We start from the raw sequence: 72,089 nt of genomic DNA, 5'->3' as shown, positions 1-72,089 counted from the left end.
TGGAATGTGACGAACGTGAAATTTTCCATCACCGCAATGTGGTCTTATTGCATTGGGCTATTGTTTTCCACTAAAAGTTCCATAACTTCTAACTAGAGTATTGAATTTAGGCAAAATTGGTATTATTGAAAAGCTTATTCAATTTTCTATAGTTTGGTCAGTCTCGTGCTTTAAAATTATCAATAAATAAAAGATATGCTTGTTTGAATTTGACTAAACCAACATTCTTATCAAAATTTCAATCAATAAGGATTATTTTGATACGTATATAGCTTGGAGTTATTTGAGGCCTTAATATACATCTAACCCGCGCATAGCACTACCAAAGAACAATAATGTAGTATGAATGAGTTGGAAACATAACTCTAATATTGGTTTAGATTTTTGGGGTATTACAGTCCCAATCACTATCTAATTTGCCTCTATCACAGTGCACCAGATTTTCCAATTCCCAAATTAGGCTTGATTGGGTGCTCAAAATTTGTTCAAAATCTTGTATACGTAAATGAACTATGTAACTACACCAAATTCGATGTTTCATATGTAATGGACAATCAGGTTTTCCATCTGAGATTATTTTGACCAAATATGGGTCCCATACCCATATTTTATCTTTAACCTTTCGACCAATAGGTCAAAATGATCTTGGGACCTAAAATAAAGGTCTACCTAGCCTAAAATCAAAATTCTAGAGATGTTGGTGCATTCAGAATTTATATTTGAGGTTGTTTTACTGACGTCTTCGCCCGATGGTCATTTGAAACTAATGAAGACTTTAAAATAGGGAAATAGCTCTAAAAATCAAATGAACCACCTAATAAATGAACTGTCAGTTCCAACAAGTCATAAATGACTCAGGGTATCCATGGAAAATCTCTAATGGAGTAAATAAGCCCAAATATAAAAAAACTACCCGAAGGGTCATTACATACATATTAAGTGGAATAGATATACTCGTACTGAATTCATTATGAGCATTACATTCTCATTCCTTACATATATATTAATGAGATACTAATACCATTGAGGAACACTATTTTTGAAAGAAAATCAGATATTTTTATAATAAGCCTCTCTGTGAACACAATTAGGAGAGGTGAGCTAAGATTGAGATATGAGTTATAGTGTATCTATTTTGAACCCCCTATAGGTCCTATTTTTTGAGTTTTGAGCTTAGTAGGTAAATACAAAAGGTCATGCGATGACTTTATCACTTCATCCCATCATCATTCCTTTATATTGGACCTTTTATATTTTCTGAGTTATATGCCTTGTTTTGCTTTCCTATATTTCTGTGTATGTTTCTGTTGTTTCATTTTAGTATTAGATTAGAACTAAGTGGAGACGGTGTAAGATACCGTGGGGAACTTTTGTATTTGTAGTTTACATCTTCATAGTTTGCATTACTTATTTTATTGTCTACTTTACTTATGTGACCTATGATTCCTGCTAAATATATTTAGACTATACTCACTAATATTGTTCTCTTTTGGTGTAGATTCTAGTTTGAGTACAACTCGTGGTGGATGATCATGCCTTTTAAAGACTGATCAAGGTAGTAGGTTACTTTAGGGACCAGGTTGACCTCCCAACCTCCTTTATGTAACTATGTTTTTACTTGTTTTTAGAGATAGACATTGTGCTTTTTTGGTACTTGGATGATATATTAGATGATCTACACTTTTGACACCAATTTTTGGGAGATTTTATTCTTATTTCTTACAGATTTTTTCCATTTTATGTTTTGTGTTGGTTTGACTTCATTCTAGAATGGGTCATAATATGTGCCATCACAACATAGTTTTTGGGTCGTAAAAAGTATAATTCTAGTTCTTCATGCAAAATAAAGTAGGGTTCATAAGGTTTAATGGTAGGAAAACCCTAAGATGATGATCCAAGGAAAATTTATTATTAGAAGTTATTGATTATTAATATATAGTGGTTAAAAGGGATGGAATGGCCTACAGATGATTTTTAGCAAGGAATCAAGGTACACTATATTTTATTATAGCAATTAGACTTTCTTGACTCTAGGCTTATATATTAATTAAGTAGTTGCGATGTCTTTCGACCATTGCATCTGATTACTGACTGCATTGTACATTTATATAGATTAATATTGTTGAAATAATCAAGATGATAATATGGAAATCATGACGTTCATGATAATATTTATGTTGTTGATGATGTTGATGAGATTCAGAAGAGAAAGAGAAGGTGTGCATATTTTGTATTCACACATTCATTCATATGTATTTAGTGTTCGGTTATAATAATATGGTGTTATGCAACATGTTACTAAATTTCACTAAGCGTAAACATACATGAGTATGATTTTGTGCTTCCTATAAAGTGAAGTTTTATAATTGCATATTTGTTTTTGATTATATGTTCTATAATGATTACTTTGCCTATTTAATTTATATATTTATATGGTGTCGAGTTAAGTTGGCCTATGATACCTACCATTACTTGTTAATGTGCTGATACTACACGTGCTCTTCTTTTTATTAAGTGCAAGTTTCAAAGTTTGAGACAAGACCTCAACTTTAGCTAGAAATTTTAGACTTAGGCCCATGGGTGAGCACCATAACCAAAGTACTGTAGAATCTTCTGATTTGTGGTTATGTCCCTTGCTTTGGGATTAAGACTTTTCATATTTGTCCTTCTTACTTTGGAAATTCAATTGGTTACCTCTTTAGACATTCTAAGTTTTTCTTGTATGATGACTTCAGGCCTCGAGGATTGGAATAAATAGAGGTATTCGTACTCTATTAATTTGTGAATGTTTATATTGGTTTGATAGTTTATTTATTTTTTGATGAAGCCCATTTAGAACTTGTTTAAAAACATGATTAATATAAGGAGAATGCAAAAGTAACACTTGAGTAATCACAAGGGTTGATTTTAGTGTGGTTCTCTCATACATTATGTTCTACTAGGTGTGCCAAAATTTGTCCCAACAAATTTTTAAAGTGCAAGAAAATTAACTGCAGTAAAATATAAGTAAAAGTAAAAATAATTTTATTGATGAATCTTATGAGTAAAATTCGATTATTTTCTTGATTCTTCTCTCTTAATGTTTCTCTATGATTTAAGAACTTCGTAGCATGTTTCTTGAATATAGGATGATCTAGAACTTCTTGATATGTATTTGATCTTTTAAATGTTAGGAAACACTTTGTCATTCTTAATTGATCTCCAGGAAGAACTTCGTTGATCACTCCTTTGAAGAACTATGTAATTGGTGTTATGCCTTTCTCCAATGCCTGCAGAATGTCTTTTTTTTTGAATTTCCTAAGAAATTTAGGCAACTCCCTTATTTATAGTTGTTGGGAGTATGCCAATTGCTTGTGATTAGCCCAAACATGTCATTTGGATGCTTGACTACTTTTGAGTCATTGTTAAATATAACTAGAATTTCTGCATTATTTGGGTACGTGGTGTTATCTTGTCGATCTTGCATTTAATAGGGACTTCAAGGTGTAATGGATCTTGGACTTGAATCTAGTAAAATGGACTTAATTGTTTGTAAACCCCAAATTAATCATTCAACCCAAAGGAATATGAATTGAATTCAAATTTTATATGATTTTAAGCCAATAAAATTTGATGTCTTCAATAATTTAATGATTATTTATTTGAGATAGATAAATTGTGCCTTTCATTTTATTTTTGACTAAGAATTTTAGAAAAATGTTTTATTCTTAAAGTGATAGAGAATAATATTTATTTTGAATAATTTATGAATAAAAATTATAGTAATTCTAAAAAGTCATATTGACTAACATGGATGTATGTGCACCCCACGTGCCCAGAGACTAATATGATGATAAACAAAAACAATAAACTTTCATGAGAATAATTTATAGAAAGAGAGAAAAAATAAGATAAAGAACATTTATAGAAAGTCTCAGGGAACTCTCCAATAAATTCATAGGTTTTTATGGTCTTTCAAAAAAACTTTCACTAGAATTTTTTCACAAGTGACATCTAGATGACATAATGATGTGATAGGTCATCGTACTTAACTTAATAAGGCCCATAATAGGAAGACCCACTAGAGTTTCACCAATTACAGTTGGGTGCTTCTCTGCTCATATATGAGAGGAACTCTTATTTTCACTTTTGGTAATAACAAGAGAGTGACTGCTAAGAGTGTGACAGGTATCACATTAGATACTCCATCTTGAAGGAAAGTACTAGAACTAAAGATCTAATTCGTTATACAGTTCGTTATTGCCAAAAGAGATAGGTTGTTCAATCTTACTAATCTCGAGATATTGTGTTCTTTTATCATATTTAACCTATAAATTTAATTTTATAATTAAACAATGATTTATTTGATACACAATAATTATATCTTTTATTTTATTTTGGACATAATAATTACACTTTCCGATTTCCAAATATTTATAGATAAGGAAATAAATCTATTTAGAAGAGTTTAGGAATAAAATTATAGTAATTCTAAAAAGTAATATTGATTTACATGGGATACATATGCAATGCACGTGACTTGAGACTAGTATGATGATAAGTGAAAGCAATAAACATTCTAGAAGAATAATTAAAAAAAATAGAGAAAAAAAAATGCATAGTAACAATTATAAAGAGTCTCAAGAACTTTTTCAAAAAAATCATAGGTTCTTAAGTTCTTTCATGGAAAACCTTTTCTCTACAACCTTCCCACAAGTATCACTTAGATAGCATGATGAAGTGATAGATAAAAAATTAATTTGACAGGTAAAAGAATTAACTTAATGAGGTCCACTAATGGAAAGGCCATTAGTATTTATCGTTACAATTGGATGTCTGTCTAACACCTATATAAGAGGCTTTTATTTTTTCTTTCAATAGAAACAAGAGACTGAATGGAAATAGTGTGGCGGCTCTCGCACCACACACCCATGTCTTGAAAGAGAGTACTATAACAAAGATCTAGTGTTCTCTACAATTTGTTTGGATAAAAGAGGTACATTATTCGATCTTACCGATATCAAGCAATTTCTCATGTCCAATCTATAAATTTATTAAGTTAAGAATATAATTGTTTGATCATAGATTGATTTTGACTTAGAATTTGAAACCTTTTGTAGATTATTTTACATCCGTGTTTGCTTATTAAGTCGATCAGTTATTTCGACTTCAAATTTGAAGATACAAATTTTAAAGTTTGAAAAATAAATCTATGATTTTTTTAAAAAGTCAAGTTTTCGCTCACAAAATTACAATTGTATATTCAAGCTCAAACATATGTTTAACTTTTAGATACTCTTTTTAACTTCAATTTCAAACACTTTTTTTGTTTTTTTAAATCTGAACCAACTCATATCCAAACTCTCAATTTATCTTTTTGTTTCAATAAAACTTTTTAGTAGATATTTGGACATATGATATAAAATCGTCCTTTAAATTTGTAATCATAATTTTAAATAAGCATTTGAATATGTTATTTGGAAGCATGATTTCAAATATCAACTTCTAAAAAAACATGTTTTGAAATTTCAATTAATTGGTACAAAGGTCCCTTAATATTACAAGTCTCATCTCTAAAATTTCAATATGGCTAGAGAATTTCAATGACTTTAGTGAGTTTCTAGGATCTTTCAAGGAAAACCTCTTCTCTAGAGCCTTCCCACAAGTGGCACCTAAGTTGCACGATGTTGTTGTAGGTCATCGTACTCAATTAATAAGGTCCATAATGAGAAGGACCATTAGGGGCTCACCATTACAACAGAGTGCCTCTCTAACTCATATATAAGAGACACTCTTATATTTTCGTTCAGTAATAACAAGAGAGTGGCTGGTAAGAGTGTGATAGTTATCCCATTAGACACCGCATAAAAACTAGAACAGAAGATCTAGTCCATACTACAGCTTATTATGACTAAAAAAAAGTACATAAATCTTATCAATCTTTAACTATTTTGTGTCCTTTTATCATATTTGATCAATGAATTTATTATGTTAAGAATCTAACCTTTTGATTATAGATCTATTTTAGCTCAAATATTTAAATTTTTTTGGTAGATTGTTACCCACAGAGGTTTTTTTCTTATTAAATCAATAAGTTTTTATTTGAACTGCAAATTTGAAGATACAAAGTTTAATGATTGAAAATAAATTTGTGATTTTTCTTTGAAACCAAATTTTTATTCACAAGATTACAATTGTATATTCAAGTTAAGCATAACTTACACTTTCAGATACTTTGTTTAAACTTCAACTTCAAACATTACTTTTTTCCAAATCTCAACCAACTCATGTCCAAACTCCAAAGTCCTACTTTATCTTTTTAATTTCTATAACATTTTTTAGTAAATGTTTGAATATGTGATATGAAATCATGATTTCATATTAGAGTTTGAACATGCGATTTGAGATCAATATTTTGAATCTCAGTTTCTACAACAAAATGATTTTGAATTTCAAATATTAGGACTATGGTATGCATGTCACTACCCAAAATTGGGTCATGATGAAACTATCCCGGCCTATCCTTATTAAGTAGGCCAATCACACAAACTGATAAAGAAAATGCAAAATTTACAATAACATACACCAAGACCATACTTCTAGAACGAAGTGAAGAAAAACATGGATACAATAAAAATAAAAATTAGAAAGAAATACCATAAGTCTCCAAAATCTAGTGTCATAGTGTAAGAGCATCCAATAGAATATTCGCAAACTAAAAAATATATATTTGTCACTGATAAGTAAAATAAAGATAAATAAGGATAGACGTGGTCCGAAATAGCCCTAAACTCTAGAGATAATTAGTACCTTAATGTTTGGAATCTTCATACGATATCAACTACCCGCGGGAGGTGCTCGTACCAGGATCTGCACCGAAAAAGCATAGTAGGAGTGAGCACGGTCCACTTATACTCAGTAGGTATTACAGAGCGCCTGAGAAAAGTAGAAAATAAGATAAGTAAAATATACTCTGAGCACATCACCTACAAATAGAAAATTCCCAAATGATAGTTCACACTGTCTCTACTAAGAATTCTAATTTATAAATACACTGAAATGGAAACAACACACACACACACACATATATATATATATATATATAATAATATATTGAACTAAGCACAAGTCAAGAAAACTAGAGAAATCAAGAAAGATGCATGTGTTCATGCAATGCCATGCAATGTGAATGAGATGAATGATGAAAGTCATCACACGATATTCTGTATACACCCACCAAGCTCACAGCTACCAACTAAGATCCATGGAGGGTTCGCAACGCATATACTATAACTCATATCTCAAATCAACTTTGTCGACAATGACCCAGGCCAAGTGTTTTTCAAAATATGATAACCAACTTTGCCGATAATAACCTCGACCAAGGACTTTTCAAAAGTGAGTCATGTTCTTTCAAAATAATATATCTCACCAGTATCATATATATATATATATATATATATATATATATATGGAATGAGAATTTAATGCTTATAATAGACTCAATATGATGATATCCAATTCATCTGGCATGTACATATAATTGATTCTAGAAATCAACACAATAAGTCCACAATTCATGATCATAAACTCTATTTAGGCACTATCAGAATAAAATATGCATGTAAAATATTATTAATATCATATCAACCCCTAACTCAGGTATTTTATCATAATAAAGGCAATCAATGCTCAAATAAGGTCTATATTAGCAAAATAAGCCCTCACAAGAGCATTACCTCTAGAATAAAGTCATTTAAATGCACAAATAAGGCTAATGATGTCATATAAAGCATTGACATTGATAATAAATAATATCAAATATCACAAATCAACCATAATAAGATATAAGCCCCAATGAGCTGACAACAGTAAAAATAATCTCGAATATAAACTTCATAGTTATTTTTTTCAAACCCATAGAATGTTTTACTTATTTATTAACTACCTAGCTAAATCAAAAATAAGTTAAGCCATAACCTATCTCAAAATGATGAAATCTTGATCTAAGGTGCTTCAATATAGAATCTTCCCCTTGCAAATGGCTTCAGAATCAATTATAAAATTTAAATATAGCATCTACATATTAGAAAAAAGAGAACAACATCCACATTACTCATATTCAAGTTAGGTCCAAAAAGGATACAAACTAGTTTGAAAATGAAAGGGGCAAAATTGAAATTTTTTTAGTAATACATTCCCCAGATTATAGGAGTCTATGAAGAAAATCCATGCAAAAACAAGTTTAAAATGTGGTCCAAATCAAAGAAACCACTTGTTTAAACTTTACCAAAAAAACCTTGAACTTCCTTTTTGAAAACATAATTTATTTGTGTTTTGGATGATATAATCAATAAAAAATAATGGGAATAAGGTTTTGGAGCTTAGCCAAGCTCAAATGGTGAAGAAATCCTCAAGAATCACCCAAATCCAAAGCTCAAAGGTACAAAATTAGAGGAAAAACATGAAAATGGTGCATATATACTATTTAGTGAATAGTACCTCGCAATAGTAGACCCTACCTCATGATCACAAGGGTCACATAGACTTGCAATTAAGATGGTCATTATGGTCGCATGGATGGACCTCACGATTGAAAAGAGTCAATCCAACCTGGTCCATTAATCAACCTATCACAATTGTAGTATAGCCATTATGCAATCACAATGAATTCAATCATCGAGGCCCGCGATCATGACATGGATCCATGTGATCCCAAAAGAGGACCTGATGCACTAGAAATTATTGCACCAATAGATTTTTCATGGAAAGAAATATCTTCGAACGGGCCATCGAGATTCATTTAGGATCTAACAAAAATAAACCATATATGATACAAGGATATTTTTGATGTTCCGACCTTAATGACGATGTCAGATATTTGAAAAAGGATTGTTTGAAATAAACTAACCCCAAAACCCTAATTTTCACTATTTTCCAAATAAAGAGTTGAAATGAGATATAAAAGCTCTTTGCATGAAACAACCCTGCTACTCACCTAAGTTTGATACTCAGGATCTATTGACGTAGTCTAAATTGTCATTCGACACTCAGAATACTAAATGTTGACCAAAGTCAACTATATGGCTTCTCAAGTCTCTAAAAATCATAAACTCACATAAATCAATCTCAATTGTATTGGGAACCATACAAACCATACCTACACCCTAAATTAAACATGTAACCACTATAAGGAAAGGTAAAATGGTCAATACACATAATAGAGAAAATCACTAGAATTTAGGTCCTTACAGCATCCACTACTAAAACTCTAGTTCATTCTTGAATTACAAGGCAATGAAATACCTAAATCAGTGAAAAGCTAAGGGTAACTACTACACATGTAGGACTCGACCTCTTAAGTAACATCCTCGGATGGTGTCTCCACTGAACCTTAACCACAAGAAAATATCTCTAGAATGCAACTGTTTAGCATCTCTGGCTAAGATGGAGACCGATTCCTCAACAACGGTAAACTTCTCCTCCAACTAAAGGGAATCCTAATGAAGCACATGACACTCATTTAGGATATTTCATTGAAGCATAGATAAATAAAAAACTAGATGAAAGGATAAAAATCCTGGGGAAAGACCCACTCATAAGCTATATCCAAAAACGTTTGAAGAATCTTAAATAGTTTGACATACATAGGGATAAGCTTACCCCTCTTTTCAAACCTCATCAAGCCCTTCATGGGAGACACATGAAGAAAGACTCAATCACTAATCTCATACTTCAAGGCATAAAATTGATGGTATGAATAACACTTCTACCTACTCTAGGCTTCAATGAAGGAAGACTCAATCACTAATCTCATACTTCAGGGCATAAAGTTGATGGTATGAATAACACTTCTACCTACTCTGAGCTACTTGAAGCCTATCCTGATTCATCAAAACTTTACCTGAAGACTCGCAAAACATGTCAGTACCACGGGGTCTAACCTCTACGATCTCAAACTAACTAATAAGAGATAGATATAACCTACCTTGAAACCTCTCAAAATAGTCCATCTCAATACTTGAATGGTAGTTATTATTATAACCAAACTCCGCTAAAGACAAATATTGATTCCACTAACCTTTAAAGTCCATAACATATATGTGGAGCATATCCTTCAAAACCTGAATAGTCTGCTTTAATTGACCACCGATCTGGGGGTAAAAAGTTATACTAAGGTCAACCTGAGTCCCCAACGCCTCCTAAAAGTTCTAACAGAAGGTAGAGTGAACACTGATCCTCAATCTAAAATAATATACAAGGGTATCACATGAAGACAAACTATCTCGTGAACATAGATCTGGTCTAACTTCTTAGCACTAGATGAGTCTTAATAGGGATGAAATGGGGTGATTTTTTCAATCAATCCATGATGACCCAAATACTGTCAAAACCATGAGGTAACCCAGTCATAAAGTTGATAGCGATCCTCTCTCACTTCTACTTAGGAATGGGCAATATTTATAGCAAACCATCGGATCTTTGATACTTTGGCTTTACCTGCTTAAAACACAAGCAATAAGCTACAAAATTTGTCACATCCTCATATGTGAATCCCTGACCTTTCCGACCTTAAAAAGTACTTAAAATGAGTTATTAGGACCCTAATATTAAAGGTAAAACCCATAATAATGGGTTTGGTTAGGCTGAGGATGTTTTTAGACGTTGAAGAGGGCTTTGCATTGCAAAATAGGAACTTTATTGTAGCCCCATGCTATGAAGATGCCCGCGATGGGATATTGTTTTATTTTTATACCGTGGTCCGCACTGCAGAACTCCAAAATCACCCAGCAGTTACGTCGCAAACCTCTTGGTCCATGAAGGGGGTCATACCGCAAACCTCTTTCCCATTCATTAAATTGCTCCATTGTTAATATATTTTAAGGGCATGAATGTTTTTTCACAACCCTAACTTGTTGCTAAACCCTTTATGGATATGTATAGAGTATCAAAGATGATTAAAATCATCAAATAGAATTTTAATTTCCGTTCCCTTGTTAGTTAACAAATGTTTTCTCTACTACACTCTCAATCGATGAGAAAATAGGGTTCACTCAAGAATTCACCTCAAGAAGTTACAAAATTAAGATATGTGGGGTTTGAGCAAGGATAATCTTTCATCTTTGTGCCCAAAAATATTGGTTTTAAAGTTGAAAATTTGTGATTTCAATTTGGGTTTATACCAAATTTCCATATTCTCGAAATTATGACATTATCAATGATTAAAAGTTCAGTTAGCACAAGAATCTATCTTTACTCATGTTTTTACCTATATGATTGTTATTATGAGATGAATTTTAGCATTTCGACATAAATTCCCATGAGTTGATGAATATATACAATTTTTTGCATGATTCAATCAGTTTAAAAATAGGACATGAATTTATCATTATTATCTCAATTTACAAGAAGTTCAGAGTACTATTTCAGATTACCACAATATGAATTAGATTTTGGTTTTGATCTCATGATCTTAGACATGAAAATAAATTGACATAGTATTTATGAGTACAAGTTATTAACAGAAGCATGATTGGTTTTCAGATTTACAAATCCATATACTTAGTTTAAAGTGAATTTTGTCAGTATGAGCATATAGTATATATATTTTTGGAGTTGTATTTAGCACCATGAGGGAACTGTGGGTTTAACGAATCCCATTTTCCAAAACTACGTGTCACCGTAGGTTTAGGGGCCTCGCCAGAGAGCGTTCCCCTTGCCTAATATGGGCTCAGTTTAGTGATCAGTCTAGTTCACATTCTATTCCAATGGAAGCGTAGAATAACCCTACTCAACATGGATCAGACATTGGACTCTATTCTAGCTTACATGGTTTATGTGGGTTATAAGAATCTTCCGTAAAAAAATAGTTTTCAAAAGTTAAGTGTAGTGACTCACATAGTTTATTATTTATGCTTTGTACCCATATTTTAAGATATTTCATCTCTCAGTGTTTTCTAGCCTCTTGTTGAGTATATTTACACTTAGCATGCATGTTTTGAATTAAGTACCGCTTCAATTTTATTTATGTATTTACCCTCATATACTCAGTACATTCTAGAAATATTGATCCACATATATTTCTATGTGCTACATTGTTTCATAATGTAGGTTCTGGTATTTGTCCCTAGTAGCGTGATTGACCGCAGAAACCATTTCATACACCCAGATAGTTAGTGAGTCCTCTTAGTCCGAGGACCCATTTTATAATGATTTCATATGTTTAGTGTAGTTATTCATCTTTAATTTTGGATTAGCTTGGGTCTGTCCTAGTGGCTCTTTAGTTAGTTATTAGTGGATTGTCAAGACTAGTCTGGCCATATTTCATTCAGTTAGATTTTAAGGTTTCTAAGTACAAAGTTGTAGCTGATATTGTGCACCTATTTCAATTCCATTTTAAGTTTCTTTTCAGTTTTTGCTTAGGGTTAAATTTAACATTTATGAGAATTCACTGTTGAGTAGATATCAAGGGTTATCTTGGACTATTCATAGTCTTAAACACCGTATATCATCACCCCACTAGTAAAGTTGCTTCAAATCACAATACATCTTGGTTACCTCTGATTGAATGAAATATTAAGAACAATGTGCCTCCTTCAAAATCAATATTACCTATCCACCAAACCTTGATACACAAACTAGGCCTATATTCCTTAAAACTCCATCAGAATCAAGAGAGTCATCCTTAATCTCTACACTCAATTTCTTATCCCAAATTAATCTTGAACCTTCGTCATTAAACTGGTGAGCTTAGATATTCTCTATCATGGAAGATCTAGCATTGAAAAAGGCTAAAACACGCTCAGGTGTTGAAATATCAAGACTAACTATCTGATCAACTAAAGAATGAACCTCCAAGGATAAAGGCCACTCCTAGATAAAGAGATGAGCTACACTCCCCATACTAGTTGACTTCCGATTTAAGACATCTTTAACCACATTAGACTTACCTGGATGATGTAAAATAGTGATGTCATAATACTTAAGAAACTCAAGCCAATACCTCTTCCTCATATTAATATCTCACTATCTGAAAAAGTACTGAAGGCTACAACGGCCCAAGAAAATTTTGCAAGGAACTCCATAAAAGTAAGAACGCTACTACTTCAACACAAACACTACGCCTGCCGACTCAAAATCATAGGTAGGGTAATTTCTCTCATGAGGCTTCAACTGACAAGGGGCATAAGCAATAACCTTACCCTCTTTCATTAATACCACATCCAACGCAAAACTAAAAGCATTACAAAACACGATAAACCCATACCTCCTTGGATAAAATCAAGATAGAAGCCAAGGTTAATAAATCCTTGAGGTTTTACCCACATTTGAACACTAAAAAGCCATTTTTTTCTGAGTCAAGTTTGTTAAAAGAACTATAATGGACGAGAAAACCTCTACCAAATACTAATAATAACCTGCCAAACCTATAAAACTCTGAATCTCAATATGAGAAGTAAATTTAGTCCAATAATGAATCGTTGTTATCTCAGCTGAATCAACCATAATACCATTCTTAATTACCATATGACTTAAGAAAGAGATAGGTACCATAGGATGACTAAGCAAAGTTAAAAATAAGATAAGTAAAATATACTATGAGCACGTCACCTGCAACTAGAAAAATCTCAAATGGTAGATTACACTGCCTCCTTCCTCTCCTTATTCATATAAGCTAAACTCCTATTGGACAGCCAGCTAAGAGCATCAACAACTATGTTAGCTTTACCTAGGTGGTAGTGAAGACTCATATCATAGTCCTTAGGAAGCACAAGCCATTTCCTCTACCTGAGGTTAAGCCTTTTCTGAGTAAACACATATTGTAGACTCTTATGATTTGAGAAGATGACTATATGCACTCCATACAAATAGTTTCACTAGATTTTCAACGCAAATACTCAAAATCATGAGTAGGATAATTTCTCTCATGCACCTTTAACTACCTAGAAGCATAGGCTATCACCTTACCATGTAGCATCAAAACATAAACAAGTCCTACCCAGGACGCATCAGAATAAGCCACAAACCCCTTAGTGCCTTCTGACAAAGCCAAAGCTAACTTATCATTCACCTTCTCGAAACTACCTTCACAAGCATCTGACCAAGAGAACTTTACCTTCTTCTGAGTCTTCTTAGTCAATGGGGAAGATATCATCAAACAAATTTCCACAAACCTCCTATAGTAACTAGCCAAACTCCAAAAGCTTTGAATGTCAATTGGAGTCACGGGTCTAGGCCACTTCTTAACCACCATAACTTTTTGTTGATCTATCATAATCATCTTAGTAGAATTAATATAACCCAAAAAAGTGACAACATTCAACCAGAATTCACATTTTGAGAATTTGGCATACAATTGTTATTCTTAAGGTTTGTAACACAATACATAGGTGATTGGCATGATATACCTCACTCTTAAAGTACACCAAAATTTCATTAATGAATGCAATGACAAATGAATCTAGAAATTGACAAAAGATCCTATTCATTAATTCCATGAATGTTGCAAAGGCATTAGTCAGACCGAATGACATAACTAACAAATCAAAGTGCACATATCGGGTATGAAATGCTGTCTTAGGGATATCCACCTCCATAATCTTAAGTTGATGATACCTAGACCGAAGATCGATCTTAGAAAATAATTTGGCACCCTGCAACTAATCAAATAAGTTATCTATCCACAAAAGAGGATACTTGTCCTGAATTATCACCTTATTCAACTGTCGGTAGTCAATACATATCCAGAGGGAACTATCCTTCTTACGCATTAATTACATCTGTGCACCCCATGGGAACACACTATGATGGATAAAACCCTTATCCAAAAGATCATTAAGTTGCTCCTTAAGTTTTTTTAACTCACCCAGAGCCATCTTATAAGGGGGAATAAAAATTGGATGAGTGTCTGGAACCAAATCAATCCCAAACTCAATCTCTCTATTTGGAGGAACACCAGGAAGATCTTCAGGAAAGACTTCAGGAAACTCATTCACCACCAAAACTGAATGCAAATAAGGACACTCTGAATAGAAATCTTTAACTCGGACCAGATGATAGAAACGCCCCTTGGAGATTAACCTTTGAGCTCTAAGATCTAATATAAACTTCTTTTTAGGAGCTAAGGAACTACCCTCCGCTCGATAACCGATTTACCAGGGAACTTAAAGAAAACCTTACAAGTCTAATAATCTAAGGATTCATAGCATGAATGTAATTAATCCATACCAAGAATAACATCAAAATATACCATATCTAACTCATACAAATCTCCCAAAGTCTCTTTACTATATATATATACCATACACCCCCATACACTCTTTTAGCAATCACAGAGTCACCTACAAGGGTAGAAATAGAAAAAGATCTAAAATAACCTCAAGATCAAAACTAAAATACATAGCCACAAATAGGGTCACATAAGAAAGAGTGGACCTCAAATCAAGTAAATGATATACATCATGAGAAAAGAGTTGCAACATACTAGTATTGATATAAGGAAATGGCTTAGACTCTTGTAGGGTAGTGAGTGCATATAGACGGTTTTGATCAGTGCCAAAACTATATCGTGCACCCTTTGGTGTTGGATCTGATGACGAAGCAATTGGAACCTTGTTCCCCATGAAGCCACCTTACGAATAGGAAAATTTCTAAAAATATAGCCTGGATGACCATATTTGAAGCATGTGTACCTTCCCTCATTACAAAAAACCTCAATTCAACTAACCATAAAACCTACAAGGAGGAAATGATGGAGCCAACTGAGCCCCATTAGCCTAAGATTAGGCACCATGTACCCTTAAGTTATCACCACTCTACTGATGCATGTCACTCGACGGCTTTGAGTAGGGAGAACTAGCTGTGGAGAAAAAAAACCCCCCACTTCTCCTTTGTTCACATACCCCATCTCTACAATTTTGATGTTGTCCACCAACCTACTCAGAGAACTTGAAATTCTTTCCCTATCTCTCCCTTATCTCAGCCTGTCGTTTCTTTTCCTCCTTCACCTACTGCATAAGAATAATAAACCTAGAGATACCCATGTCCTTAATCAGCAATGTAGTCTTACTTTCAAGGATCAACTCACGAGATAGTCCTGAAGTAAAATTTATTATCCTGTCCATCATATCAGACTCCAACTTTAAAGAATACCATGACAATTGGTGAAACTTCAAGGACTACTCCTTGACTGACATTTTCCCTTGTTTAGATTAACAAACTCCTCCGCTTTTGCTTCCCTCAACTCCTAAGGAAATAAGCAATCCAGAAATGGATTAGAGAAAGTCTCCCATAAAGAGGAATCATCCATATCATCCCTTGTCCATCCCACTCCTCATACTATTGGTATGCCACATCCTTCAGCTAATAGGCCATAAACTCCACCCCTTCCACATTCGTGGCATGCATCACCTTGATAATATTTTCCACCTTATCCAAGAAACCCTGAGGATCTTCCTCCACCTTAACACTAATAAAGGTTTGAGGATTCAACCTTATGAACTAGCCAACCCTTATGGCTTCAGAAGATGAGCAGTAGATGCACCACGCTCATCCTGAGACGCAACCAACTAAGCAATCATATAAATCAACTGACGAAACTCACTATTCATCATATTATCCTAAGGAGGACTAAAAGGTACTAGTGAAAATCAAGAACAATCAAGACTAGGACCCCGATTATGAATACCCTGAGTAGGGCATGTACCATTAACATCGTCCTCAATTGGGATAGAAAAGTTTTCACGAACTTCAGATCACCGGGGCATGATCTGAAAAGAGAAAAACAAGAACTAGAGAAGATTCCAAGACTTAGACTCCCAGTTTAAATATAGAACACCAAGAAGTGAAATATTCCTAAATTCTTTATAGCCTCTCCCTTATGAGTGTGGAATGCTACACACTCTTCAAAGAGACTCTACTCAATATGTCTTTATGGACTCCCAATTTACCATGAACCTAAAGCTCTAATACCAACTTAACATAACCCAAACCAAGGTTTTGTCATAATGGACATCCTAAGTTCAACCAGTACCAAAGACGACCCCTGATACCCAACCCAACCTCCAAGCACATACCCTCATCCAAATAAATTCTAAACATATAAAAAGATGGAGTTATTTGTATCTTAGTAATTCAAGATAGGTCCATGACCATGATCAACCCAACCAAGTTAATCATCCAGTACCGAACCAACCACTATAACATAAGCCAATACATAACCAAACTATAACATAATAGGATGGAATAATTATAGATATAGTATAAAGGTATCAACCATTATAACAATACCAATGTCAAGGTAGACACCAATACTGACACCACACATACCGACCTATAGTAGTCTCGTAAAGCCTTAATTCAAAAGTAAAATAATATCTAGTCGGGACATGCCCCTAACCATAGCCAAAACCATGGTCTATGAAATGACTTAAGTTTGTAAAACCATCTATGAAATGAAATAAAGCCTTTTAAAATATAGAATCTCACCATATCAATCAAACATATGTTGATCCCAAATTCGATCACTAAGTAGGAGGAGTAGAATGTTTGGTTCCTATATCGCTTGGAAATACAGTGCCCAAGTATGAGTTTGCAGGTGAATTCTAGCATGCACTCAAGATAAGAATAAAATAATACCAATCTTTAAAATTAAGTAAATGACTATATGCATTCACAACTATATATATATATATATATTCATACCGAGAAAGGGAACCAATTTTAGCATTCCTTTAATACTATTAACCTGGGTAAGTGTAGCTTAACTTTCCCAGAACTACCCATGGGATAAATAGGTCTAGTGTTACCCCCTAAATAGGCCCTGATATGTGTGTCCACATAAATCTGAGACACCGTAGGAGTAGAGGATTCCCAAGTACCCTTCTCTCTCCATGATACATATATACAAGTGTAACTTAGGGTATTACCATGTACCCCATAAGTATTATATATGGTTACCATTACCAATCTTCAAGTCAAAAAATATGAGTTTCCAGTGTCTGTCTATTGGACACCTTCACAATTAGCTATCGTACCCCGCCATTATTCCCAATTAAAACTATTAGTTCACAACCAAACCACTAATTCCATTCATTATTAACAAAGGTTATAAGTAGTGGTATCATCATACCTACTATAACTTGCAAGCAATGTCCTTAGCCAACCTTTAAAAAAAGAAGGGGTTCCCATATACCCATAAATTACATTATTAAGTTGCTTGGGGTATTCCAATGTACCCCACAAGATGATCATTATTAAGCTTTGTTGGGTGATTCCCATGTACTCTAAATGGATGTTCATTTAAGCTAACCACATAGCCACGAAGGTATTACCATTTAACCATTCCAAACTATTTGAACCATTTATACAATTTAGGATTTCATTACCATATTGTACCATACAAAGCTTCAATGAAAGTTCAACAATGTAACCAAAATATCCTCATACCATATTGTACCATACAAAGCTTCAATGAAAGTTCAATAATGTAACCAAAATATCCTCATAAGTATTTTATCAAATATGTTTGGGGCATATAGTTTCCAAAACCAAGTACCAATTAACCATTCCCATATAAACAAATGTTCAAACCATAAATAAAATAGAAAAAACATAATTAAAATATGGGGAACCATAACTAAACCAATTATAACCAAAAACTCCATCATATATTTGAAAACGCAAAACCATACAATAATTATTCCATGAAAACCATACATTAAATCATGGATTTAGTTGAACTAAAAATAATAGAGGAGTAATATGCTTTATATTACAAACATGACAGAGAGAAACCACCCTTTGCAAGTCCTAAATTGATCCTATTAATGAATTCCTAGTTGTCCTTGACCCAAGAACCTTGAGAGAATTTGAGGGAGCTTCTAAGTGTTTAAGATTGGAATAATAGGTTAAATGAAGTACCAATAGTATTTACATCATGGGGTCATAATAGTTTATGAGGGGAAATGTCCAGAATACCCTCAACTTAAATTGTATAAAATCTTGGCAAAAAGGTACAACCACACCTCCTCAATCGTATCGTAGAGTATGAGTGGTACCCTTATCTCATTCCATTGATATTTTATTGGACCCCAAAATTGTCCAACATATGACCTCTAATGCCCATTCATACCCAACCATACGACCAGTACCCTAAATTTATACCTTAGCCAGATTAGACTCCTTTAGGTTAAACATTGGGCAACACATAATTGGTATCATACCACTAGTACCCTAACATATGACTAATATGATTTATTCATTCCTTGGGTAGAAACCAACCAACACTGGCTATCTTACAAATAAGACCACCAAATTGTACCCTATCCTTCGACTAGTACCCCCTAGTCGTATAATGTCAAGAAGCCAAAAAACTCAGGAAATTTCTAAGGATCAAAATCCAGGGAGTTTCAATATTTATATACTAGGAATAGGGGTTAAATTTTAGTGTTTAACCAATGTGTAGGAGCATTTTGGGGATTTTTAAATTTTGAATTCAGGATAGGGTTTGCTGAGGTGCAATCATATGATTTTTTGATGAAATTAAGTAGTTTTTTAAAAAAATTATCTTTGGATATTTGAGAAAAATTTTGTTTCTAGAGGATTTTTGTGCTCGGATAGTACAAGTTTTTTGTGCTCCTTACATGGGAAAAGTATTAACAAGAGAGGAGAGATGTTAAGGAGATTGGGCCTAGGGATTTTATTGTTTCGTTAGTTGTTGCTATAATCAATAATTGTTTGTTGTAGTTGGGTGTTGTTGGGTTGTACATTGTTGCATTATTGATGAAGATAAATGAAGAAGGGTGATGGGTCGAGTTGATGCTAGTATTATTGGGCTGGACACTGGATTGGAGTTAAAGGGGGTGGATAGATTAGGTTTAGGCTATTAATCAAATAGCCTAATTGTTAGGATTTTAGTCAATTATAAATTGGATCAAAATTTGGAACAGATTAATAATTAATTTAATTGTGAGCTTCTTGGTTTAGTAAAATTAAATAAATATTTCCTAAATAAATTATTTTTTAAGAATCAATTATAAATAAATCAAGATTTGTATGTTTGGACTAATTTTAAGACAGATCTTGATTAAAATCTAACTTTTGATGAAATAATTATCTAAGTTACAAATCGCTACTTAAAATTGACAAAATAAAAGAAGATACATATTTTTAAAAGGTTTTATCTGAATAAATAAATATTTTGATTTTATATAAAACTAAAGCAACTGAAGACCTAGTCGTGGAGGGTAGAAATTAGGTATCAGCACTAGGATCTTAAGGAGGTAGTACGATAGCTCCAATAGCACCAACCCCATCCAAATAAGCATCATCATCATCATTATCAAAGGCAAAATTCACAGCAAGATATTGGCACCCTCTGCCCGTGCTCACTATTTTTCATTGACTAAAGTAACACTATCAACACGTTGCCACTACCAAAAAAAGAAAAAACACGTCAGACAAAAAAGCAATGAACATCGTTGCTCCTAAAAAATAATGGAAAAAGCAATGTCGTCTGTAGCTTTCTTAATTTATTTTAAATTATTATCTATTTTTTATTAAAATTGATAGACTATATGTCAATGTTTGTCACTTTATTTCTCATATTATTGTGCCAAAAAATTAATAAATAATTTATAAATTTTTTGATGAACACGATGGACAGCATCTCAGTTATTTGAAAAAAAGAAAATTAATTTTAGAAAAGTGGCGTTGTCCATCGTTTCTTTAATTGAAATTTAATCCTAATTTGTTTTTACTAAAATTGGTGGAAAGAGTCTCTATTATTTTCTTTCAAAAAAGAAAAGAAAATTGATTTAGAAAAGCATCGTTGTCAGCCGCTTTTTTATAGTTTTTCTTTTTTTTTCACTAAAAATGGCGGATCGGGTCGATTTTGTAAAAATTAATTTTATGAAAAGGAAATTTTTCTTTATTTTTTGTATTTCTAATATACTAAGAAATAAAGAATTTTTATATTTTAAAAAATTAAATTATATATATAATTTTTTTAAGAACAACAGACATAGTCGATTTTGTCTATCACTTTTTTTGTCAAAATTTTAGTCAACATCTTATTAGGATAACACTCCAACATTCTCCTTACTTTCTCTTTTCATTTTTTCCTTTCCTCCACCATGTCTCTTTCTCTCTCTCTCTCTCTCTCTCTCACACACACACACTGTTTCTCTTTTCTTTTTTTTCTCCTTTACACCTGTGGCTCCCGTCGCTGCTTTCTCCAACCATCATCATTGCTTCCTCTGACCAACACCACTGCTTTCTCCAACGATCGCCGCCATTGTTGGTAAGTCTCCTCTCCTCATCTTAAATATCTTCCCTCATTTTATAATAGTAGTTTCTATTCAGGTAGTGGTGTTAATATGTCAATTTTAGTTTAGAAGACCAAATTTTTTCCTATTGATTGCTCTATGTAGAATTTTTCTTTTAAATTTTCCTCTTAATATTGATTTTTCAAGTTTTTTTTTGAATATGTGTAAGCTTTCAATAGTATTTTTTTTCTTAAACAATTATGTGCCATTAGAGAGTGAAATGACAAGTTAGCCTTTTGATTTTTACAGTGAATTTTATTGTTACACTTGTGAGTTTTAATTTTGATTCATTTATATATACAATAATACTTTAGATGTTGCTTTTAGAGAAAAAAATTAAGAAGCCTAGTAAATGTTTAATAAAATGTCACATAGAGATGTGCTTTAATTCAATAAAGCAAAACATTATTGTAGATTGTGTATAGATTTCAACACTTAGATAGTTTAACACTTAAGTTGATTGTTTTATAGATTTTTTGGTAAATGGATTGGGTTTGAATTGAAACTCCAAATTCTCCTTCATCTTCTCTTTAACTCTAGCCAAAAAAGGTAAATTAATTTCTCTCTCATTTGTTATATTTAACCATGGATTATAAACGAATATTTTAGTACTGTGAATCTCACTTGGGTATGATCTTTTTTGAAATATATTGTGTGAGAGGGACATGCGATGCCTCTGATTATTTTATTTAATCATCTGAGTTGTACTAGAAATGAATAATTGGAATATTTGTTTTAATTGTGAATTACTTAATAATTGAAATCTTGAAATTTTTGTTGTGGTTATGTGGTGTGAGAGGGATATGCGATGCCCCTTCATATTTGATTTTCTGAATTGTACTAGAATTTAATTAGTAAAGAAAGCATGATTTGTATTGACTTGAAATTATTTAAGTACTGACTTAAAATTATGGAGTATTTAGTAAATTGAAATTGTGAACAATTGACTTGAAAATGTAAACTAGAGACTTAAAATTGTGGACTAGTGACTTAAAAATATGAAGTGATTAGTGAGTTACAGTTGTGGATTAGTGACTTAGAAATATTAACTAGTGAATTAAAATCGTGAATTCAAATATTTAAGTAATGAATTGAGAATGTAAAGTAGACTTGAAATTGTAAAGTGTATAGTCAAAATTGAAGTTAAGGACTTTTGATTGTTGAAATTGTGAACTATTGACCTGAAAATATTAACTAATGACTTAAAATATTAAGTAGGAATTTGAAAATAATAACTAGTGACTTAAAAATATTAAGTGTTTAGTGAATTGAAATTGTGAACTAGTAACTTAAAAACGTTAAGAGTTTAGTGACTTGAAAAGTGAAGAAGTGACTTTGTATTGACTTACAAATAATGAAATAGTGCTTTAAATTGTGAAGTGATTAGTGAATTGAAATTGTGAACTATTAACTTGGAAATATAAACTAGTGACTTAAAAATGCTAACTATTGACTTAATAAATATGAAATATTTAGTGAAATTAAATTTGCGGACTAGTGACTTAAAAATCTTAATCAGTGACTTAAATTTATGAAGTAGTAACTTAATATTTAGTGTATTGAATTTGTGAACTAATGACTTGAAATATTTAATAAATGAATTAAGAATGTTAAGTAGTGACTTAAAATCATAATGTGTGTAGTGAAATTGAGGTTGTGGACTAGTGATTGTTGAAGTTGTGAACGATTGACTTGGAATTGTTAACTAACGACTTAAAATATTAAGTAGTGACATGAAAATATTAGTTAGTGACTTAAAATTCTAGGTATTTAGTGAATTGAAATTGTAAACTAGAGACTTAAAAAATGTTAAAGTGTTTAGTAAATTGAAATTGGAAACTAGTAACTTAAAAAATGTTTAGTGACTTGAATATTGAAGAAGTGACTTTGTACTGACTTAAAATTATTGAAATGGTACTTAAAATTATGAATTTCTTAGTGGATTGAAATTATGAACTACTTACTTGAAGTTTTTAGTGAAATTAAAGTTGTGGAATAGTGATTTGTAAATATTAACTAGTGACTTAAATTTCTGAACTAGTGGCTTAATGTTTAGTGAATTGAAGTTATGAACTAGTGACTTCAAAATGTTAACTATTGACTTGAAATATTTAAGCAATGAATTGAGAATATTAAGTAGCAACTTGAAATAGTAAAGTCTCTAATGAAAATTGAAGTTGTGGACTGGTGTTTGTTGAAGTTATTAACTATTAACTTTAAATGTTAACTAATGACTTAAAATGTTAACTAGTCACTTGAAAATGTTACCTATTGACTTAAAAATATTAAATATTTAGTGAATTAAAATAGTGAATCAGTAACTTAAAACTGTTAAGTGTTTAGTGACTTGAAATAGTGAAGAAGTGACTTTTTATTAACTTGAAATTAATGAATTAGAGTTTAAAATTGTTACATGTTTAGTGAATTGAAATTGTGAACCATTGACTTCGAAATATAAACTAGTGAATTAAAAAGTGCTAATTAGTGACTTAAAATATATGAAGTATTTAGTGAAATTAAAGTTGTGGACTAGTGACTTGGAAATATTAACTAGTGATTTAAATTTGTGAACTACTGACTTGATGTTAAGTGAATTGAAGTTGTGAACTAGTGACTTGAAAATATTAACTAGTGACTTGAAATAGTCAAGTAATGAATTGATAATGTTAAGTAGTGACTTGAAATAGTAAAGTGTATAGTGATGTAATGACCTCCAGGTCATTTTCTGCATTTTTACATAGTTTTGCCATTTAGATCTTTTCTATAGTTTCTTCAAGTCATTTGTGACTTGTTGGAGCTGATAATTAAGTTATCAGGTAGTTCATTGAGTTTTTAGAGTCAATTCTTTATTTTCAAGTTTTCACTGGTATGAATTAGATATCGGCTGAAACTATAGGTTAACGACCTTGTATGCATATTCTGATAATTCCATTAGCTCCAAAATATCGAATTTAGCCTTGGGGACCTTTGGTTTGTGTTCTGAGGCTTAGAAACTCATTTTGGGTTATTGGTCGGTATTTGATTGAAATAGCCCTTGGGTGTGGGACCCATTTTACATCTAAATTACACCAGATGGACATTTTGATGGCACAATTGAGTCTGAAATGTCAAATTTTGTAGGTTAGCATAGTTTGTTTCCATTCTCGGAATTCTGAGTGAATCTTGAGGGATCAGTGGAAGCTTGACATTTTTCCAAGTTTCAACTTGTACACCTTAGTTGACGCATTTGCTTAAGCGGACCTTTGGTCGGTTAAGCAGATGATGCTTTAGGGGGAAATTAGTCTCTTAAGTGACCAAGGTTGGCCTTGTTGTACCACTTTAGCAAAGGATTATCCACTTAAGCAGATGTATCTTAAGAAGCATTATTAACTCTTAAGCGGAGGTCATTACATGGCGGAGGTCGCTTAAGCAATCCATGGACATCTTAACCAATCCTTGAACTACTTTATCGGTGATCTGTTAAGTGGCACATGATAGGGCATTAAATTCAGACCTTGCCTAATTTCCTCCCTGGTTTTCACAAGTCTCCAAATCCAAAAGCCCTAAAGAGTGAAAAATTTGGAGAGTGATTATTTGTTCTTCCATTTTTCTCTCTACGTGTATTTGTTAACATAGAAATTATCGTCCTTTGTCTATAGAATAATGGAGAATAAATCACAATAATCGATGGAGAATGCAACAATGGGAGTATCACAAGCTCGAATTTTTTAGAAACAAGCAGAGATCATGGAAAAATTGTGATCTCAGAATAATAATTTCTTCATCGAAATCTTGGTAACTTTCCATCTAATTCTTTGTTTCACTCTTCAATTTAGTCCAAAAAATCTTAGATTCTTGTTAAATAGATTGTGGTATCATTTGAGCTCAAAATTTACCCAAATGTGAGGACGTGTTGACCCCACATGGAATTTTGACTTGATTTTGGATCTAAAGCATAAAAATGCAATATGGGTACCAGTGTTCTTGTATTCATGAGTAGATTACAATTTAAATAGAGTGGCATGTTTGGAAGCTTCTTGAAAGAGGAAATCATCGATTTAGTGAAACAATCTGAACTTGGGCCTTTCCGTAATGGGCATCCCAAGTACAACCAGGCTCGAGGACCACCCCTGTTACCCAACCCAACCCACCTACGCATATCCTGAGTCGGCTGAATTCCAAGTATAAGAAAGAAAGCGTAATAGATAACATAAAGATTCTAGAATAGGTTCACGACCTTGATCAACCCAACCGAGTCCAACTGTCCAATACGAACTATCCGACCATAGCATAACCACACCATAAACCAAAACCAATCTAAAGACATAAACCAATCTATAACAAAATAAGTTCCATTTTAAATAAATATAATCATATATAAAAGAGGATTGAGCAATCATAAATTTGGTCCAACGATGTCATCCCCAATACCAATGTCAATAGCAAGGTTGATACTGCCCATAGCAGTTCCAAAAAACCTCCAGCCAAAAGAATAACAATATCCGGTTGGGACATGCCCCAAACCATAACCAAAACCAATATCCAAAATATAACCAAATTAAGTAAAAATATACATGATATGAAATGGATCTTTCCAAAATATGGAAGCTTACCATTTCAATTTAAAAGTTAATCCCGAAGTCTGATCGCTAAGCAAAAAGAGTAGAACGGTCGGTTCCTACGTCGTGTGAGGATACAGCCGCCCAAAGATAGGTTAGCGGATAAATGCTAGCATGAAATAAAGATAAGGATAAAATAATGTCATACAGTAAATCAACCATATGCATATAAACCATACATATATATATAACCATGCCGGGAAAGGAAATCGATTTTAATATGCATCTAAACCATTAACCTGGGTATATGAAGCCTAACCATCCTAAACCACCCTTGGGCTATATAGGTCCAGTTTAACTCCCTGAACGGTCCCCAATACATATAGCTTCACGAACCATAGATACCATAAGATTAAGGGTATCTCAAGTACCCTTCACTCTCCATGAACATATGAACAATGTTCTTAGATAATTATCGTGTACCTTATGAGTATCATATAAGGTCACCATGACCAACCCTTTAAGTTGTCAAACATGAGTTTCTGGTGTTCTTCCATTGGACTCTCACCTTCACGGTTAGCTATCGCACCCTGCCATTATTGCCCAATTAAAACTATTACCATCTAACTAAGCCATTAATTTATTTATTATTAACCAAGTCTATAAAAGGTGGTATAATCATATCGGATATAACTTGCAAGTATTGTCCTTACCCAAACCTTAAGAGATCAAGGTAATCCCATGTAACCATAGATCATATTATCAAGTTAACTTAGGGAGTCCCACGTACACCACAAGTGTTCTATTATTATGATTACTTGGGGAATTCCATTGTACCCCACAAGGATGTTCAATTAACCATTCCAAATCATAAAACCATTTAGGATTCCAAAACTATGCATTAGTTCACATAAAAGTCCAATAATTTAACCAAAAGCATTCTCATATGCATTTAATCAAACATGTTGGGGACATACTGTTTCCAAAACCAAAACTAATTACCAAATATCCATTCCCATGCAACCAATTATCAAAACCATAATATAATATGAAAATCCACAAGTAAAACATGGAAAAACCATAACTAAGCAATTATAACCATAATCCCATATACATATTTGAAAACCAAAACCATACAACAATTATGTCATGAAAACCATTCATAAAACCATGCCTTTAGTAGGAACTAACAATGAGGGACAAGAACATGTCTTATATAAAGAAAATGATGGAGCTAAATCACTAATACAAGCCCCAAATTAATCCTCTAAATGAAACCATTGCCTTTCTTTACCCAAAATCCTTAGAGAGAATTGTAGAATGCTTAAGAGGAGTTTCTAAGTGTTAAATGAGAGAATAATAGGGTAAATAACCTCCCAAGTTTTTAGAAGTCAAGGAGCCTTAATAGGTTAAGGGGGGAAATGCCCAGATTTCCCCTACTTAAACTGCATAAAAGTCCCCTCATAGGGTACGACTGAACCATACTGGTCATACCCTCCATACGAGGGGTACCCACCACTCGTACCCTAGGTCTCCCCCTTTGGACCCAACACTGTCCAACATATGACTTACCCAAACCAAGTCGTACCCAAGCATATAACTAGTAACCTTAACCCGTACCCCTGTCAGAATAGAATCAAAAGAGATTTGAACATTTCCCACCATTCGAGTCCTTGGTATGACTAGTACCCTAGCTTACGGCTCATGGTGAGCCACTCATACTCATATCCAATTTATGTTATGATACGCCCAAATTACACCTTTTTTATGAGAGAGTAAGCGGTCACTGTCAAATATATAACCCGACTAGGTTGGGGTTGAATCCCACAGGGAATATGGTGCTAATTAAGTTGTATGCAGATTAGTTGATTTTAAATCATTCATTTTCGTAAAATAAATTGGGGGATTTGATTAAGTTCACAAATTAATGGTTTCAATTTAACAAGATGAAATATGTGTAGAAATATTCAAATTTAGAGAAATAGCAAGCTAGGGTTATGTCCACCTTGTAGTTTTCAATACTTTCTAACTATAGGCTTTACGAATTCGTACATGCATCATTCTTACAGGGAAACGTATTGTATTTAATAACATAATCCTAGTGTTTCTCAACTATCAAGGACTAATTCACTTTAGTTCCCACGAATCAAAAGCGTTTACCAAAAACAATACGAAATCTCCAAGTAGTTAATCCTGTTAAGGCATTAACATATGAAATAGGGGTTGGAAATCCTATTTTCTTGTCACTACTCTCTTTTCAAAACATCAACCTTTCTTTCGAACAAGTTGTGTTTTAAGGCATATCCTCTATATTTGCAACCATGAGAATTCAAGATAAACGAAGACAGTGTGACATAAGCTGATCAATACATGATGGATTCAAAAATCCAAAGTAATAGATTGTATGCTACAAGGCTTCCATAACTAAAAGATGATCTTGGTGTGCAAATAGTGAAAACTAAAGAGAAAACATTTTTCTCTCTCTCCAGGCTAAGCCGTCACTCTTCTCTCTCAAAATAATACAGAATAATGAATAATGAATAAAAATTCAGAATTAAATCTTTTTATAATCTCTTCTCTGATAATTGCCATCTAAGTGCCTGAACTAATTATAAATGACAAATTAGTCTTGGACATATTTTTTAGGGGCCACATTTGGTCCAGACTGCTACTCTCTCTTGTGTCATATGCCATCCGCAATCAATAGTTCTATTATGTCTTCATCTACCTCATTAATACCTGAAATCATGCTAATCGTATCGGTTAGCTCAATTACATAGAAGTAGGGTAAAAATATAAGAAAATAGGCACTTTGTTCTCTAAACTTATCTAAAATATGGATAGGTTATGGTGATTAGGCGATAAATACACCGAAGATCACCACCCCACACTTAAAGCTTTGTTTGTCCTCGAACAACATATCCATTTATCCATATTACACAAGCCTTAGCACTCACAAAGGAAAATGAGATGCTCAAATAGGTTAACACAACAATTATGAGCAAGAAGTAGATTCAGGAATCATTACTAGAGACAACCTACCCTCAAGAATAGACTCATTAAGTTGGCAATTTCACGCGTACCGTTTAAGCAAAGAAATCATATAAATTACTCAATCTTCATCAACCATGTGCCCTCACGATAAGAAAGTTACTCATAATCACTAACAATCATGAAATTTCTAACAAAATGGATACAATAATCAAGTTGCACTCACTCTCACAAAGAATTCTCAAATTACAACTGATGACCATATGCTTGCCCTTAGTGTAATACTTCACTAATATCAGAATGCTAAGAATAGGATCAAATAGGTTTTTTATGGGTTGTAATGCAGGCTAAAGGATGGGTAGGAACTATTTTGGCCAGAAATAGTGACTATCTTCCCTAACCGCTTTAATACACTACATTATGCAATTAAGACCAATTTCTACTTTTGCTATCTTCACAGATTTGCTTTTCACCCCAACTCGTTAAGCTCAATGAATAATACTATAGTGAGAGTATGAAATCCTTTCAAATACATATATATATATATATATTTTCTTTTTTGGCAACTATTTCACGTCATGCACCCCTATGATAGCCACCCTCAAGTTAAGCGATTTGCATTAGTTGAGGTACACAATATCAAAGAAGGACCAAGGCCAAAACTGGTTCATTGTAACATGTCCGAGATAAAATTTGGAACTTTTCAACAATTTTCACTACTCCCAACCACATCAATTTCTCACGCCAATAACTAGTCTTTGGGGCATCAATTTCACCTTTTTTCTCTTATTGTCAAACTCCGAACTCATAGTGATTTTACATTAAATCTCTTAGGAACTTTTGGATCAAATTACGGTCTATTAAAGAACAGATTAGGCTACATATGAGGCTAACAAAAGAACAAGATAAAGGATCAACGGGGCTAGCTAAGGTAATGTACAAAAGTAGGTCACAAGAAGGTATGAACAATGGCTATCAAAGAAATGCCTAAATCATCTACTAAACTAACAATCTTTATTTCTCTTTACACACACACCAGGAAAGTTCTAGCATCAGTTGCAATAAGGAATATACAATAGTATTACACACTCATGGAACATGATCAACTCAATTAGGAGCATTATAGATGCTCGACCCAATAATTACATGAATTCAAATAAAACCAACAATCACAACAAGAGTCACAACTAGAGCCTAGGTGTTTCAAACGTAATGATCCATCACATACTTATGTTATAATGTCATGTGATCCACAAGAATAGTTACATGCAATTAAATGACTAATTTTCTCTTAAGACGGTCATCATCCATCCATCATTGAGAAAATCACCAAATTATGACTAAATAGAATAAACATCTACCAATAAACAAAATAAACAAAATAACTAATCCTATCACAGAAGAATGCTAAGAAGAAGGTACTATTTTCTCACAAAACAAGTAGCTAAGTAACCAGCCACCCCATACTTAGGCTAAGCACTATCCCCAATGTAAATAACAAGATAAAGAACCTAGCTAGTAGTACTCCTAATCCACATTAGGAGTCATGCCACCTGCGTTGAGATCATTATCAGAGCCATTTTTCCTGTGTTCATCATATCATCTATGTCAGCTACATATAATGAAACTAACTATATTTAAGATAAGGGTGGTAAAGTCACCACCCCACACTTAATTTGTTAGTATCAACCAATTAAGTGTTATTATTGGGTACTCAGACTTTGCTAACATATACTTTGACATAGTGTATCAACATTAGTCACAATATATTCACTCACTTCAATTCCCCCAATTCTATTTCAATGAAACACTTTTTGAACAGAATCATGCTCTACACTTTCAACCATATCAAAATATACAAAACACCATCACTTTCTCAACATCACCATGGCAAGAATTTAATTCGTAATCCTTAAGAAATAAATTTGCTATAACATAGAGTCATAATAACTAAGGATTAAGAAAGTAAAACCTACCTTGAAGATAGAATATTAGTGAAGGACAAAGAGAATGGTGGGAGCTCAATATTGTACGGATTAAGGGTGAAATAAGGATAAATTTGGGTATTTAGGGTGTGAATTCTATTAAAGGGTGATATCCAGATCGAATTGACCCAATTAGAAGTCGGGTACTAATCTAAATTGGGAAGGGTATGCGACGCACAAGGGAAGGCAAATGTTTAAGTGTGTGCCATATAAGGTATCGCACACATTAAGGTGTACGGTCCATTAGGAATAGCAAAAGTGAGGAAGCGGGTATGTGCATTTAAGTGTGTGTCGCACATGTTATCGTACAAGGGTAAGTGTGTGTCGCATAAGGTATCACAGAGATTACGTTGTGCGCCGCATTGGTTACACAAAAGTGAAACAGTGAGAGTGTCCATTTGGGTGTGTTACACACAAGACAATGCCAAAGTTAAGGTATGCGACGCATAGGCTATAGCATACGTGAGGGTAATCTTAGGCTATGTCTTAGGCGATGCCTTTGCCATGGCCTATGTAATCTTGGGCACCACACACCTTGTAGTACACTTAAACTTGGACACCATGCACCCCATTCTTCATATAAAGCATTGAGAATAGCCTGTAACGCAGTGGCTTCACCCCCGCACCCCCATCGAGGTCTGTGGTGGGCTTCAGGATCGGGCCTATTGGCCCGACCCCTATGCTACCACCATAGACCTCATTGAAAGTCACAAAATAAAGTCACACCGCAAAAGTTTTTGTGTCAGATTAACATAAATCGGGGCACGACTCTAACACGAATCATACTTAAGCCTTACACATTTGACCACTCCAACTTACCTGCAATGTTCCCATCACTCCTAAACTTACCACTGTTGATATGGCTCAATTCCAAACCAAATTTGGTGCTAATCTCCTCCTTAGTACTTCATGAATCTACACTTAATAAAAAATAACAAAAATGATTAGAAAGATGTGTTGCCTCCCACTAAGCGCCATAGTTTTGGTTGTGGCTTAACTCTTATTTTTGCATTTTTGTTTAACATGATAATGTGAAAATAAAATCATGGGTTGCCTCTCATGCAACGCCTGATTTAACATCGTGGCACGACTCAATTATCTTGACTACTCAAACTTCGTCAAGATACATCAATGATACCATTTGTACCTCATTTGCTGGATCAAGAAAATGTTCCATTCCTAGTCCAACCACTTTGAAGTCACTCACATCCTTTTTGTAAGTTCAACCAAACCAGCAATGGTCTCCACGACATACCTATCCTTAACTGGTACATCTCGCTTATCTTTGTAGAATACATTAATAATTGAGAAGACACTGATCTCCTTTTGTTTTTTCATAGAACAACATACTTCAAAACTAACTTCTTTCTCATTGAGCCTAAATTTCAGCTCATTCTGCTCCATATCAACTAACACTCTCCCAGCTTCTAAGAATGGCCTACCCAAAATTATAGGTACTTCAAAGTTCACTTCCCAATCAAGAATTACAAAGTCAGTAGGAAATATAAAATTCACAAATTTTACAATTACTTCATGTAAATCCCAATCGGCTTTTTTTACCGATCTATCCGCCAATAGAAGCTGCATATTGGTGGGCGTCGGATCTCACAAACCTAATTTCTTGAAAACTATCAATGGCATAAGATTTATACTTTCCTCAAGATCACAAAAGGACTTTTCTAACTATAGCAAACCAATCATACATAGAACAGTAAATGCTCCCGAATCAGCTTTCTTCTGGACAATAGATCTTGTAGCAATAACACTACAATGATGAAGATTATCTACCATTTCATAGATCATAGTCCTTTTCTTTGTCTATAGGTCTTTCATAAACTTAGCATATCCAGGTATCTATGCTAGTGCTTCAACTAAGGGCACATTTACTGTCAACTGCTTCAACATAGCCATGAATTTGCTAAACTTTCCATCATCTTATTTCTTCTTTAATAGTTGTAGAAATGGGGGTGGTGACCTTGGCATTTCAGTTAGAGTAGCTTTTTCCTCCTTTATTATGCCTTGCTCCACATTACTAACATGCTTTGTCTTAGGAGGTTGTTCTACTTCCACACTCTTCTTTTTTGAACTTCCCAACTCCACAGGCACCACTGAAGATTCATCAACCATCTCCCAATCCATTTCAACTGCATCAGTATGAGAGGATGCTTCCAATACTGGACTAGATAATATCTTACCACTCTTAGTGGTAATAGCCATACATGATCCATTATTCCACAAATTTTGAATTATATCACTTGGTAGAGTCCCATTCTGTCTTTGGTTGAATGCTGTGGATAATTGGCTCATCTGTTGCTCCAGTTGTTTAATAGCAATTGAGTGCAAGTTTACTAGCTGACTCATGGAAGATATGTCACTCTTAATAGTAGTCACCCCAGAATTGGTCGCCTCAACACCCTTTAATAGTTTCTCCATCATGTCCTACATGGATAATTTTCCTGAACTGGTGTCACTATTATCACGGCTTCCAGGAGGTACATACAGTCCACTCCTGTTACTTTTATTCTTCCAATATCCTTGATGGTTCCAACCTTAGTTTTCTTGACCACCGATCTAAAAAACCCCTGGTTAAGAAAATAGTTAGCTTCTTCCTCGGTGTTTGATTCAGCTCCCTTATAGTGGGACCCCATAACCTTTACTTTTTTTACATTCCCTGACAGTAAATGTTTCATGAGTAGATCCATCTGGGTTTTCATGTGAGCCATATCCTGATCACGCTTCTCTTCTCTCCTATGCTACTCTATTGAATTACACTAGACCCAGTATTGCTTGCTACCACAGAATCTCTGGTATGCCAAGCTCTACTTGTCTTATTCATCCCTTCTAACATGTCTGTAGCCTTAGTAAAGGTGAGCTCCATAAAAGCTCCTCTTGCAGCATTATTCACTATTGCCTTTGTAAGTGAGTTCAAAGCTCTGTAGAATATTTTCATCAAGTGTTCATCAGTTATCTTATGGTTTGGGCATTGAGTCAACTTCTTCTTAAATCTCACCCAAGTCTCATGCGAAGCTTCATTAGCCAATTGCCTAAAGTTGCTGATCTCATCCCTCAATTGTAACATTCTGTAGGGCGGAAAGAACCTTTCTAGGAAAGCTTCTTTCAATTGCCTCCAGTTTGTTATAGAATCAGGAGTCAGATCATACAACCACATAGTCGCCTCTCCAGACAGAGAAAGTGGGAACAATCTTAAATGAATAGCATTTTGTCCCACTTCAGGATTATCAAATAACTTACAAATACTGATGAAATTCACCAAATGTTGATTTGGATCATCACCAGGTAATCCACCAAAGAGTCCTTTCAGATTCAGTAGCTGGATCATAGTGTTGGTGATGTTGAATTTCACCCCAGGAACTAGTTGTGGTAGAATGATTGCCCTTGTAGATCCAGTTCCATTTAAATTGTCCTCATCGTGGTCAACATCAAATTGTGCAGCTTGGCAGTCTAGTCTCTCTAAATGGATGATTTTGATTTTCAGGTGCAACTACCCCTGCTGCATATCTTATATTAGCCGAGTTAATTAAATCATCATCTCCCAGGTCCTCTTCATCTAGATTAGGTACTCGATCTGGGTTATCAGCATTTTGTTGATTTAATTGAGCATTAGCCAAAGCGGCTAATCTTTCAGCTTCTTGTTGGTTAGCCATTTCTTTCAATGAGATGAGGTTCAGGATTGATGGGTAATAATGGTTCCCCTGAACTTTTGGTTCGTGGCATAAACAACAATGATCCTATAATCAACAAAAATAACAAATAAACGTAAAATAAGGAAACTTGACTAATAGTCAATTAACACACGTAAACTCAATCGACAATCGTATTCCCCGGCAACGGCGCTAAAATTTGATATGACCAAATTACACCTCTTTTACCAAAGAGTAAGCAGTCGCTATCAAATATATAACCCAAATAGGTTGGGGTCGAATCCCACAGAGAATATGGTGCTAATTAAGTTGTATGCAAATTAGTTGACTTTTAATCATTCGTTTTCGTAAAATAAATAGGGGGGATTTGATTTAGTTCACAAATTAATGGTTTCAGTTTAACAAGATAAAATATGTGTATTAATAGTCAAATTTAGAGAAATAGCAAGCTAGGGTTATGTCCACCTTGTAGTTTTCAATACTTTCTAACTATGGACTTTACAAATTCATACATACATCATGTTTACAGAAAAACATATTGTTTTTAATAACATACTCCTAGTGTTTCTCAACCATCAAGGACTAATTCACTTTAGTTCTCTCGAATCAAAAGCATTTACCAAAAGCAATATGAAATCTCCAAGTATTTATTCCTATTAAGGCATTAACGTATGAAATAGGGGCTGGAAATCCTACTTTCTTGTCACTACTCTTTTTTCTGAACATCAACCTTTCTTTCGAACAAGTTGTGTTTTAAGGCATATCATCTATATTTGCAACCATGAGAATTCAAGATAAACGAAGACAGTATCATATAAGCAGATCAATATGTGATGAATTCAAACACCCAAAGTAATAGATTGTATAATACAAGGCTTCATAACCCTAACTAATAAACTTAGCTACTCATGAATAAAATGAAAAGCATCATAAATATATTCATCATACCAAAAACTAGAAGATTATCTTGGTGTGCGAATAGTGAAAAGAAGAGAGAAAACATTTTTCTCTCTCTCTCCAAGCTAAGCCGCCACTCTCCTCTCTTAAAATAATACAGAATAATGAATAATGAATACAAATTCAGCATTAAGTCTTTGAATAATCTCTTTTCTCATAATTGTCGTCTAAGTCCCTGAACTAATTATAAATGACAAATTAGTCTTAGACATAGTTTCTAGGTGCCACATTTGGTCAAGACTGCTACTCTCTCTTATGTCATATGCCATCCGCATTCCATAGTTCCACTATGTATTTATCTATCTCATTAATACCTAAAATCATACTAATCATATCGGTTAGCTCAATTACATAGAAGTAGAGTAAAAAGATAGGAAACTTGGCACTTTGTTCTCTAAACTTAGCTAAAATATGGATAAGTTACGCTTCTTAGGCGTATAAATACACCCAAGACCAAGATACTAAATATTAGATTAAGTGATGGATAAAAGACAAACTAAATGACCCATATCCGACCATATGATGCATACCACCCCGAGTTATATCCATTCTAGAAACCAAATCAACTTGCCAACCAATATAGGTTTTCATACGACCACCCCATACATATCGTATGCTAATATATGATTGGTACCTCTTAGTCATATCCTATCCAAAGACCATAAAACTAGGAAATTTTCTATGGTTCAGAAATCAAGGGTGTTTCAGTCTCCCCCACTAGGAACATTCTTCCCCGGATGATGGACAAGGTAGGGTAAACCTATGGATAAGTCATGGCATTATCAAATATCTTTCTAACCTTTAACTATGTTAGACAACAAGATAAAAAGATCTATCTAAACTTTAACTATGTTATAAAAAAAAGAGTATGTTGAAGAACACATACATTCTGCATGAATCCCAGGAGCAGAACCTTAGAACCTTAACTAAGGCCACGTTATTGGTCTACAAGTGATAAATCTGACGATCCAAGTCACCTGGGATCTCCTCATAAGATAGAAATCTGAGATACCCAATCTTTCCAAAGGGACAATCGAAGAAGGATCACTATTACACTATCTCAACATAGAGACGTAAAATACTGAATGAACAGAGCTCAAGCTAGAAGGCAAATCCAATTCATAAGCAATATTGCCATCCCTCCCTAAAACTATATAAGGACCAATATATCAGGGAATAAGCTTCCCCTTCTTTCCAAACCACATTACTCTCTTCCTATGAGATACCTTGAGGAATACCTTATCCCCAACCTCAAACTCCAAGTCTCTACGCCTCACATCCGTGTAGGACTATAGGCGACTTTGGAAATACTTAAGCCTATCTTGAATCACCTTCACCTTTTCCATAACCTAATAAACTAAATTTGAACCAAACATATTCGCCTCACCAAGGTCAAACCAACCAATAGAAGATCTACACCTCTGATTATATAATACCTTAAAAGGGGTCATACCAATACTAAAATGATAGATATTATTGTAAGAAAACTCTACCAAAGGTAGATGCTCATCCCAATTACCACCATAATGAATCACGTATGCCCGAAGAATATTCTCCAATGTATGAATAGTTTGTTCTACTTTTCCATCCGACTGCGTATGAAAAGCAGTACTCAGACTGACCTTGGTACCCAACCCTTTCAAAAAAGATTGCTAGAAGTAAGATGAAAACTAAGTACCACGATCAGAAATAATTGAAATAGGTACCCGAGCAATCTTCACAATCTCCTAAAGATACAACTTCGTATAATCCTTCACCAAAAAGGTAGTCCTCACTGGTAAAAATTAAGAAAATTTTATCATCCTATCCATAATGACCCATACCAAATTAAATTAGTTTTGAGATTGAGGAAGACTAGTAATGAAGTCCATATTGATCCCTTTCCATTTCCATTCGAGCAAATCAATTTCTTGATACAACCCTTCAGGCCTCTTATTCTTATCTTTAACTTGTTGACACACCATGTATTTGACCACAAAATCAAGCAAATCCCTTTTTATGATGATCTACCAATATATCTCCTTGAGATTATGATACATTTTCATCGAACTGAGATACACAATATAGCATAATTCATGAACCTCTGTCAATATCTTTTGTCGCAACCCATCGACTTGAGGAACACATAGCCTCCTTTGGTACTTAAAGTACCATCACCACTGATCTAAAATACCATCACCTCTTGTGCACCTACATCACTCTTGATTTTATCAATACAGGATCTAGCACTTGTTTCTTCTTAATCTCTATACCAAGAGATAATAAAACCATTTTCTATAACTTTACACCACTATCTTTGGAGTCCAAGAGGCAAAAACTAATATTAGCCAAGCTATGAAAATCCTCCACCAATTCTCGCTTTTCTTTCTCCACATGAGATAAAATCCCCATGGGCAACCTACTAAGAGAATCAACAACGATGTTAGCTTTACTTGGGTGTAGTGATGACTCATATCATAGTCCTTGAGAAGCTTAAGCCATCTCCTCTACTTGAGATTTAGCTCCTTCTAGGGGAACATATATTATGGACTCTTATAATCAGAAAAGATGTCCACGTGCTAACCATACAAATAATATCGCCATAACTTCAAAGCAAAGACCACTACTAAAAGCTGTGAAATTAGGTCTGGGGGTTAATAGTGTAAAGATGTCATTTTTTCAAATATTTGATGTTGCCATTGAGTCTGAAGCATCAAATTTTATAGGGTATCATAGTTCGTTTGCATTCTCAATACTCTAAATTAATCTTGAGGAGTCGGTGGAGACTTGGAATTTTTCTAAGTCTTCAGCTGATGCACCCAGTTGGTTTCATCTCTCAAGAGACCTTGGGTCACTTAAGCAAAGGAACAGTTAAAGAGCCAGCAGGTTGATTAAGCCACCTGGCGGTTAGCTGGTATGCCACTCAAGCTAAGCCCTTCTACTTAAATGAAGAGACCAACCTTGGTGGGTACCACTTAAGCAACACTTAACCATAAAAGTGATAGCCTCTTAAGAGGCCAAGTTTTATCTTAAGCGGCACCTGGTAGCTTTAAATACCCCCTCTCCTCTTTCTTAATTTTTCTACTATTTCTAGACTCAGTGCTTCAAGTTTTAGAGTTTTTAGGTGATTTCTTCCATTTTCTAGATTGGGTAAGCTACAAATTCCTATGTCAACTATTATTATTTGATTCTTGTTATCTAAAAGCTTGTTAAATCTCAATTACAAAAGTGAAATTTGGAAATTTTGGTTAAAAAGAACTAAATTAGAATTTTTTTAATTTAAAACCTAATTTCAACTAGTTTTCATTTAGGTTTCCTTCTATGGATTCTTTGAATCATGGGTAATATATTTATGAACTGAAATTCTAGTTTTCCCTTTCTTTTTTAAAAAAACCTATTTTTAGGGATTCATTTGTACCCCGACTTAAAAATGGGAATTATAAGTATCATTGATTTTTTTGATGCATAAATTCTATATTTGTATTTTAAGTTGATTCGAGTCCATTTGTGTGAGGAAGTCTTTGTGATTTTTGTTTGAGTTTTCTTCATTTGGGGTAGGTTATGGCTTAACTTTCTTCATATTAGGTTGAATAGTTAACATTAATATAAAAGCATTTTATGTGTATGGGTACTAATCATGGAAATATTATTATTATTGTTTTATGCCCGTATGGGGGCATACATTGTTGTTATTTTATGGTTTTGAGATATAATTTGCTATATGTGATTGTGTGGGGTCTTATATGATTTTATTGGCTTGATATTTATATATTTTATTGTTTTCTTCTTGGTGGAGATTGTCTAAATTGGGATTTATGTGGTATCAATGACATATTATTTTATATCTTACTCTAATGGTATATGAATTATATTGGATCATGGATAGTTGGCTTATTGATTAGATTTTTGGTTCACTTTCTTGGTATATTGGTTGGATTTTAAAATTCATAGTTTGATTTGGATGTAAGCACTATATCCTCACATCATACACATTTATGTGGTATTGGTACCACAGTGGAAATACTAATTTTTCTGATAGAAAATGTGACATCTTGAAAAAACTCGCCAAAAAACATGGGTCCAAAAGGAGTTATGGATATTGAATTGGTATTGGTATTGATTATTGGATTTTATACGGGTTGTAAAATCCCCATGGGTCTTTCCTTCAGAATAGAGTTTGGTCGGTGTATGCGAAGGTTGGGCAACAACCTTGAACATATCACATCATCCTCATTTCATCTTATACATTATTCATCTTCTATGATTGTGCTTTGTGCTTGATTTGTATAAATCTATATTTTGTTTTTCCTTTATATACTTGTACTTGGTATATGTATTACATTATAGAACTATTAGTGAGATGGTGTGGGATACCATATGGGACTCTTATTGTAGGTTATGTGCTTAGAGTGTGTATTTTATATACTTTATTTTCTACTTTACTCAGTTAGTATTTAATATCTATCGAGTATAAGTGGACTATACTCATTTATATTATGCCCTTCTTATCTAGGTATGAGTGCGATGCAAGTATCCAGGTATGAGCGCGATGCACAATAGATGATCTCGAGTGATGCTTGGAGTATTTTGAGGTATCATTTGATTTATGCTTCTAGAATTAATCTTCTACTCCTTCTTATCTAGTTTATATCTTGTTTCATATTTAGAGATAGATTTATGTTCTTTTTAAACTATTAATTATATATTTTGATTTTGATATGTACTTGGTTGTTACACTATGACATCAGATTTTAGGACACATTATGGTATTATTGTTATGTATTTTCAACAATTATTGTATATATATGGTTCGGCTTTATTCTTGAAGCCTTACCCCAGGATTTATTGTTGTTTTTCTTATTTTATGATAGTTTGGGTGATTGACTTACTTATTATGGCTTTTTGAGATAATTGCCTTCATGACCCTTAGATTTTAGGTTGTGACAAATTGGTATTAGAGCATCTAGGTTCATTGATCTTATCAATGTGAGAACAAAGTGTCTAGCAGAGTCTCATTGATAAATATGTAGATATCCATATCTACCTTTGATAAACTATAAGATATCTTTAGGAAACTTCCCTTATTTTGTTTCTTATCACGTGGATTCCTCCATACCCTGTATTCTAAATTAAGTTTCACTCTTTTCTATGAAGATGGTAAGGACTAGGTCTCGAAAGTCTAAAGATGTGAGCCATCATCTAAGGAGAAATCCCAATCTATGGGATAAGTTAAGGGTCATGGATGGGCCTAAGGTAGAGGATGGGTATGAAGATCTACCCTGTCTAGAGTTAGTACAAGAGGTCTTTCCCCTAAGCTTCAAGTTGATCATGTTAGATATATAGGACCTACCCAATCTTATATGGGTTGTAGATTTACTTTCTAACTTATTTGGAGGTTGTTCTTTTAAGTGTATTTAGTGTTCCTCCAGCTTTAAGTATTGTACCTCCATATGTGCCAGAGTCTGCCTATGGTGTTCCTCTAGCTCTAAGTATGGATCCTTCAATTGTACCTATATCATCTTATGGTACTTTATATACTATGAGTATTGTTCCTCCTTATATGCTAATATCTAAGTATGGTAATCCAAGATTAGAGGTTTAGCCTTCATCTATGTTAACCTCTTATATGGGATCTCAGCCATTAAGATCCGATCTCAGCCATTAAGATCCACTATGTTTCTTATTATTATAGGTACAGTCATGTCTTTTAAGGATGAGAAAAGATTTCAAAGATTTGCTCATTTGGGTCCACCAGGTTCAACTGTGTTATGGGAAAAAATGCTTATGAGTTCTTGATTGATTTCCATAAGAAGTTGCATAACCTTGGATCACTTGAGTTGCATGGAGTTTCATACACTACCTACCAGTTGAGAGATAGAGCCAGAAATTAATGGAGATTACTTGTTAGTTACAGACCTCTGGTTCTCCAAAGATGATTTTGAATCTGTTATTTGAGGCCTTTTTGGAAAGGTTTATGTCATTCAATAAAAGGGATCAGATAAGAGGTAAGTTTAATCAGTTGAAGTTAGGTTCCATGACTATTATAGAGTATAAGGCATATTTCTATGACTTGTCTAGGTATTCTCTTGCCAATATTGCCATCGAGATTGGGAAGATTTAGAAATTCATAAAGTGATTGGACGTTTCACTTTAGTTAGGTACTACTTAGATGGTATTGTTTGGGCCATTATTTTATAGTATAGTGGAATATGTGAATATGACTAAATTTATTCGTTGAGATTCTTGGAGAGGTGCCAAGAAGGTGCACCACCAAGGAGAGTTCAGTAGTTGTGCTCTTAGAGGTAGAGATTTTAAACGTTCCCATGGGCATCATGGTAGACCATTAAGGCAGCCTTGTAGGGTATCATGGTATACCATTAGAGGAAACCTTATAAGGTTTAGATAGTAAGTCTTCTGGTTTAGAACTTCAGGGTGGTTATTTTAGATCTATTGTACCTTCTTATACTGAGTAGGACCACAGAGTTTGTTATTTGTGTGGTGAGTTTAGTCATTTTTCCAAGAACTATCCTCATTGTATATTAGGCCTACTCTTTTATCAATTATAATAGGTGACCCTTAGAGAGGTAGAGATAGTACTAGAGGTATGTGTGGTAGAGGTAGTGGTTCTCATAAGAGTGGTCGTGGGTCCATTGAGTTAGGTGAAGGATGCATATAGTGCTATACTATACTTTCCCTACCATTACCTATGACGTTGTTATCACATGTATCATTCTTATTTCCTTCAGATCTGCATCTGTATTATTTGATTTGGGCTTGACTTTATCCTATGTGTTTGCATTTTTTTTGTTTGGGGTTTTGATTTTACTAGTAAGCCTTTTGTTATGCTTGTTCATGTATTTATCCCTGAAGGAGACACTTTAGTGGTGGTTCGAGTATACCAATCTTGTGTTGTGAGCTTTGCCAGGTGTAAGACTTGGGTAGATTTAATCATCCTACATGTGGTAGATTTTGATGTCTTCTTGCATGTGGATTAGATAGCTCCTTATCATACTATTCTAGACTGTTGTGCTAATATTGTGACTTTAGCTTCATCGAGTATGCTAAGCATATCTTGGAAGGGTTCTCTTTATTTAGGTCCCAAGAGAGTTATACCCTTCCTTCAGGCTTGTCTCCTAGTAAAGAGGGGATATTTTTCGTATTTTGCCCATATTTGTGATACTACTTCTTTTTTGGATTTTGTTTGTATTGTCTATGAGTTCATAGAAGTTTTTTCTTTGAATTTGTCTTGTATGTCTATGGATCATGATAATGACTTTGCCATTGATGTTGAGCAGGGTACCAAACCCATCTCTATTTCTCTTTATAGGACAACCCCAGCAGAGTTGAAGGAATTGAAGAAATAGTTGGAAGAGTTTGTGGATAAGGGATTTATCCGATGTAGTGTATTACCTTATGGTTTGCCTAATTTTTGTATGAAAAAAATTGGTTTATGTGTATGTGTATTGATTATCGTTAGTTGAATAAGGTGACAGTTAAGAATAAGTATCCTCTTTCTTGTATTAATTATTTGTTTGATCAATTTAAGTGTGCTTTAGTGATTTTGAAGGTTGATTTGAGGCTTGGGTATCACTATTTGAGGGTTAGAGCTTCAGATATTCCAAAGATAGCTTTTCATACTCGATATGATCATTATGAGTTCTTGGTCATGTCATTTATTTTGACCAATACCCTAGTTACATTCACAAAGTTGATGAATTGGGTGTTTTGATCGTATCTCAACTCCTATGTCATTATATTTATAGATAATATTCTAGCTTACTCCAAGAGTAAGGCTGACCATGAGGATTATTTGTGGATTATGCTTCAAAGATTGAAAGATGAGAAGTTGTATGCTAAGTTCTCTAATTGCAAGTTCCTGAGGTAATAGTCAGGATTAAAGAGGTTCATAATTGGGCTAGGCCTACTTCTCTTACTAAAATTCAGAGTTTTATTAGTTTAGCAGGCTACTATTTGAGTTTTGTTGAGGGTTTTTCATCTATTACAGATCTATTAACCAAGTTGACCCAGAAAAAGGTTACTTTTCAATAGTCCAATGCTTGGGAGGTAAGCTTTCAAAATCTCAAAGATTTGTTGACATCAACTCCTATATTGACTTTGCCTAAGGAGGATGTAGGTTTTACCATCTTTTGTAATACTCTTGATGTTAAACTAGGTGTTGTGTTGATGCAGAAGGGTAAGGTAATTGCATGAAATTTTCATCATTTAAAGTTCTATGAGAAGAATTACCATACCTATGATTTAAAGTTATGCATGATTGTTTTCGCTTTGAAGTTGTGGTGCACTACTTGTATGGGGTCCACTATGAGATCTTCTTGGGATCATCATAGCCTTCACTATTTCTTTGCCTTGTGACATCATAATATGAAGCAGCATCATTGGCTTAAGTTACTCAAGGATTATTACCACTATTCTCTATCATTCGATAAGGCTAATGTAATTGCGGATGCCTTGAGCCGAAGGTCAATTAGCATGGGTATCTTGGCGAATCTTTGACCCAGGAGAGGCCATTAGCCTTAGAGGTTCAGTCTTTGGCTAACTAGATAGTTATGCTTGATATTTTGACACCTGGATATGTTTTAACATTTGTAGAGGCTAGATCTTCCTTAATGAAGTAGATTCAGGCTCATCGATTTGATGATGCTGGGTTGAGAGTGATTTGACATAAGGTGTTATATAGTGAGGCTATAATAGCTTCACTTGATCTAGATAGTGTCTTAAGGATTAGAGGCCGAGTCTATGTGCTAAAAGTGGGTGATTGGTTAATCTTGATATTAGAGAAGGCTCATTATTCCAGGTATTCCATTCATCCAGGAGTGACTAAGATGTATTGTGATTTAAGACACCACTACTAAAAGGGTGGCAAGAAAAAAGATATAGCAGATTTTGTAGCTCATTGCCTATGTTGCTAGTAGGTTAAGGTCGATCACTTGAGTACTAGTGGTTTGTTTCAGAGGTTACTCATTCCCGAGTGGAAATAGGAACAGATCACTATAGACTTTATGACTGGGTTGCCTTATACTTCTTGTAGTTCTAATAGTGTTTGGTACATCGTGGATTGATTGACCAAATTTGCTCATTTTATTCCTGCTCATATTTCTTTCAGTGCTGAGAGGTTGGCTCATATTTACAATCATGAGATAGTTTGTCTTCATGGTGTATAATTGTCTATCATCTCAGATAGAGGTTCAGTGTTTAGATCTCACTTTTGGATGACTTTTTAGGAATATTTGTGTACTCTGGTTAATCTTAGCTTAGATTTTCACCCAAGAATAATGGCCAGTCAGAAAAATGATACAAATTTTGAAGAATATATTTTGAGCTTGTGTTATGGACTTTGGAGGTTAGTAGGAGCAGCATCTAGCTTTGGAGGAGTTTGTGTATAATAATAGCTGCCATACTAGTATTGAGATAGCTCCTTTAAAGTATTTATATGGTAGCTATTATCACTCTCTAGTTGGTTGGTTTGAGGTTTCTAAGATTAGACCTCGAGGTACAAAGTTGCTTTGCAAGTATTTGGATAGAGTTCAGGTCATTCAAGATATACTTTGAGCGACTTAGAGTAGGTAGAAGTGTTATGTGGATCGTAGACTTTGTGCCTTGAGATTTGGTGTTGGTGATCGAGTCTTCCTTCTTGTATCTCCTATGAAGGTCATAATGAGGTTTACAGAGATGGGCAAGCTTAACCCCATGTATAAAGGACCATTTGAGATTCTTTGGGATATTAGGAATGTGGCTTATAAGTTAGTATTTCCCCTAGATTTATCAGTTGTTCATCCAAGTTTTTATGTTTTCATGCTTCGATGTTACATTTTGAATGAGTCACATATCATTCATTAAGATTCATTACAGTTAGATGAGAGGTTGTATTTTGTTGAGGAGTCTCTCTCCATTATAGCCAGAGATGTCAGACAGTCATATTCTAGAGATATTCCTATAGTTATGATCTAGTTGAGGCATCGACATGTAGATGTGGCTACTTGGGAGGTCGAGTTCGATATACGTGGTAGTTGCTCCCAACTTTTTTCTGATTCAGGTATTTCTCTTTACTTTAGTTTAAGTACGATCTTTATTCTTAGTGTTGGATTATATAATGACTTGATTTATAAGAATTATTCATTTTTATGTGATTTGATCATTTAACCCCTTCCCGAGGTTGCCTTGTAATATATTTGGAGCATGGGTATAATTGTCATGGTTCCTAATGTATTTTGCTGTAATTTATGTGAGTTTGTAGTTTTTGGAGGTTAAAAGGCATTATAATTGACCTAGGTCAACATTTATTGTTTTGTGCATTAGACGGCAAACGGACATCGCTAGTAGATCCAAGATGTCAAATTTAGGTTGGTAGCATGGTTGGTGTGACTTTGGTATCTTATTTTGACCCTCAGTTTGAAAAGTTCTGAAATTAAGTCTCGGGAGACAATTTTATAAAAATGATGTTTTTTTGATAATATGATGTTGTCAGTGGAGATTTGGAATTTTTCCAACTCTTCAGCTGGTACACCCAGCTAGTGCCACTTCTTAAGAGACCCTTGGGTCGCTTAAGTGAAGGGCCACTTACTGGCTAGCCGATTACTTAAGCTACTAGTCTGTCCGCTTGTATGCTTCTTAAGCGAAGCCATTTCGCTTAAGCATAGGTCACTTGAGCATCCAGTCACTCCACTTTAGTGAAGGGCCCAGCCTTCAAAGGTACCTCTTAAGCGGCAATTGACCAAGAACGAAATAGCTTTTTAAGTGGCCCAGTTTCTGCTTAAGAGGCACCTAGTAGTCTTAAATACCGCCCCTTTCTTGATTTTTTCACTATTTTATAGACTTACAGCTTCGAATTTTAGAATTTTTGAGTGATTTCTTCCATTTTCAACCTTGGGTAAGCTTTAAACCCCTATTTCAGTCATTTTTCTTCGATTCATGTCATCTAAATCTTGTTAAATTAGGATTTCAAAAGTGAAATTTGGGAATTTATCCTCGTAAGGCCAAAATTATTATTTCTTTGATTTAAATCCCAATTTTAACCCGTTTTCACTTAGGCTTTCTTTTAAGGTTTCCTTGAATCTTGGATAATGTATTTTTGGACTAAAATTCTGTTTTTACTCTTTTTTTCAAAAACTCATTTTGAGGGTCTATTTTTACCCCAACTAATGGACAATATGGGTATCGTTGTTTTCTTTTTCCTGCAAAGATTCTATATTTGTATGTTTAGTTGATTTTGAGTCCGCTCATAAAGGGAAAGCTCTATGTTGAAGGATTTTGATTAATTCTTCATTTGAGGTAGGTTAGAGTTTAACTTTCTTTAGAATGGGTTGGTTAGTTAATATTGATACAAAATCATGTTATAGGTATGGGTATTAATCATGGAAAGGTTGTTATTCCTATTTTGTGCTCGTGTGGGGCCATACATTGCTGCTATTTAGTGGTTTTGAGATATTATTTGCTATATGTGACCATATGGGGTTTATATGATGTTGGCTTGGTATGTATATAATTGGTTATTTTCTTCTTGGTAAAGATTGCTTAAGTTGGGATTTATGTGATATCAATGGCATATTATTGTATATCTTACTCTACAGGTATATATGTTTAATGACGTGAGGCAGGAGAATGAGGTAGAAGTGAAGCTGGAATCACAGGAGGTATGTAAGAGGGATAGTTTCAAGTATCTCGGGTCCGTGATCCAGAGTAACGAGGAGATTGACGAGGATGTCTCGCACCGTATTGGGGAGGGATGGATGAAGTGGAAGCTCGCGTCGGGGGTGTTGTATGATAAGAAGGTGCCGCCCAAGCTGAAAGGCAAATTCTACAGGGTGGTAGTCCGTCCGGCCATGTTGTATGGAGCGGAGTGTTGGCCAGTTAAGAACTCCAACATCCAAAAAATGAAGGTGGCAGAAATGCAGATGTTGCGCTGGATGTATGGGCTGACTAGAGGGAATAGAGTTTTGAATGAGACTATCCGGGAGAAGATTGGTGTGACTCCAGTGGAGTGCAAGATGCGGGAAGCCCGATTGAGATGGTTCGGACACGTGAAGAGGAGGGGCATGGATGCCTCAGTTCGTAGGTGTGAGAGGCTAGCGTTGGATGATTTTAGGTGGGGTAGGGGTAGGCCGAAGAAGTACTGGGGTGAGGTGATTAGGAGGGACATGGAGCAGTTACAGCTCACCGAGGACATGACCCTAGATAGGAAGGTCTGGAGGACACGAATTAGGGCAGAAAACTAGGGCCGGTTTGGGTCGCTAGTGTAGGGAATTACTTGGTAGGGGTTTTATTCTTGTTATGATTCCGTGTTCCATGTTTTATTACGAATCTGTGTGCTTTCCTCTGTTTTCTAATACTTATGGGTGCCGTATTTATGTTATGTAATCTAGTTCTGTGCTTTACTATGAGTTTGTGTGGTATCTCGTGACTTGAGCCGGGGGTCTATCGAAAACAGCCTTTCTACTTCTTTAGAGGTAGAGGTATGGACTGCGTACATCTTACCCCCCCCAGACCCCACTAGGTGGGAATACACTGGGTTTGTTGTTGTTGTTTTACTCTACAGGTATATGGATTATATTGGATCATGGACGGTTAGCTTACTGAGTAGATTGTTGGCTTCTATTTTTGTATATTTCTTGGATTTTGAAATTCTCATTTTGGTTTGTTTGTGATCATTACATCTTCATATCATATACATTCATGAGGCATCACTACCGCTATGGAAATACTACTTTTTTTGACAAAAAAATGTAACATCTTTAAATATCCTCTGCCAAAGAACATATGCCGGAGAGGAATTATGGATATTGGATTTGTGTGGAGGCCAAAAATTGTGACATCTTTAAAAATCCTCTACCAAATATCATTACACTATGGATGTCAAGTGCCTCTACAAAAGTATGAGTTATACCTCATTGGCCTATTGATGGTGTGGACAATCCCTAAAAAGATCTTTGAACCACTCGCAAGCATGATATAGATTCTCTTCTGGCTTCTATTTGAAGCACATAATTTCACTGCAAAGTCTCGTAGTCTTTTCAGACGAAAAAATTGAATGAGGGATTTCTGTGCCAAGTCATCCCATGTTGTGATTGAATTTGCCGACTCTATATTCAACTAAGTTTTTGCTTTCCTTAACAGTGAAAAGGGGAATAGTGTCAGTCTCACATAGTCAGCATTCACACTCATAGGGATGAATGTTTCACTGATTCCCAAAAAATTTTGCAAGTGAACCTGTAGATCTTCATGTGAAAGCCTGGTGAAATGTCCACTTCTAATCAGAAGCTGCACCATATTCTGCTTTAGCTCAAAATTACCTTCAACAGTCAATTTCTGAAAAAGGGAGGTCAAATTTGTTAGAAGTGGGATTGCCACTTCTCTAACTGTCCTGCGGGATGCTTATTCTTAAGCCATTGGAGCAGGATCATCTTGATATTTGTGGATTTACAAAATCCGAGGGAGAAGGATTGCTTCTTTCCTTCATTAATGGAGGTGTTGCTTGGGTTCGGGGCTTGGTTCAACCAACTCCTGATCCCTTTCCAGCTTACTCTCTTGAAAACCTATTTCCTACAAATACAAAACCAAGACAAAGTGTAAATCACCAAATAAATCTAAAACTAAAATAGTGGCCAATTTCCAAGTCCTCAGCAACGGCGCCAAAAACTTGACAGCACACACGCAAGTGTACGTGGCCTCACAGGTAGTAATGTATCCCTTTAACAAGCCAAGTATCGATCCTACATGGACTTGTGTTATAAAAAACTATTCCATTTTAGTTCATGATTCAAATTCAATTGATGAAAGAGTAACCAAAAGAGTTTGTGATTTGTAAACTAAAGTAAAGAATGCATAAAAAGCAAGACTTAAGAAAATCAATAGAGTAAAGCCCAGGGTTAAAGCCCTTCGAACAATCATCCTATGTTATTGAACTTCATTAGCTAACTCACTTATCTTGGTTGTTTATTCGTAGGGTTTATTGCATAATCATGGTCTCCTGACCTGCAACCGTTTACCTAACTTGAACATTACAACTACATCGTTGAGCAGGGATGTAATAATCTAATTATGTTCTTAAATGCTATCATCCTACATGTGAATCAAGTAAAAATTCTAGGTACACCCTTTTCCAAGACGCTAATTAAAATTCCTTATTTCATAAAGGAATAAGAACCCTACTTTGCTCATCCCCTCGTTCTATTTTCCTATTTCCTCTCCCGAGATCACAAGGTTGGCAATATATGTATTCTAAGTGTGATTAATCCTTAAAATAGTTAAGACAAGGATAAACAATCAGCCAAATATAATAAGAAAATCTAACTAAATTAATTCAACATGATAGTACTCATGTTATTGGCTTTAACCCCAGAAAGAAAGTTTTTAGCCACTAATCGACATTATTATGATCATGATTCTTGAATAAATGATATAATCTAATAGAAAGCTAAATTAAAGAATGAAAAACCTAAAAATGAAGTTGCAGAAGCCTTCTCAATTGTTCAAGACATCAAAAAAGTAATCAATAACATGTATAATTTATTGTATTTATAGTGTGCCAAGCCTTAGTCATGTAGGAGTAGGAAATCGCAATTTGGTCGTGTGTGGGAAATGGTCTGCGGGGCGTTAGTCAGGCCTCTTATAATGGTGGCACATTGCATGGAATATATTATGGAGGGAGGTCCATTCCGTGGCTCAAATCATGTGGTAATAGGTCCTTTAGGTGCCTATATCGTGCAGATTCTCTGGAAGTTGCATCCAAAAATTTGGCTAAGTATTTTGCTTTCCTCTTCCATCCCTTTTCTTGGTGTTGTTTTTCTTTGATTTTCAGCTTGTATTTCATCAAATATATCACCATAATCATCTTACCAATCATTCTACATGATAAAAAAACCAAAGATTATAGCTCATAACAACCAACGATTCATGACGATGAATCAAAAACACGATCTAAGACTAGGCTAGTCCACATTGATCTTCAACTTTTTGTTCCGACTCTAGAATTAATCCAATTGAACTTTGAAAGTTACAAACAAGTTTTTACACATATAATTACACATTAAATCCATTTGGAACGCGTTAACACACTAGAATCCAATGAAACCAACTAGACACACACCTAACTCAAGCTAGTAAAACTAGTTTTCTTGATTGAACTCTAAATGGCCAATTTAAACCCAAACTAGTTTGAAAACACCTTTACACATTGTAATCACATCCTTGAAGACCTATATGCTTATTTATACCATCATCACACATAAAGCACATGAATTGTCCTCAAAATAAGGCCCAAAACAAGGCTAAATAGGTTAGGATAATGACACTAAAGTGCATAAACACACCCAACATTAGAGTGTGCCATGCAGTAGATGATCTCTGGAGATTCTTGTAGTATTTTAAAGTATAAATAGATCTATGCTTCCAAAATTGATCTTCTAACCATTCTTATCTAGTTTATCTTTTGTTTCATATTCAGAGATAGATTTATGTTCCATTTTGGACTATCAGTTGTATATTTTGACTTTGAGATATTATTAGTTGGTTTTTACACTATGACACCAGACTTTGGGGTGATATATGGTATTATTATTATTTATTTTTCCTCTATTATTATATATGTGTAGTTCGACATTGTTCTAGAAGCCTTACCTTGGGATTTGGTGTTATTTTTCTCATTTCATATCAGTTGGGTGCTTGGATTACTTGTCATGGATTTTTGCAAAAAGTTCAATCATGACCCTTAGTTTTTGGGTTATGGCAGGTTTGATTCACACATTATTAATGACATTATTTTATGTTCAAGTTCGGTGATTTATGATATTAAGACCAATTCGATTCTGATATTATTGGTGATATTAGTTCTTTTTCAAGTCTGAAATATGAGATACTAGTTTTGATTCATGTCTGACATTGAGAGATTATCTATGATAGTTATGGAACCAGTTTGAGTTTGGTGTTAATGATATGTAAGTATCCTAGTGTATGGTTTAGAGATATGGTTAGTTGGTATAATTACTTTATTACTTCTCCTTCATTACACCCTCCAAGCTTATGAAGGCGCACATTGTGTTATTTGCTTTATTTGTATCTTTTGGGATTATGGGGGACCAGTTATTCATAGTTAGAAATGTTTTCTTTATTATTGCTATTCTAGTTGTTTACTTTTAGAATTTGGAGCATTATTCCAGGTTTTTTTCTTCTCCCTTGACTTAGCTTATTTATCTCACATTTTATTATATTTATATTATAATTTTTCTCAGTGGGCCGATGATGCCTATTGAGTATTGTGGCTTTGGTTCTCATACTATACTTCTATACCATTTTGGTTTAAATTCGAGTACTAGCTGCCACCGCTGGCATTGTGATTGTGCTGGCCAGAGTTTGGAGATAGGCTAAACACTCAAAGGCATCATTGAATTTTTCTCTGTCATTTTTCATGGATAGTACTTCTATTTTGAGACTGTTGTGTATTTCACTTTGATAATTCTTGTGTTCTTTTTATTAGGTCCTTCTGTACTGACTTTACTAGTTTATGAGATGATTTTACTTTTCGCTAATTTCTCTTTGTTTTCTCTATTATCTTTATGATTCATGTCTTGTAATTTAGTTACTTGAATAATTCTAGCATTTATTCTATTTTCCACCAATCAACCATTACTTATAGTTCTGGGCTGCAGTTTGTCTTACGTACATATAGGTTAAAGTAGGATCCATTATGACTCATGAAATTGGATCATGACAAATTGGTATTAGAGCACTAGGTTCATCAATATTATTGGTATAAGAGCATGTGTCAGGTAGATTCCTATGGATTGGAACGATGACATCCATTTCTTATCTTTGGGAGGCTATAGGACATTCTTAAGAGATCTTCACTTCCTTCACTCGTTTTATTTTGAGAGTCTGAGTTTTTTTCAAAGATTTATTGAGTTTCACTCTTTTGCAGATGGCTAGGACGTGTTCTACTTCTATAAAAGATGAGGAACCTGAGTAAATAACTACAGATCTTACTGATGTACGTGCATGACCTAGAAGTTAAGGATAGATAATAAATGTAGCCTCATCTAGAGATTAGGATAGGGAGACTTCACCAGACCCTATTTCTACACCTGCACTAGAGATTCCTCTACCCCAGTCAGTAGTGGGCCAGTGGGCAGCCCAGGATCCACAGGATTTAATTTTTTATCACTGCTTAGAGATGCATTGGTTCAGCTCTTGTGATTATTTAGTAATGCACCATATGATAGTGCTAGATCTATAGATCAGAGTGGTACTAAGATGGGGGCAAATCATATAGCTATGGCTCCCAGAGTTGAGGTCCTTCCAGAACTGGCAATTACTCAAGCGATAGTTGCCCATCCTACTATGTCTATTGAGGAGTAAAAGATGTTGAGTAGGTTCTTGAGATTGACTTTTCCCAAGTTTTATGGGGTGCCAAGTGAGGATGCTTATGAGTTCTTTGTTTCTTATGAGGATAGACTTCATTATTTAGGCTTAATTGATATTTGTGGTATTGACTACACTACCTTTTATTTATACATAGTAACACGATATTGGTGGATAGGTTATCTTGATTCTAGGATATCTTGATCTTCCGTATTGTCATGTAATTAGTTCTTGAAGGTTTTCTTGAAGAAGTATTTTTTTCATAGCCTTTAAGATAATCTGAGGGATTAGTTCTCAAGATTGGACAAGTGTTCCATGACTATTTTGAAATATGTGGATTGATTTCATGAGTTGTTAGGCATGCGATATCTATATTGCCAACCTAGTATGAGAGGATTATGTGTTTCATTCAAGAATTAAGATTTACTTTCTGCATGGATACACAAAGTTTCATTGTTTTTGGCAAGTATTTATTAAGGTTTCTAATCATGCTAAGATTATAAAGATGATGCATCACAAGGACCAAGGGGCAGTAATAAGAGGCCCTAATACTAGGGTATTTCAAATAGGAGTCAAAGTGGCTTATAATTTAGAGGTAGTAGTTCTTAAGGTAGATACCCTTCATGCTAGTCTTATGAGCATTAGGGTCAGTCTTGTAGGCTCATTCATATCGCACTTTAGATTACCGATGGAGGGAAAAGTAGCAATAGTGATCATCCTCTCTAAAGTATTGATCAACCTTTTGCATTTTGGATTTTCTAACTGAGATGGCTATATTGGACAAGCCAGATCTTTTAGAAAAAGCACAGGGCCTAGGGTATGTTAGATTACAGTTCCTTTGGTCATTTCTCTAAAGATTGTCCTTGATGTGGGATAGTTATTCCTACAACATAGACTGTTCTATTGATTAAGGCCGTTTTCCTCTAGTAAGAGGTGGTATATAGGTCATCCAGGTAGTCGTTAGGGCACTTATGGAGGTCCTCAGTAGGTAGGGTAAGATATCAGTCAAGTTTCTAATCATGAGGCCATTTATATATTAAACATAGAAGACCAAAGATAGAGTCTTTAGATTCTATTATTCTAATATGATCTCTGTGTCCCATAAGCTGGCTTTTGTTTTATTGAATCCGGGATCCACTTATTCTTATGTGTCTACTTATTATGCATCACAATTAGAGTTTTTTTGGGATTATTTATCTATATCGTTGCATATATCTACTCCCATAGGTGATTATTTAAAAGTGGATCAGATTTATAGATTATGTATTATGAATATTTGAGAGTTTGATATTCATTCTGATCTTACTATATTAGAATTGGTGAATTTAAATATAATTCTAGGCATAGACTGGTTATGCCCTATCATATGGTCTTGGATTATTTTTCCAAGACCATTACCTTAGCCATGCCCAGCATACCCCCCGTTGTGTGGTAGGGGTCTTTTAACCGTGATCTAAAGGGAGTTATTTCTTATATTAGGGATAGGAGACTTATATAGAGGGGTTGAAAGTATTATCTTGCTTGTATTCATGATGTTGGTTGTAGAGAGTCTCTCGCTTGACTTTGTTCCTATAGTTTGTTACTTTTCTAATTTTATACTGATCTACCTGGTCTTCCTCCTGAACTTTATATTGAGTTTATTTCTAATTCTTGTTGAGCTTAAGAATCTAAATTGTCAATTTTAAGATCTTACGGGTAAGGGTTTTATTATGCCTAATGTATTGCCTTGGGGTGCTTCTGTATTGTTCATGAAGAGGGAAGATGGTTCATTGCAAATGTGTATTGATTATAGTCTTCTTAATAAGGTAACGCTAAAGAATAGATATCCTATGACTCACTTTAATGACTTATTTGATCAGCTTTAGGGAGCAACGGTGTTCTCTCAAATTGACTTTAGATCTGATTACCACCAGTTGAGGAACATAGATGAGGACATCCCAAGCATAGCCTTTATGATTTTCTGTAGACATAATGAGTTCCTAGTGATGTTTTTTGGTTTGATCAATGCACCAACAACATTTATGTAAAGGTTTAGTAGATATACCAGGTTATCAAAAATGATCAAAGAACAAAAGATTTACACCTAGTGATGAGATTGGACTCTCTTAATGTGATTAGCTCCTCCTAGTAAGAAGTTTTTCTCGAGCCAGGCTCCTTAGATCCACGTGTTCCTCGTCGAGCCTAAATAGATAAATAAAAAAGCACGATCGAGTGATTTCCTAATTTTGACGTGCAAGTGTCTGGGGAAAACCCATCCTCCACCAATGATTTGATGAACCACATTTTAGACCCTATTTGGATTCCTTCACAATTATATTCATCGATGATATTCTTATGTATTTGAGAAGTAGCAATGAGAAAATAAAGCATTTAAGGATTATGCTCCAAACTATGAGAGATCATAGGATTTTTCCAAGTTCTCAAAGTAAAAGTACTGGCTTGAGTTAGTGACATTCCTTGGGCATGTGTTGTCTAAGGATAATATTATGGTAGACCCAGTAAAGATTGAGATTATTCGTAATTGTACTAGGCCTATATTTCCATATGAGGTTAGTAGCTTCATTAGTTTGGTTGGTTACTATAGATGGTTCGTTGAGGATTTTGGTACTATAACAGTGTCGATAACAAGATTGACTTAGAAGGAGGTTCCGTTCTAGTCGTTTAAGGAGTGTGAGAGAAGCTTTTTAAAGCTTAAGGGTTTCCTAACATTATCTCTTTTATTGGATCTTTTTATTAATGGTGAGGGATTCACCATGTATTGTGATTATTTTTATGTTGCTCTGGGTTGTGAGTTGATACAGTAGGGTAAAGTTATTACTTATGAACCGAGGCAGATGAAAGTGCACAAACGTTGCTACCTCACTTATAATTTGGAGTTGGGGTGGTAGTTTTTGTGTTTAAGACTTAGAGGCATTACCTATATGGTGTGCATTGTGAAATCTACTCTGATCACTGTAGTCTTTAGCATTTTATGACCTAGAGAGAGCTTAATTCTAGGAAGCATACATGTATGGAGTTGCTGAAGGATTTTGATCTCTATATTTTATATTATCCGGTCGAAAAAAATATAGTAGAACATACCTTGAGTCAAAATGAGGTGAGTATGGGTAGTTTAATTTCTATTTAAGTTTTTAAGAGGCCGTTGGCATGAGACATACAATCCTTAGTCAACTTGATGGTGCAACTTAAAATTTTGGACCCTAGTAGGATTCTTGCTAATGTTAAGGTAAGATCTACCTTAAGTGAGTAGATTTAGAGTCGTCAGTTAGAGGATAAGGAACTTTTTGTCATCGGGGATTAGGTGTTGAGTGGTGAGTCCAGGAGTGCTACCATAAATTCTAAGGGTATTCTGACGTATAATGGTTAAATTTGTATTTCAAGGATTAGATACTTGATTTAGTCAATATATAATGAGGCTCACAGCTCCACATACTCTATTCACCCTGGGACAGGAAACATGTATAGTGATTTAAGACAACACCATTGGTGGAGTGGCATGAAGAGAGATGTGGTGGATTTCATAACTCATTGACTATGTTAATAGGAGGTGAAGGCCGAGCATCAAAGGCCTGGTGGCTTGATTCAGAGGTTGTCCAATCCCTAATGGAAGTGGGAGGGGATCACTATGAACTTTATTAGTAGTTTTCCTTGCACCTCCTATGGCTCCAATGATATCTGGGTCATTGTAGATTGACTGACCAAATCATCATATTTCATTCCTATTTAGATATCCTTCAGTTCCAAAATTTTAGCCCGTATCTATGTTCATAAAATAGTTCGCTTACAGGGGGTGCCTATATTTATTATTTTTGATTGGGGATCGATATTGACTCCTAGCTTCTGGAGAATATTTTAGGAGGATTTGGGTACTCAAGTGGATCTTAGCACTGCTTTCCACTCTCAATCCTACATACAGTTAGAGTGGAATATTTAGGTTTTCGAAGATATGCTCCGAGCTTGTGTTATAGATTTTTGAGGTCACTAGGCAACTTTTAGCTTTGGTGAAGTTTGTATATAATCATAGCTACTATTTAATTATTTATATAATGCTATTTGAGGAACTATATGGTAGTCATTGTCGATATCTAATTGATTGGCTTTAAAACTTTGAGGCTAGGCCCTGACATACAAACTTGCTTCAAGAGTTGTTAGATAGAGTTAGGGTAATTCAAGATAGGTTGAGGGAATCTCATAATAGGAATAAGGCTTATGCAGATTGTAGACTTCATGCCTTAAGGTTTGGAGTAGGATACTAGGTATTCCTTTGACTAAATGGTGTGATGAGGTTTGGGAGGAAAGGGAAGCTCAGCCCCAAATATATTAGACCTTTTGAGATCCTTTGCATAGTTGGAGAGGTGTCTTATAAGTTAGACTTACCCCTAGATTTTGTTGTTGTTCATCCAGTTTTCCATATCTATATGTTGCGATGTTATATTCCATGTGAGTCACAGGTGCTTTGGTGGGACTCGATTTAGTTAGATAAGAGATTGACCTTAACGGAGAATCCGATATTAATATTAGCTCGGGTTAGTTGGATGAGAGATTGATCTTAGTGGAGGATCCGATATTAATATTAGCTAGGGATATCAGAAAGTTTCTCTCTAGTGATATTCTAGTAGTTAAGGTTCAGTAGAGACACCACCCAATAGAGGAGGCCACTTGGAGATAGAGAGCAAGATGTAGGCCCAGTATACTCACTTGTTCGAACCTTCAGGTATATCCTAACCCTTTAATATTATGGATGAAAGTTCTTTTACTAGTAGATATTGTAATGACCATCCAGCTAATTTTCTACATTTCCATTCATTTTTGTCATTTGGAGTTTTCTTATAGCTGCACTTAGTAATTTGTGACTTACTAGAGCTGACAGTTCAGTTACCGGGTAGTTTATTTGGTTTTTAGATCCAATTCTCTATTTTGAAGTTTTCATTAGCAAAAATCGATTATCGAGTAAAAACCTTAAGTTAACAGCCTCGTATTCCAATTCTGACAGTTCCAGAAGCTCTAGAATGTCGATTTTAGGCTTCAAGACCATTGGTTTGGATCCCAAAGGCTTTTGAACTCATTTAGGGTTATTGGTTGAAATTGATAAAAATGGCCCTTGGGTGTGGGGATTATTTTTTGTAAAAACAACCTCGGATGTAAACTTTAATGGTTCCATTGAGTTTTGAATGTCAAAATTTATGGGGTAGCATAGTTTGTTTGCGTTCTAAGGGTTCTAATATACGCTTAAATTGAGGTCGCTTTAGTGGCCAAGTGGTCACTTAAGCAGCTAGGGTCAACCCAATCGAATCGGCTTAGCATAGAGTAATCCATAGACCACTTTAGCGGTGACCTCTTAAGTGGTCAAGTGACTGATTGAGCGGCACCTAGAAGGGCATTAAATTAGCCCTTGCCCGATTTTCTCCCCATTTTTCACAAGTCTCAAGATCAAAAAGTCCTAGAGAGTGTGGAAAAACTGAGAGAGTGATCATTAGGAGATCATCTAAAAATTATGCGCTCAAAATAGTCATTGTTTCATTGAACTCTTGGTAAGTTTCTGTCTAATTCATAGTTTAATTCTTCAATTTAGTCCCAAACTACCTAAATTATTGTTGAGTAGATTGTCGTATCATTTGAGCTTGGAATTTACCCATTTTTGAAGGTAAATATTCTTTGAGTATAAGGGGATGTATTGATAGTTTTAAGAGTACGATTCCATAAGCAGACCCTATATGAATTTTGACTTAATTTTGGATCAAAAGCATAAAAATTCAATGTGGTTATCGTTATTCTTGTATTAATGAGTATATTACCATTTTGATAGGTGGTATTATGCGAAAGCTTCTTAGAAGTGGAAATCATCGATTTAGCATACTTCATCTAGTTTTCTTCGGCGTCTAAGTAGGCTAGGCTTACTTTTATCTTAGATTGAGCTTAATTGTAGTATTGATATGATAATATTCTAGTTTGGGGTTGGTAATTATGACTTGGAGCTTCAATTAGTCATCAAGGTAGGTCCGCTATAAAGCCTACCGGCTGGCCATAAAGTCCTTAAGAACGAGAAATTGGTTTGATGAGTGTGCATGATAGTACTTTGCTTCCCGTGCGCGGGCTATCCCTTTTGCTCCATTTCAGCTCATTTTTTCATGGGACCTCATTGTGATCCTAGAACTTTTTTTAAGTTGGATTCCGCTTTTGGGCATTCAGAGGGAGGTTTCTCTACTTCACTTATTGGGAAACCAGTGGAACTAAACTCATCCTAGCTGGGCTGGCACTTTATGCTAATCAAACTCTAAGTGAAAGTCCAGTTATTTTAGTTGAATGTGAATAGACGATGACTGGACACAATGTCACTCTTCCTCTCTAATACGGGACAAGTGACTCAATTTAATTTCTTGAAGGGAGGTGAGAGTTTAATTTCATCTCTAAATTGAATGTTCAAGCTAATATTTTTAGGCTGAAAAAGCTCGTTGATCCAAATTAATCATTCTTCTGGTCTCTCTTCGCTCCTCACCCTGAAACTGACCCACGACACTGTGCCCATTCGCTTCGTGTGCGGGAAGGCAATGAAGTTCAGTTCATAAGACCACAGTGCTATGGAGTGGAGTAGCCGCGACACTTCCTTACCTTAGCTGGATCGAGGGGATCTCTCTATACATATAGATTTTTTATGGAATGATATGATCGCTAGCCGTAGCCACATATCAGCTACACTTAATGTGGGACTTCTATTGGATCATCCTACTACTAGTGGGTGCCTCCTGTTCGACACAGGAATTTTGAAGAGAAAAAACTCCTCCACAAAGGGTGTTGAGAATTGAGTTGGTCATTACTTTGGGTAATCGAGAAACTTTGTTATAGTGGATAAACATAAACAAACTGCTGCCTCTCTTCCAACCGCGTCTCATGTAATGTTAGCTTGAATTGTCACTGAACACTAACCTGCCTTCAGCCCAATAGAATTCCCCTCTATTTTCACACCAACTGTAAAGATGCCTTAGTCACATCAAGGGTCACTGTCACCATACCAACTCCTTCTGCCAGCCAGACCAACAATGAATATGTAATGATGGTGATTCCACACCAGGCTCAATAAATAATTGAATAAAGAAAGGGGATCCATCTCATCCCAGAATGGGCGTTATGGCAAAGAACAAGAAGAAAACTAAAGGAAAAATTTGTCCAATAGTAGCAAAGGGTTCCTACCATCCAAAACAGGCCTATGGAGTATAGCCAAGTAGTAAGCCACGGTTTTTCATACTGGCATGCAAAGGTTCGAATCCTTTTACTCCATATTATGAAAACCTGATAATATCTGTTAAAAACGAGCTAACAACTACAAGGGAAGAAGCTGACTATAGTCCTTGAGCCCACAAGCCAAAAGTTTGACTTGAACCTACTTTTTCTAAGAGAAGAGAGAGAAGGGAAAGACAGATGGCAGAAAGAAATCCTTCCAACCATGGAATTGAACACAAGACTAACTTCGGCCAGGTTCTTTTATCAATCTCTTGGCCCTTTCTTAACTCCTTAATTCATAAATCGATCGCTGGTAGATCTGATCGGATCTCATACACACGAGAGCCCAGCCCGAGAGAAATGCATAGTTTCCTGGTACTTCATGGGATGGACATTCGCAGTCCTTCTCCATCTAATCTAACCCTACCTCATTCGCCTAGGCCATCTGTCATAATAAGAGAATGAGGGAGCTAATCTATTTGTTTGTATAGGGGAGGACCGCTCGTCTAGGGCATTCCAGAGGTGGCCCAATGTCCACTTGACTGGTTGGAGAGATGAGAAAAGCCAGGAAAGAAGTGAGAAGGAAGCAAATCTGTCTACGAAGCTTTTCTTCTCCCCCTGTAGTCGTAATACTCGGCTTGTCACTACTTTAATTTAAAAGGTAACCGACGGTTCCTGACTTTCTCTGCTTTTCACAATCGTAACCACTTGTCATTCTGATTACTTTATCCATAAACCTTTTTTATTTCAAAATAGCGATACTCTTTAAAAAAGTAAAGGAGAAGCTTCCATTCTAGAAGCAGTAGCTTCCCGCTTTTCTCAGGGTGAGAAGTTCCCTTCCCTTTTCTAAAATGCCTGAGTAGTCTACTCAGCAAACGTACAAAGTGGACTACAGTTTGGCTGACCCTCTTCTTCCCATTCGGAGAGTCGTCTTTGCCCAAGTGTGAACTGCGCTCCGCCCCCTTACATAGTAAGGGCTACTTTGGTTGCACGGCTTTCACTTATAGATTGGCTGGTTTTTCTAGTTAAGTATAGTTGATAATCCTATTTTTGAATATGAATTTGAATAGATTCTCTTTATTATTATAAATATAGCTTTTTTATCTTCCACCCTTCTTCACAGCTTTGGGCAACCCCTTCCTCTTTTTTTTTTTTTTCGTTTTAAGCTAGACCTTAACTTACCGAATTGGCTTAGTAAAGTCAAAATCATTAGCTATCAACCATTCATAGTCAGTAGTGTAAGAAGACGTAGCTTTGATTGCTCAAGTTTCCCTCTCATGGTTGAATGTGAAAAAGAATTTGTTTTGTTTAGCAACAGTCTTATAAGGATGATGTTTCCCCTGTGCCTTATCAATAATTAATAAGGAAGACCGGGCTAAAGGTAACTACTTTTTGCTCACCCGGTGAAAGGCATATTAGGCAAAAAGGCTATTGGTTGCTTTACTTCCTTTCCTAGGGTAGGTTGAAAAAGCTGTTGACGAAGAATAGGTTTCTTTTCTCTTGCGACCTTCCATGCCAAGGAGGGTTGAAGGGATCGATCCCAATAGACTTTCACAAGGTGCGTAGCATTTTTATAGCCGTTACAAAAGTTCCCAAAGAGAAAGAGGTCTTTGTTGCTTGACTGCGTGAATCAGGTCCAGGTCTTGCTTTTGGCATTCCCACTGTTGACGTCCCATCGAGTTAGCTTGTTTTGGGTGAAAGGGATTTTGGTAAAGCTTACTTCCTGTGATATCCCCTTGGACCTTATCTTCTTTAGGGTTTGATTCTAGTGGAGGGCTCTTGGGTCATCCGGAACCATATCTGGTAAAAGTGGTGGCCTTGTTATCCCCACACCCCCTTATTATGCATGTCTGTGAAAGCAGTTTGTGCTAGAGTTTTGGCGTTCGCCTTATGGTTCTTAGTCCTCTTTCTCCGAGATACCTTGTAAAAAGATTTTTTCCCCCATCAGAACAAGACCCACTATATTAGATTTAGCCAATTCGGGTGCGGATGGGGATTCCCCAATAGATTCTATAGATTCGGATTTGGATGCCCCTGCGCATAGACATATGGATAGGGATTCTGATTTAGATGTGGCTAGAAAGGCTCGTTTGAGTAACTCATAAACCCTCATTGGAATAAATAATCAAGGGTTTCATTCTCTACTTATGGGAATGCTACTACGAGAAATGCTACTTCAGGATAAACTAGATATTTTGCAAGAGAAACTGGATATTTTCCTATGGCTTGGACCCTTTCACTCGAGAACTCAAAGGAGGAAAGAATTCTTTAACATAGTCATAAGAAGGTGGTCTACGAACATTAGATCCCTAGAAAGAGGAGCAACAAAGAAGAGTGGGGCATAAAAGAATGAAAGGAATGTCTTCGATCGGGCTCTTGTTTCCAATAGGTTTATAGCATGCTAGGCTAGCTAAGAAAGCATTCTATCTTTCTCTTTTTGTTGTTCGGCTCGATAGAATTTTTTAGAATCCTCTCCTATCTTTCTCTTTCCATATATATGAAGACTATAAAACACCGATCAGAAAGCAGGGTCCATGGGTTTATTCTCACTTAATCTCGAGCACCCTAGGGTACAAGAGAAAGAGTTCAAATAAACTAGAGATTGTAATAAGATATCATTGTTACAACACTAATAATACAGATCAAAATAACTATCTTATCATTCTTTAGACAGTTAGATTGATCCGTAATATTAACATAGTAACAGACACCCTTATTAATGCTCTATTCGACATCCTTAGAAAAACCAAGATAGAATATAAGACTACGTGCTCGGAATATCCTAATAAGAAAGTTGGAAAAGTTTATAAAATTTCTTATTATTATATAATAGAAACTATAAGAAAAATTGAAAGATTCGCTTTCTTTTAACCGCCTCCTTCTTCTTTGTCAATGGTGTTGATTGGATTATTTAGCCCATTAACAGACCATCATTATGCGTAATTGATGGAACTACTCATTCTCGAGTTAAAATTGTTATTTAGGACTCATTAAGGATTATTTTGTATCTTGTAGTGAATTTTGACACCCTAGTCTAGTTTGGGTAAAATTTTTCTTAGAATGGGTTATTAGAATAGAAATATGCCCCTCCACCCCACCTTAGGCCAAGATTTCTATTATTTTTTTAGACTCCATAGGCCTTACACATTATTGTAGATTACATTCTTAAGCCTGGGAAGGTTTTATATATGATCATTCATTCCACATTGATGGTTAGGAGGTGATAAGATCGGTTCGATTTTGACATTATTGATGGCATTAGTTCTGGTTCATGTGCACTGATTTATTGTACTACGGCCGGTTCAATTTTGAAATTATTGATTTTATAGTTCCATTTTAGGTCTGTCATATGAAATACTAATTTCGGTTCAAGTCTGGTTTTGAGAGATTATTTATGACGGCTATGGAACTGGTTCGAGTTTAGTTTTTATGGTATGGAAGGATCCACGACAATGGTTTTGAGATATGGTTAGCTGGTATAATTATTGCATTACTTCTCCATGATTGCTCCCTCCAGTCTTATGTGAGTTCGGGTTAGGTTATTTATTTTATTTGTATCTTCTTAGCTTATGGGGAGCCAGTTAGGTAGATTTAGCTATGTTTTTTTTACTATTGCAATTTTGTTATTTACTTTAAGAATTTGGATTTTTAATCCACGTTTTCCCTTCTCCCTTGACTTAGTGAAACACCCTTACTGCCCAAATTACAACTTACCTTATGAGTTGTAGGGTGTCTTGATGGGTTAGAGGACCCAAGATGTAAGGTGTCTAGTAAGATCTACCTGAGTTACTGCCTTGGTGAAAACTTAAGGTAATGAGTCATAATAAATCCATACAATTCATAAGGTGGAAATCATAGGGTATCCAGTGAATGCCATAATAGTTCCTATCTTGATTACAAGTATAGCATACGATTCATAATATCTGTCTACGAGTCGTATGGTACGAACCATAACCAGACCAGTGTAGGTGCCCATGCGGTACTGACCAGCCTATGACTGTGTGTCACGAATCGTAGGGTGACCCTATTAGTCGTAAGGTCACCCTTAGGGACTTGGCAACAAATTTCAGTTTTTTTACTAAGGGCGTTCTTGACATTTCTCTCTTTTTCGTAAACATAACCCATGACTTAAAACCCCTTTAGGGTATCATTATTACTACAAAAAAAATTGAAATAACATCTAAACTCTCTTAAATTCTCTCAAGTAAGAACATTAGTGTTTCTAAGAGGTTGGTCAACAAGAGCTTCCAAGGGCAAATTCTCTCCATAACTCTTGATTTCAGGCATGTGAGACTACCCTTAAATTTGTTTTAGTTAAAGCATGAAATTATATGATTGTTTATGTGGATTTGAACATGGTTTTTGATATGTGTAGGGGGTTTGGAATGAATATTTCTTAAATAGTTTTCCCATGATTTATTATGCATTTTTTATGATTTATATATGGTTTTAAACTTGTAGGGTGTATGGGCATGGTGAACAAACTAAGGGGTTGTGAATTCCCAAAATTTTGTGACTATTGACAATTGAATTGGTAATAACCGTAACCCAATTTTGTGAAAGTGGTTTTGGCTATGAGTATAATTGTATTGAACTACTTTCGGAACAATTTCATGATGTAAATAGGCTATTAAAAGATGATGGTTTGATTTAATGAACAAAGAGAGTCGGTGTTCCCCCACCGTATATTAATAAAAAAGGGAGTTGGTTTCCTCAAGTTAGTGGAATTGTAATGGCACGATAATATTACCTTGCAAGGGTAGTTGGTATGACGATACCAACAATATATGCCTTAAGATGTGTTATGTTTTAATGAATGAAAATATTTGAAACCTATTTTAATTGGGCTTAAAAGAGGGATGTATCACTGGACTGGGAAAGCGGAGCTCCCAAGAAACCACTACTGGAAACTGCGATTACCGATGTGGAGGTCTAAGTGACCGGGTAGTTTGAGTCCCCCTTATTATATGATTGTGTGGTTTGATCCCCCATATTAAATAACTAGATGCTTTAGTCGTCTTTGATATATGTCAGGAGGTTCAAGTCCCCCCATGGTGCATATATGCATATGATTATCCTCTGGTTCATGTGGTTATATGCATTGGGGCCCTTTTAGCTGGGGGAGAGCTGGACCCATATAGCCCGTAGGTGGCTTATTATAATAATTATGCAATACGGCCCAGGTTATGATTTTTAAAAATGCATGCTAAGACTTTTCCCTATCCTAGTATCTTATTGTAAGACTTCGCAAGATCCTAAGCTCAGTTCAGTTGTAGTTTCATACTTAAAGGGTCCAAGGGCTTGAAAGTTTCACTAAGTGTTGAGGACTTAGTCATTTTCAAGACCCCTAAAATTTATGGATTTTTAGTTTGGACTTCCTAACCTGAAAATTTTAATTCTTTAGTTGATACAAGTATAAGGAAGTTACAATTATGTCTCAAGAGAGTTTTGGGATTCTCAGATGAGGGTCGGGGTGTGTTTGGATAGCGGAGGAAACAAGGCCTCACGATGGGCCCGCATCGCGAGGATGGTTCCATAGCACAAAGGGGTCAAGGCGAGATGGCCGCTTGACCCAAGAAAAGGTTGCGGTACGAGGGGTTTGTCTCATCCATTTTTTCTTAAATGAAAAACAAGGGGCATTATGGCTAAAAGTATGTATAGATTTTGTGTGGTTTCTGCCTGTGATAGGGAGACTTTGGTAGATTTTATATAGTTGGATATGTTTGTTTTTGACATCATCTTAGGGATGAATTGGTTGCACTCATTCTATGTCTCTTTAGACTATCAGACCCGTAGGGTCATTTTCAAATTTCCTAATGAGTTAGATATTGAGTGGGAAGGGAGTTCCCTAGTACCTAAAGGAAGGTTCATCTCTTATCTTAGATCTAGGAAGTTGATTTCCAGGGGGTGTCTTTGCCAATTAGTCTGGATTAAAGATTCTAATTCTAAGGGTCCGTCCTTGAAATCTATCCTTGTGGTATGTGAATCTCCTGAGGTTTTTCTTAATGATCTTCCCAATGTTCCTTCTAATAGGGAAATAGATTTTTAAATCAAACTTTGAGTAGATACCAATCCTATCTATATCCCTCTTTATAGAATGGCTTCAGCTAAGTTAAGAGAACTTAAGGAGTAGTGGAAAGATATTCTTGATAAAGTTTTACTCACCTTAGTGTTTCCCTGTGAGGTGCTCCTGTTCTTTTTGTGCATAAGAAGGATTGGTCCCTTCATATGTTCATAGACTACTACCAATTGAATAAGGTGACTATGAATAATAGGTATCCTCTTCCAAGGATTGATAACCTTTTTGACCAACTGCAGGGTGCAAAGTAATTTTCTATATTAATCTCCGATCGGGGTATCATTAGTTAAAGATTAGGGAGGTGGATATCTCTAAGACTACTTTTCAATCCCGGTAAGGTCATTTGGAGTTTTTGGTAATGTCTTTCAATTTGACAAAGCCCCGATGGCATTTATGGATCTTATGATCTGGGTGTTCCATCAATTTTGGACTTATTCCTCATTGTGTTTATTGATGTATTTTGGTATATTCAAAAAATAAGGAGTATCATTCCAATTACCTCTGTATAGTGTTGCAAACCCTTAAGGATCAGTGGTTGTATGTTAAGTTCTCAAAGTGTGAATTTTATTAGAATGTTTTTACTTTTCTTAGTTATGTTGTTTCTAGAAAAGTGATCACGGTGGATTCATAGAAAGGTGCAATTGTTAAGAAGTGTACTTGACCATGACTCCAATTGATATGCAAAGTTTCTTGGGTTTAGACGATATTATAGGAGGTTTATGGAGATCTTCTTATCTATTATTGATCCATTGACTAAGTTGACCAAGAAAAAGTTAAAAGTTTTTTTGGTTTGATGCCTGTGAGGGAAATTTTGAGAAGTTAAAAGACAAGTTGACTTTTGCTCTTGTTTTGACCCTACTAGAGGGTAGTGATGGCTTTCTGGTTTATTATGATGTCTCTCATGTGGGATTGTGTTATGTTATGATATGGCATGGTAAGGTGGTGGCTATGATTCTAAGCAGTTGAAGGTCCATGAAAGGAATTATCTGACTCATGATTTGGAGTCATCAGCTGTGGTGTTTTCTTTGAAGATCTGGTGCCACTACTTATATGGAGATCATGTTGACATGTACTTTTATCACAAGAGCTTGCAGTATGTGTTCATCCAAAAAGAGTAGAATCTCAAGCAAAGAAGATAGCTTGAGTTGCTCAAGTATTACGATATGATCCTGCACTATCACCCAGGTAAAGCTAACATAGTTGCTGATGATCTTAGTAGGTTGTCCATGGGGATCTTATCTTATGTTGATGAAGAAAAGTGAGGTTTAGTGAAGCATATTCATTGTTTGGAAAATGTTAGGGTTCATTTATTGGACTTCAAAGATGGGGGTGTAATTTTGCAAAAGGTGGTAAAGTCATCTCTTAGTACTGAAGTGAAAGATAAATAGGTTTTGGATCTTATCTTGATGCAGATCAAGGATAATGTCGGTCAGTAGAAAGTGATGGCTTTTGAGATTGGTGGTGATGGTATCCTAAGGTACCAAGGTAGGTTGTGTGCTCCTGATGTTGATGGGCTGACTGAAAGGATCTTAGTTGAGGCTCATGACTCAAGGTATACTATTTATCTTGGTTCAACAAAGATGTACCTGACTTAAAAGAGACCTACTGGTGGAATAATATGAAGAGAGGTATGGCCAATTTTTTGGCTAAGTTCTTGATGTATCAGCAAGTGAAGGTGGAGCACTTTATACCTGGTGGATTATTTCAAGAAATTATGTATCCTGTATGGAAGTAGAAGGTGATTAATATGAATTTCATTACTGATATTCCATGGTCGCATAATCAGTTCGACTCAATTTTTGTCATCATGGACAGAATCACTAAGTTTGCTTATTTCTTACCTGTGAGGACTAATTACTTTGCTGAGGATTTTGCATAGTAGTTCATTCAGGAAATCATCAACTTGCATGGTGCGCCTATTTCTATTATATCTAAGCCTATTTCTATTATATCTAATCATGGTATGTAGTTCTCATCTTACTTCTGACATTCTTTTTAGAGAGGTTTGGGAATGAAGGTTAGCCTTAGCAAAGCTTTCCACCTTCAAGTAGATGGACAAGAAGAGAGTACCATTCAGACGTTGGAGGATATACTTCAGGCTTGTGTGATTAACATTGGTGGTATCTGGGTTAATCATTTTCATCTCATCGATTTCACGTATAATAATAGTTGTCACTCTAGCATAGGGATGGCTCCATTTGAGGCTTTGTATGGTAGGAGATATTGTTCTCCTATTAGGTGGTTTGAGGTTGGCGAGGCTAGATTGTTCGGTCTTGATTTTGTTCATCAGGATATAGAAAAAGTGAAGGTGATTAGGGATAGGCTTAAGACCGCCCAAAGTCAGCAAAAGTCCTATGCGAACATGATGTGAAGAGAGTTGGAATTTGAAGTTAGTGATTGGGTATTCTTGAAGGAGTCTACCATGGAGAGAGTGATGCGATTTGACAAAAACGAAAAGCTTAGTCCCCGTTATATGGGTCTGTATTTGATTTTGAAAAAAGTAGGTAAGGTGGCTTATGAGTTAAAGTTGCCTCCTTTTTTGGGTTTTGTTTCCCCAATTTTTCATGTTTCGATATCAAGGAAGTGCATGGGTGATCCTTCTTTTGTGGTTCTATTGGAAAGTGTAGATGTTTCAAATTTCTTGTCGTATGAGAAGTTCCCAATAGAGTATTTAGATCAGCAAGTCCGTAGGTTGTGGACTAAGGATGTAGCTTCAGTGAAGGTCCTATGGAGGAATCAAAAGTTCAAAGAAGCTACTTGGGAAACTGAAGAGGACGTGAAGTCCAAATAACCATTCTTGTTCCCCATTTTGAATAATTATGCTTAAGGTATGTGTTAATCTTAACACCTTTTATTTTTGACTTTGTTAAAGGAAATTGTGATTTCCTTGACATCTTTGTTTTCTATCTTTGAAGGTAAGTATGGTTGTTTTTCATGTTTAATCGTACTAAAGGTTGCATTGTATCATTATTCGAAGATGAATGATCCTAACGGGGAGAATGAACCACCTCGTATTTTGGTCCTTGAAATTTTCTTAGCTTATGCACTTACTGCCCAGATTACAACTCACCCTACGAGTTGTAGGGTGTCATCATGAGTTATAGTCCCCAATTTGTAAGGTGTCCAATGAGATCTTCTTGAGTTACTGCCTTGGTGACGAATTGAGGTCACAAGCCGTAATGACTCCATACAAGTCGTAAGGTGGAAATCATAGGGTGTCCAGTGTATGCCATAATAGTTCCTATCTTAATTACAAGTGGAGCATACAAGTCGTAGTGTCTGGCTACGAATTGTATGGTATGAGTCATATCTAGATCGGTATGGGTGCCCATGGGGATCTGTCCAGCCTACGACTACATGTCATGAGTCATAGGGTGACCCTATAAGTTGTAACGTCACTCGTAGTGACTAGGAGACAAATTTCAGTCTTTTTACTAAGAGTATTCTGGACATTCCCCTCTTTCCCTAAACATAACCCATGACTTAAAACCGTTTAGGGTATCATTATCTCTCCAAAACACATCGGAATAACTTCCTAAACTCTCTCAAATTCTCTCATGCAAGAACATTAGCGTTTCTAAGAGGTTGGTCAATTAGAGATTTAAAGGGAAAATTCTCTCCATAACTTTTGAAGGGCAAATTATATGATTATTTATGTGTATTTGAACATGGGTTTTTATATGGGTGGAGGGTTTTGGAAGGAATGTTTCTTAAATTATTTTGAAAGACCTCGGATTTTGGCCCTTAAAAAATTCTTGAGCCTTGAGCTCGCTGGCTTGGTTATGACTAGACCCCAGAGTCGTAGGGTGTCTTGACAACTCATTGGGATGAGTCATAACCAAATCTTGTAAGTTTGTAACATAATTCTACTTTGAGTACGAGTGGCTCACTAAGAGTTATAAGTTTATGTTACGAGTCGTGGGGTGTAAATCGTAGGGTGTCCAGTGTAATTCCCAATTTTAGTTCTATGTTGATTACAACTGGACTCTATGGGTTGTAGGGTCCCATAACAAGTTGGTCATTTGAATCGTAAGGTCAGCAGTGGGTAGTGTCCTAGAGACTGCCTTGGTAATGATTCATGGTGATGAGTCGTAAGGAGTGGGTATGAGTCGATCGTTGACTCATAGTCAAAGACAATTTTTTCAACTTTTAAGTTAAAGGCATTCTAGACATTTCCCCTCTTACCAAATGATAACACTCAACTTACACATCAATTTAAGTGTAAGATGGTCATTGTCAATATATTTACCCAACTAAGAGTCGGGGTAGAATCCATGAAGAACAATGTGAGTGGCGATTGAGTAAATTCGAAATAACAGTTTCTTGCTAAGTTCAAACCTATGATGCAAAATGGTTTGGGGGTTTTCAAACGTGTTGAATAAGAATGCAACTCTTAGGCTTCTAGGGGGCTAATTCAACACTTAGAACAATTAGAGTGTATTTAATTAAAACAGATTTTGGGACTATGCCTTCCTAGGGACAAGATGTGCATAGGAACATGATAATTCTATGCATATTCTAATCATTGATGATATGGTAGGCTAGTTATAAAGTCTTGGAGGATAGTTTTGCAATAAAACCACAAATATGTCACTCATTGACCCTTTCGAGTACCTAACGAGTGTGCAATTCAAACCACTCAATACCTCAATTAGGCACCCCTATTTCTAGGATGGAACCCAAGGGATACAACCTCCTAATCACCCTTATGTCTAAGATAGTAAAAAATTGGCAAAACACACCCATGAATTGTCTACTATTGTTTTGGTTCCCACATCCCTCTTTCAAGGATTGTGTGGGTTCCTAAAGTTCACCCAAAACCCCTCTTTTGAGAATGGCTAGGGCTTTCAAGATCTTTGGACTTTCATCCATCAAACCTATTTAGGCATTTGGGGATTTCACCCACAAATCCCTACCTATTTAATTAAGAAACAATGGAACCCATCATCAACAAACTAAATCCCATACAAATATCACAACCCATGCACAATTGTTTCCTATACAAACATAATCCCAAGAGGTAGATCTAGAAAATCATAATAATAATTAAAATAAATAAACCAAGATGTCTATTAAAGTTATTTATAAGAAAAATAAGGAGAGGGAAACCACACTTTAGACTCAAATGAATCTTTAATAGACAAAGCAAAATCTACACATAAAAGTCACTCTAATGTCTTCTAAGCTCAAGATTAGTACAAGTTTAGCTCCAAGTTTCAATATATTGCAAGAAAACCTTAAACTAAGAATGCGAATTAGGATTGTGGATTGATTGATCTAGAATGAAGTGACTTTAGGACTTAAATGGGATTTGGGGTCAGCTGCTCAGAATGACATTTCTGCCCTTGGGCCATTTTCTGCCCTCACATAATTAAAGAAGATTGGTAGCAATCGTACTCACCGTGATCGCAGTTAGTCCATCACAATTGTAGTTGGCTGACTAGCCTGACTCGACCCAATCATGGGCATTCTGATGGATGGATCCTGATCATGCATCAACTTGTCCAGCTCTGGCACATCAATTCTCTTTTTGATTCTTTTCAGCTCAAGTTTGCTTCTTTTCTTCTCAACATATGTACACCTGAAAAATATGGGAATTAGTATATTTAACCCTAAATATGTCTCACTTTTACATTCAAATCATAGTAGTGTGCACGAATATTTAGTACAAATGAGCTAAAAATTCACCACTTATCACCCAACTTGAAACTCACATCTTATAACCCCTTTACGATATCATTAGCCCTCAAAAAATATATCAAAGTAACTTCCTAACACTGTCTAATTCCTCAAGGTCATGAACACTAAGGGTTTTTAAGACGTTGATCAATTAGGGCTTTCAAGGGTTATTTTTCTCTATACATCTTACTATTTAAGGCATGTTACTCTTCCCTTATTGTAAATTTGTTAAAAATCATATGATTTAAAGTGTTATTCACATGGAATTATTTTGATTTTGAAAATAAGGGTTGTGGGATTTTAATGTTTATTGTTGAACAATGTTT

General features: G+C 35.1%; 1 long non-coding RNA gene across 1 annotated transcript; it reads left to right on the top strand.

The window, feature by feature from the left end:
- Positions 1 to 21,151: 21,151 nt before the first annotated feature.
- On the top strand, positions 21,152 to 42,789 carry LOC107860824. Its single transcript, XR_001671613.2, has 3 exons — positions 21,152 to 21,280; positions 39,931 to 40,009; positions 42,713 to 42,789. It is a non-coding gene; the product is annotated as an uncharacterized LOC107860824 (long non-coding RNA).
- The last annotated feature ends 29,300 nt before the right edge of the window (positions 42,790 to 72,089 follow it).

This window comes from Capsicum annuum, chromosome 3 (genome assembly GCF_002878395.1).
Source record: "Capsicum annuum cultivar UCD-10X-F1 chromosome 3, UCD10Xv1.1, whole genome shotgun sequence".
Taxonomy (NCBI): Eukaryota; Viridiplantae; Streptophyta; class Magnoliopsida; order Solanales; family Solanaceae; genus Capsicum; species Capsicum annuum.
This window is presented reverse-complemented; position numbering and strand designations above follow the sequence as displayed.